General features: G+C 36.0%; 1 protein-coding gene across 2 annotated transcripts; it reads left to right on the top strand.

Moving 5' to 3' along the window:
• The first annotated feature begins 17,320 nt into the window (after positions 1-17,320).
• LOC110655499 (protein CTR9 homolog) lies at positions 17,321-42,910 on the top strand. Of its 2 annotated transcripts, XM_058129762.1 has the most exons (24): positions 17,321-17,620; positions 17,927-17,993; positions 18,155-18,349; positions 18,949-19,049; positions 22,285-22,338; positions 22,502-22,618; positions 22,725-22,788; positions 22,868-23,082; positions 23,556-23,640; positions 23,940-24,040; positions 24,157-24,249; positions 24,868-24,936; positions 25,043-25,135; positions 25,300-25,566; positions 32,848-32,928; positions 33,020-33,178; positions 33,339-33,434; positions 38,648-38,749; positions 38,862-38,969; positions 39,086-39,310; positions 40,595-40,861; positions 40,998-41,069; positions 41,733-42,056; positions 42,532-42,910. In XM_058129762.1, the coding sequence occupies exons 1-24, from the start codon at positions 17,480-17,482 to the stop codon at positions 42,721-42,723; spliced, it is 3,288 nt and encodes a 1,095-aa protein (XP_057985745.1). In that variant the 5' UTR covers positions 17,321-17,479; the 3' UTR covers positions 42,724-42,910. The 2 variants fall into 2 exon arrangements, with proteins under 2 accessions (XP_057985745.1, XP_057985744.1); XM_058129761.1 differs by lacking the exons at positions 17,321-17,620; positions 17,927-17,993; positions 18,155-18,349; ... (1 more) ...; positions 22,285-22,338; positions 22,502-22,618 and having other exon boundaries at positions 22,635-22,788; positions 42,535-42,910.
• Positions 42,911-55,040: the final 12,130 nt, after the last annotated feature.

Consider the following 55,040-nt stretch of genomic DNA (forward strand, 5'->3'; position numbering starts at 1 on the left):
AATTCACAAAGTCCCAACATTAAAAATTCTCTTTACATGTTGAAGAAGCATTAGAGAGTAAAAAGAAGAAGAAAGACTTGAAGGAAGTAAAGCCTAGAAACCCTCCAAGCAAGGTTAGTGTTTATCCCTTAAATTTTTCTTTATATTAATGATTAACTATTTGTATTAAGTTGGAATTTGATGAAAGTTAAAACAAAATGTTAAGATAAGGGATCATAAAGATTTCAGCCAGCATGGTATGAAGGTATTGTTTCATGGTTTGATTGACTTAAATGAGTATATGAACCTTAAGTAGTTGAGTTATTATGGTTTAAGGCTTTGAAAGTAGTTAAATATAATGAATTAGTGAGATTAGGGTTTGAATGTTAGGGTTTGTGAACCAAAATTTGAAGAAATGCATAAATGGCATGTTTGACCTATTGTGAAGTGAAATAATGGTCAATTATGACCAAATGGATTGTGTGGGAATGTTAGGAAATTAAACCAAATTCGTAGGTTAATGGTCATGCTGCTGGCAGCATGACCAAACCCACTTTGAGGGACCAAAACTCAAATTTTACAAGTCCAATTGATATGCCACCAATTGGAGATGAAAATAGACATAAAAGAGCACAATTTTCATTAAGGAACCATGGCAAAAAACTGACCAAAACTTGGTGAAACAATTGACCAAAGTGAAATGATAGCAGGCTGCCACTGCACCAAACTGACCAAATGAATAGTAACTGTTCATTTGGTCATAACTCGAGTTAGAAATGTCAAATTGATATGAAATTTTACCAGATATTAGAGGAGATATAGATCTAAAACTTTCATGAAGAACATCACCCCAAATTATGCCATTAACCCATTCAAATAATTGAGCAAAGTTGAGTTACCAAACCTGCAACTCTGCATATTTTTAGTTGAACAGTAATGTTTGGATGGCTATAACTCTCTCTAGAAAACTCGGATTTAGGCGATTCTTGAACCGATGGAAACCTAAGACATAGCAGAACATTTCATATGAAGAAAGTCAAACCAAATTATGAACTTAACTTAATCAAATTACTGACCAAAGTTGGATCAAAATCTGCGAGAACCCAAAATTGCAGCATGAACAGTGCACGTGAACAGTAAACTTATTTTGGCCATAACTTGAGCTACAAAACTCCGATTGAGGTGATCCAAAAATGAGAATACACTTAAGACAATAAGGAACATTTTCTATGAAGGAAGTTTTGCCAAATTCTAACAGTAGATTGACCAATGGAATAGTGCAACTTAGAACTCCAAAATCGAAAATTGGCAATTTTGCCTAAACGACCTAAGCTTTGAGTAAACAACTAAAACCAACAAGTTTAGTGACCAAAATGTGGTATGTGGGTGAAGTTGGAATTCCCATACCTATTAAGCCTTAGAAAGTCAACTATTTGACTTGAATAATGTAGTGAATAGTAACCCAAAACACAAAATTTAAAGAACGTCGAATTTAGCACGTTAGAACTAGGTAAATGTGAAAATAAATTTATTTTGGATTTATGTTAAGTTCTAGTACTGAAACATTGTAAAATTGTGTGTTTCAGTTGAAAAAAATATCGGGAAGGAACCCGAGGAACCGAGTCGAGGCTAAGGGACGACTCGTTTGAGGTTTGTGCACAACATCACTATGCTTTAAAATGTGTTGATAAAGTGAATGAAATATGTATTTTACATTTGCTTTGACTTATTGAGAATTTATTTGTGACAATAGTTATGATGTTTTGACTTAAATTGTTGGAAGTTATTGTGTATATTTGAAATGACAATGTTTAGCAAATTGTTAAGATAAGTTTTGAAACCACAGTGTCATGACCATATATTTGAACACCTCACTAGCACGACTAGTGGGGGTAATTAGTTTCGAATTTTGATTCCTTCTCTGGAGAAGTGTTGAGGTGTGCCAGTAGAAGAGGATGTGAATGGATATCCATATATTTGAGCTAGCTAGCCTTGTAATGTGATTTATCTTTAGCCTCTGGCTATTGAGATTCTATTTGTTTCGAATGGCATGATCTAACTGTGGATTTTACGAAATGTGTTTTGATACTTTGAAATGAACCTAGTTTGCATTAAAATCTCATAATTTATGTTTTTGTGTTTAATGCTCATGTTTAGTGAAATTTTTGAATAAATATGATTTAAGTTTTGCATAAAGATTATTTTAGTATGTTGTGTACCACTGAGTCCTAGTACTCAGCGATAGCTTCTATTGTTGTCGCAGATACAGAGACTAGAGGAGCAGCAGACTGAGCTGCTGAGGATTGAGGATCGTTCTGCTTTGAAGCTATTGGGTATAATTTATACCCTGATCATAAATATTTATTTTGATGTATGTAATGCACAGAAATGTATGGACATGTGAAGATGGGTTTTGAGCAGCTTGTACAAAATCTGTATAAAATTTGTAATAAACTTTAGTTTGGATTTTCTTAATGTAAATTTTTGTATGATGAATACGTAAATTGTTTATCTTTAAAGAAATATGAATGTATGAAATTGATTGACTATACATTGAGGACTATTGAATTTTGAACTTGAGAAACTTATTGAAATGATTGTGAAATTGATTGAGTTTGATTGTGAAATTGAAGTAGTGGTTGAGAAAAACTTTTAGAAGTGCTTTTTACAGGTATTTGAAGAACGGTTTTCTCAAAATACAGAGGAAACTCTATCAAAATTTTTATAGAATTTGCGGAAAACTAAACTGGACCAAAATATTAACTAGTTTTAATTTTAACTAAATGTTTTAAGTACTTACTAGAAAATGCTCACCACTTGTCAAAAATAAGAAAATTGTTTTAAAATCCCTTGTAGGGTACCTAATGAGTTATCGGTAGATGAAGTTCGATAGTTTATTAGGTATTCTACGGGATCATGTTATGCCTTACAGAGGGGTAAGGTGTGACATGGCTTATGCAGAGAAATGAAATTTTTAGCAAAGAGGGTTCTGCAGCACATGGCATTTGTTTCTTTATTGAGGTTGGGTGTGTAACTTTTAAGTGTTTGTGCTTATCATGTTAATATGATGGTAAGTGGGTCATTTTAGTAGTTTTGAGCTTATTTGGGTTGTGTGATTCAATGTGCACATGCTGCATTTTCTTGGTATAACTTGGAGAGTCCATTTTCTTTTATGGATAAATGCAACTTTGTGCAGATTTTTATTCAGCTTTAATGTGTTAAATGTTAATTTGCAGAGTTTGAGTTAAAATGGCATAATTCACAAATGCCTCTTATGCAGAACTTACCTCTACAAGCTTGTATGGTGCAATTGTGATGGATATTATATATATATTGATGTGTTTTTGGTGATAATTTCTTATGATTTATGCTTCATAGGATTGATTACATTTCTTCATTCTAGTGTATTTTTCAAACTTGCAAAACATTTTCAATTGTAATCTCAAGCTTGTTGAAATGTGCATAAGTAACTGCATAACTTATGCAGCTTTCAGACCATAATTTTTGCCATTTTTCATCTCTGCTAAAATCTGCATAAGGATGTGCATAGCTTATGCAATTCTGCACCGCCACATTTTTGCCATTTTTCATCTCTGCTGAAACTTGCATAAGTGTGTGCATAACTTATGCACTCTTGCATAACTTCAAACCCTGCATTTCCATTTTCTGCCGAAATCTGCATAACCAAGTGCATAAGTTATGCACTTTTGCATAATCAATTTTTCACACTCCCATTCTCTGCCGAAACTTGCATAAAGGAGTGCACAGCTTATGCACTTTTGCATAACCACATTTTCTGGGATTCCATTCTCTGCCGAAACCTACATAGGGGAGTGCATAAGTTATGCACTTTTGCATAACCAATTTTTTAGACCCCTTATTTTCTGCTGAAACTTGCATAAGGGAGTGCATAAGTACTGCACTTTTGCACGATCAATTTTTCACACTCCCATTTTCTATCGAAACCTGCATAAGAGAGTACATAACTTATGCACACCCATTCTCCCCTTATGCAGAAAATCACATGTCTTGTGCAAATCAAAAATTTTCGGCACCTCACTTTCCCACCTCCCACTTCCCGTCGTTCCTGTTCACAACACCCCCCCCCCCCATGTTCATTTTTCTCGGCATTAATCCTCCTCCCCACACCTCATTTCACCGCCCGATGCCCTAACCTCCCTTTATCTCCTTCATTTTCTTCTTCCCTCCTCCATTCCCACCATCGACAACAACAACCATGGAATCACCTCCCCCTTCCCCTCAAGGCTCTCCTCTCTAAGTCACGCCCCTAGCAATGCAGGCCCCTAATCCCGATTCTCCTCCACAACAAACCCCTCTACCTCCTCCTACATCCACCTATAAGAGGAGAATTCAGTCGAAATCAACCTGACCCATGGCCTCTGCACCACCTCTCACAAAACGCAAAGACCCACCTACTACTCCACTTTCAGAGCCTACACCCAAAAACCCCAAAACTTTAGCTTCCACACGACAGGGGGTTGGCGTTTCTACTTCTACCCCACAAGCCAAATCACCCTCCTCTAGTAAAAAGCAAACTTCAGCAGCATCACAGGTATCCAAACTACCTTGGCCCCTTCCTGATGCAACCCATAAGGCAACTTTTAAGAGACTAAAGGACAGAAAAGTGCAACCCACTAGGTACATTTCTGCAGATGCCCTCCAATCAGTTGGTTTATTTGATAATGTTATTGCCTACCTTGATGGTCTAGGTTGGATGGAATTTGTGCATAAACAAGAACTAGTTTATCCAGCTCTAGTTTTGGAATTTATTTCCTCATTTTTCTGCTACTCTAAAATTGCATGAGATAGATTATAAGCTAACTATGAAGTTTAGGTGTTTGGGGCAAAATAGAGAGCTGTCATTAGACCAATTTCATGGTATTTTTGGGTTTACAATTGATGGATTGTTTAGGGTACCATATACAGGCATAGAGATAGCAAATAAAGTTGTTTGGAATGCTGTTCAGTTTTGGAGGAGTATTACAAACCAATCTCAGAGTTTTTATGCTGGCAGATCTAAGACCTCCCAAATAATAGACCCTGCACTTAGATTTATCCATAGGCTTATTACTAGCACTATCTTAGGCCGAGGGACTAGTTCTGGTGCTGTTGGAAAATCTAACTTGTTCATGCTATGGTGTGCTTTTCACAAAGTCAAAATATCTCCTGGTTACTTCTTCTGTGAGCATGTGTTACATATTGCTACCAAATCTGTAGGTGATATAGTCATGGGTGGGCTCATAACTGTTATAGCTAAGCATTTTGGTTTTGATCCGGAAGAGTATCCTCTACCAGCACTTTCAGACACTCTATACTTTGATGCTACTCACCAATCCAAAACTAGATTTAGTTTGCCACCATCTGACACTGCACAACTAGTAGCAGATACAGGACCCACTGCACAACCAGAGGCACAATCTGTACCACCAGTCTAACAGCATTCTACTGAACCTGCACCACCCACTCAGTCTGCCCAGGATACCCCAGCAGAATCTGCACAGCTAATGTAACGATCGGGAACCAACCACTAGAGGAATTGTCCGCTTTGGCCATAAGCCTCACGGTTTTGTCCCATAGGTGGAATGGAGAACTTCCCAGGAGGTCACCCATCCTAGGATTTCTCTCAAGCGAGCACGCTTAACCCTGGAGTTCTTCCAACTCTCCAGGCCATTCCACCAAAAGGCGCCTCTAGTGATTAGTTCCCCCATCTTATATATCATTACTTTTTGAACCCAAGACCATCTCCGTGCTTTGCCGATGTGGGATTTGCCTAAGGGACCTTTCTCCCCCCCTTTCGGGACTCGGCCTCACGAGGTTTGCCCCACCATCGCCCAAGAGGACACGCGTCGCTTTGGCCATAAGCCTCACGGTTTTGTCCCATAGGTGGAATGGAGAACTTCAGAGGTCACCCATCCTAGATTTCTCTCAGCGAGCACGCTTAACCACGAGTTCTTCCACTCTCGTGCCATTCCACCAAAGCGCCTCTAGTGATTTGTTCCCCATCTTATATATCATTACTTTTGAACCCAAGACCATCTCTGCTTTGCCGATGTGGATGTCCCAAATCCCACGGCAAAACACGGAGATGTTGTTGGGGTGAAAAAGTAATGATATATAAGATGGGGAACTAATCACTAGAGGCGCCTTTGGTGGAATGGCCGAGAGTTGGAAGAACTCTAGGTTAAGCGTGCTCACTTGAGAGAAATCCTAGGATGGGTGACCTCCTGGGAAGTTCTCCATTCCACCTATGGGACAAAACCGTGAGGCTTATGGCCAAAGCGGACAATTCCTCTAGTGGTTGGTTCCCGATCGTTACAGCTAACACCTTCTGCAGCTGGACCCTCTTCATCCATAGCACCTCCTCCCTTTAACACTAAAGCCTTATTCACCTATCTTGAGATGCTTAGTGATGATGTATATTTTGTGGATAGGAAGCTTGAAACTGGTCTTGATACCCTCAAGGATCGTCATGATCAACTCTTTGATTTTGTTATGGAAACCAGAGATAAACAGAAAGAGTTAAAAGAGATGCTGAAGCAGCTCATGGCTTTTCTGGGAATGCCACCTCCACCTCCATCACCTCCTCCAGAACCACCCCTTCGGCAGCAGCCAGCTCCATCCAGTCCTTTAGCAGCACCTTTGGACAAGGGCAAAACCATAAAATTAGATTAGTTTTTATTTTGCTTTTGTTCAACTTTTGGGAGTTTTTCTTTTTGGATGTGCTGAAACAATTTTAGTTTGTCTTGAATTCTATTTTCTTGAAGTTCTTTTAGATGGCTATTCCATTAGTTTTTCATTGATTCTCATTGCCTTTACTGACCTTTTGTGCATACTTGTCAATACACTGTATATATTTACATACCTCTACTGGTGTTTGCACATTTTTCCTTGCTATATCATTATGCAACAGCTTTTCAATACACTGCACAGGCTGTGAAACTCCTTATGCAAATGTTCTGCATAGCCTGTGCAGTCCCTTATGCAACTCATGCCATACTGCACAGCTTATGCACTCTCCTTATGCACCTGTTCTGTACAGCATTTTATTCTGTATAACCTGTGCAGCTTTCTTATGCATCAGCATCATCTCTTGAATTCACATATGCTCTATACCAGGCAACTCTTTCTTTTTGCTCTTAAATTTAACTATTCTTGGTTATTCCTCTTTGCTTTGAGTTTTGATGCTGCACTGCTTTAGACACTGAGGACAATGTCCAATTTTGAGTTTGGGGGTGTGCATTTTGATTTTTGCTACATTTTTCACATTTTGAGCATAGGAACATTTCATCCCATTCCATTTACATATATATTGTAAATATTTTACATATATATCCATACATACATATACATAACACATTTACACACACATTATACATCACTTAGAAATTGTACACATTGCACAGAAATAGATTTCATCCATTTAGTTAATGCATTGCTCATTTTTAGGAATCATGCATCATGCATTAAAAATCTTTTGCCAAATCCCTTGAGTATTGAAAAGTTGCCTATGAGAGTGATTTGACTTACCTTTAGTTAGGTTTGTGGATTGAAAGTTTCCTAAGAGGTGCAAAGTTTTGAAGTGTTTATCCCTTGCCTATATCTTCTTAGCCAAAAAGCCACCCAACTAGTCCTTTAGAGATTGGAATGTTTAGAGGGAGTTATTGGATATAAGGTAGTCAAATGATGCCTCACCAATCCTAGAACAAATTTTCTAAACCTTTCAAGGCGAAATACCAGCTTATACTTGAAAAGAGAGATGATTAGGCATTCTTTAATTTAAACATTCTCATTTTAAACCTTTGGCCCTTTTCCTAATTAAAATTAACCCTTGCAAACCCCTTTGAGCCTTTTTATTCCTAATTTTTCTTGAAACCCTTATTGCTACCTAGCCAATGAACTAAACACTCTAACCCTTTTCATGAGAATAATTATTTATAATATTAGGTACATAAAAAAAAGAAAAAAAATACAATAAAAGGGAGAAGAAATGCTTGTCATCTTGTAAAAGTGCTAGTATATGTGCTTCAAATTGAAAGAAATCCACCCAAAGTAATTAAAGGAAATGAGTTTGGGGGTGGCATTTTTAGGGACAATCATCAAGAGAAAATACAAGATACAATTTTAAAGTATCAAAGTGTCTCTCCATTTTTATGTATTTTGTAAAATAGGCTAGCACTTGATAATTCTCATTGTGTATTTCTCTCCTCCATATATATATATATATATATATATATATTCAAAAGAAAAAGAAAAAATAATAATAAAATAAGAAGTGTACCTTATATTTTCAAGATTGAAAATATTCTCATGCTTTGAATCCTTTTTCCCTTTTTCTTCTTAGCCTCATTTTGAACCCCATGGCCCCATTACATCCCTAAAAAGACCTTTGATCTCTTGATAGTACTTGCTACATTAGTGGAGATAGGAGTAGAGAATTTGCCTATGGGATTGGAAAATTATCCATTCATTCATTCAATTCCATCATTCTATATAGAGACACTTTGACTATTGATTGTTCTATAATGACTTTTGAGCATGACTCTCTCTTTTGATTGGTTGGTTTGGGAATTTTGGATGATATTTGACTTGATTGCTAAGCGGTGAAAGTTTGGATAAGCATTAAATTCTTTACATTTTTGAAGGGTGGGTATATGGATTATTGGTATGGCTAAAGGTATGTTAAGTTACTTTAATAAGTGATTTTCATAGCTCTTTGGATAATGCACCCCTGAAAATTGCATTATATTTTAAAGTTTGCTTGAGGACAAGCAAAAACTTGAGTTTGGGGGTATTTGATACATGCATTTTGCATAGTCATTTAGGTTTAATTTCATAGCCATTTTATTTGATTATTAGTCACTTTTAGCTAATTTCATTAGTTATTTAGATAGTTTTTCATAATTGCCAATTTTTGGTTTAATTTGTAATTTTGCTTTGTTTTGTAGGTAAAATGGTGTTTTTGAGGGACTAAAAAGAAATTTTGCCATTGAGGAGTGATTTCTACAGCCAAAGATGTCAAAAACAAGTTTCAAAGTTGAAGTATGCATTGGCCAAATTGTGCATAAGTTGCTGCATAACTTATGCAGATTCGCACCTTGCTTATGCAACCTCACGGAAAACTGCATAACTTATGCAGTCTTGCACCCTGCTCATGCAGCTTTGCACAGAGAGCCCAGGAACCAGCCAAAAACTGCATAAGTTACTGCATAACTTATACAGTCCACTTATGCAGTTCTATAAAGTCTTCATAATGAGCTGGTAGAAGATTTCCTCATAAAAACACACCTCAAACACACCATTTTAGGGCTCTTTGTCAGAAAAAAAAAAGATATAAATAGGCCCTTATCCCATTTTAGAAAGGGAGGAAAAAGAAAAGAAAAGGAGCAGCAGCTGAAGAGTCAAAAAGGGGAGCCAAAAACGTCACCCCCTCCATTTCCAGACAGATTTGAAGTTTTCTTTCCTTTATTGCATATTTCCTACCTTTCTTGTATTAGGTTTCTTAGTTCTTAGCTTAGATTAAGGTTTTATTTCCATATTAACTCGGAATATCTTGTAAATATTATAGATAGTGAGTAGTTTTCATTAGATGCTGGAGTTGGGATGTAATATTTGAGATATTTTGTGGATTTTGATTGGGTAATCCATATTTTGTGGTCTTAATGAGTTTTATTCATTTCTTGTGTGCTCAATGACATGCTTAGTGTAGGATCCCATTAAGTGATGTTCTTAATCCATGGTTAAAGCACCGAAAGGAGAAAGCCTTGTGATAGATAATCAAGAAATTGAACTTAATTAACTTAGATCTAGAAATAGACTAAGGATTAAGAGGATTTACAGATTAATTAAGGAACTTAATGGATCTTGATTAATTTTAACTCCACGAAAGTAGGATTAGATTGATTAAGGCACTCTTTGTCTCACTCGAAAGGGTATTCAAAGGATTTAAGAATTAATCTCCTTAAAACCCGTAAGTTCCACAAGATTGGATAACCAATTTAAAAATCCCAAAATAGCTTGAATATGAACTCCCGAACTCCGGAATCGCCTCTTTTATTATTGTTAATTTCTAATTGAATTTAATTACTTGCCATTTTAAATCTTGCCATGTTAATTAACTTAGATCTAGAAATAGACTAAGGATTAAGAGGATTTACAGATTAATTAAGGAACTTAATGGGTCTTGATTAATTTTAACTCCACGAAAGTAGGATTAGATTGATTAAGGCACTCTTTGTCTCACTCGAAAGGGTATTCAAAGGATTTAAGAATTAATCTCCTTAAAACCCGTAAGTTCCACAAGATTGGATAACCAATTTAAAAATCCCAAAATAGCTTGAATATGAACTCCTGAACTCCGGAATCGCCTCTTTTATTATTGTTAATTTCTAATTGAATTTAATTACTTGAAAAAAAAGTAATTACTTGAAAAAAAAGTAATTAAATTCAATTAGAAATTAACAATAATAAAAGAGGCGATTCCGGAGTTCGGGAGTTCATATTCAAGCTATTTTGGGATTTTTAAATTGGTTATCCAATCTTGTGGAACTTACGGGTTTTAAGGAGATTAATTCTTAAATCTTTTGAATACCCTTTCGAGTGAGACAAAGAGTGCCTTAATCAATCTAATCCTACTTTCGTGGAGTTAAAATTAATCAAGACCCATTAAGTTCCTTAATTAATCTGTAAATCCTCTTAATCCTTAGTCTATTTCTAGATCTAAGTTAATTAAGTCCAATTTCTTGATTATCTATCACAAGGCTTTCTCCTTTCGGTGCTTCAACCATGGATTAAGAACATCACTTACTAGGATCCTACATTAAGCATGTCATTGAGCACACAAGAAATGAATAAAACTCATTAAGACTACAAAAAATGGATTACCCAATTAAAATCCACAAAATATCTCAAATATTACATCTCAACTCCAGAATCTAATGAAAACTACTCACTATCCATAATATTTATAAGATATTCCGAGTTAATATGGAAATAAAACCTTAATCTAAGCTAAGAACTAAGAAACCCAATACAAGAAATGTAGTAAATATGCAATAAAGGAAAGAAAACTTCAAATCTGTTTGGAAATGAAGGGGGTGACGCTTTTGGCTCCCCTTTTTGACTCTTCAGCTGCTGCTCCTTTCCTTTTCTTTTTCCTCCCTTTCTAAAATGGGATAAGGGCCTATTTATATCTTTTTTTTTTCTGACAAAGAGCCCTAAAATGGTGTGTTTGAGGTGTGTTTTTATGAGGAAATCTTCTACCAGCTCATTATGAAGACTTTATAGAACTGCATAAGTGGACTGTATAAGTTATGCAGTAACTTATGCAGTTTTTGGCTGGTTCCTGGGCTCTCTGTGCAAAGCTGCATGAGCAGGGTGCAAGACTGCATAAGTTATGCAGTTTTCCGTGAGGTTGCATAAGCAAGGAACGAATCTGCATAAGTTATGCAGCAACTTATGCACAATTTGGCCAATGCATACTTCAACTTTGAAACTTGTTTTTGACATCTTTGGCTGTAGAAATCACTCCTCAATGGTAAAATTTCTTTTTAGTCCCTCAAAGATACTATTTTACCTACAAAACAAAGCAAAATTACAAATTAATCCAAAAATTGATAATTATGAAAAACTATCTAAATAACTAATGAAATTAGCTAAAAGTGACTAATAATCAAATAAAATGGCTATGAAATTAAACCTAAATGACTATGCAAAATGCATATATCAGTCATCTAAGAGACAAATTACCACTAAGAAAGAGGAACACCAATCAACCTTCTAAAGGATTACAACTAATACTGAAAACAAATTTGGTAAAATCAAATCACCAAATAAAATTCAATTTGATTTAACCTTTTTTGAAATTTTGTCTAATGAATTACTGTTATTGGATAGGGTAATTTTGTTGGCTCCAATGTAGAGCAAGAAATTCCTCTTGGCACTAGTTCTCATCCATTGATAGTAGGAAATTTGGTATAATTACTTTATGTAAATTACTATGATTTTGTTGAATGAAAATTGATCTGTTTCTCATTATTTGTATATTACAGGGAATAGCTTATCGAACTTTCGGTGGTAGTTCAAGAAGGCCATCATCATTAAGTTCTCAATCATTACCAATGAGGACTATTTCAATAAATTCTCAACCACAACCAATAAGAAATGAAGTAATAAAATGATCTTTATTAAGTTAATTTTACCTAAAATCTAATGTTAATGTGATTAATCTTGGTAGTTTTACCTAAAATCTAATATTAATGTAATTGATCTTGGTAATTTTATAGATACTAAAAAGGGCATAACAAGGTTCTAAGACAATATATACTCAATTACTTCCAAAAAGAAATGTAGTATACAAGGCTTTCATTATTCAATTATCATCGCAATTAACACTTTTTGAAATTTGGTAATAATGTTATATTATATAACAGAGAGGAAATGAGGCATGCGCTAAAAGACTTGGAGGCAAATGCTACAAGAAGCCAAGAGGTCAAGAGGTTATGACTCTAGAATGGGATTATATTTTAATGAATCAACAGGCCAATTGTCTCATAAGGTGTTAAAATTTTAACCTTTTATCTACATGTTTCCATGCTAAAGAATCCATAAGTTAATTTTGTATTTTATTGAAATCATATACAACAATCTTTGAAAACAAGCTCCAAGGTCATTAATGAAGGAGTTGGAACTAGTCAACATATTAGTGTGCAGCAGAGTTCAATTGAGAAAGAGGCTACAGGAACAAGAACCATTGGGATATTTAATGAGTCATCAGTTGGGACACCTCCAGTAAATTTGGGTTTCCAACCTCCAAGGTTGAAATGGGCAAGAAAACAATGTGTCACTCAAAGGCAGCTTAATGAGCAAAGGGAGAAGAGGATTGGGAAGTTTGTTAAGAGGGCCAAGAGGAGTGTTGTTTAATATTATGGGTTGTATATTCTTGTTTTTTGCTATAATAACTAATTTTGTGTAGGCCATTTCTAAATTGGCCAAGTTAATATTTTAGTATGATTTTGGTTGTTCATATTTTAAGTGTTCTAAAGTGTTGGTATTATATGTGTCTTCATTGTGATATATTAAATTCCAATATAAAATAGTTATGAAATCATATACAGTAATCTTTGAAAACAAGCTCCAAGGTCATTAATGAAGGAGTTGGAACTAGTCAACATATTAGTATGCAGCAGAGTTCAATTGAGAAAGAGGCTACAAGAACAAGAAACATTGGGATATTTAATGAGTCATCAATTGGAACACCTTCAGTAGATTTGGGTTTCCAACCTCCAAGGTTGAAATGGGCAGGAAAATAATGTGTTACTCAAAGGCAGCTTAATGAGCAAAGAGAGAAGAGGATTGGGAAGTCTGTTAAGAGGGCCAAGAGGAGTGTTATTTAATATTGTGGGTTGTATATTCTTGTTTTTTGCTATAATGACTAATTTTGTGTAGGCCGTTTCTAAATTGGCCAAGTTGATATTTTAGTATGATTTTGGTTGTTCATATTATAAGTGTTCTAAAGTGTTGGTATTATATGTGTCTTCATTGCGATATATTAAATTCCAATGTAAAATAGTTATGAAATCATATAAAGCAATCTTTGAAAACAAGCTCCAAGGTCATTAATAAAGGAGTTGGAACTAGTCAACATATTAGTGTGCAGCAGAGTTCAATTGAGAAAGAGGCTACAGGAATAATAAACATTGGGATATTTAATGAGTTGTTAGTTGGGACACCTCCAGTAGATTTGGGTTTCCAACCTCCAAGGTTGAAATGGGCAGGAAAATAATATGTCACTCAAAGGCAACTTAATGAGCAAAGGGAGAAGAGGATTGGGAAGTCTATTAAGAGGGCCAAGAGAAGTGTTATTTAATATTGTGGGTTGTATATTCTTGTTTTTTTGCTATAATGACTAATTTTGTGTAGGCCATTTCTAAATTGGCCAAGTTGATATTTTGGTATGATTTTGGTTGTTAATATTATAAGTGTTCTAAAGTGTTGGTATTATATGTGTCTTCATTGTGATATATTAAATTTCTAATATAAAATAGTTATGCTTGTACCGGTTATTAAGGTCTTTGAACATAATGCTGATATTTTGACTAAGCCAACTCTTTTACTTATTGAATTTGGTTTTTTAATTTTGGTAACTGAAGTTTGGCATTTTGATTGAGAATATGTTCCTAGGATTTCTTTACTTGTGATTGTAGTGTTTGATGCTTTTCTTTGTTTTTCATTTCATCAGTTGAAATTTTGTTTTGTAGCTTTCTTTGTTTTTCATTTCATCAGTTGAAATTTTGTTTTGTAGCAGGAAATTGGGAGAAGGGCTGGTTTTGTAAATTGAGACTTTAAGATAACAAAAATTATTTTGTTCTTTAGTAGAAAATTGGGAAAAGGGCCGGCTTTGTGAAATTGAGACTTGAATGTAACAAAAATTGCTTATAGCAGAAAATTATTTTGAAGTTGCTTCAGTTTTTGAAACTAGTGTTGATTACTAGTGCTTTGCGTAAGTAAAATAATTTATACTTTATGTTTCCTACTTTGCTAATATTATTATGTTGATGAGATACTTTTGTAGTGTTCTTATGTCTAATTTGATGAGGAAAAATGTAGAAGATTTTACTAAAAAAAAAAATGAGGTTTTAACAAAGGATCATGTTTGGAAATCTCTTTAACAAATCTGTCAAAACTATTTTATATCCTAATGAGGTGAACATAGTTTTAAAATTTATTTTATCAAAAATAAAATGAAGAGATTTATATCTTCAATCAGTTTGTAGTAATTCTTTTGTGCATGGATGATATTTACCATTAATAACTAACTTTCTAAAATGCTACTTTCACTTACTACACACATATTCTCCTACATAATACACAAAATGCATCTTAATTTTGCACATAATTTTACTGACAAAAAATTGACAGGTAATTCTTTGTAAATGATCTACAATGCAAATGGTAATTTCATTTGTTTAACTCACTTATTATCAAAATACATTGATCAAAATTTAGCATGATAATTAATAATTTTTCAAAAAGTAAAGTTCACTAAAAATTCCATTTCCATTCACTAATAATTTTTATTACACCATTCTACAGAGACACTACTACATTTTCAGCCATCTCAAGCCTATTAATATAATACTTGATACTTGTACACACACTAATGCTGTCAAACAAAACAATCCATCCTACCCCACATCTACATAAATCACAAAACATAGCAAAATAAACCCATTTCAACCTACACAACACAACAAATTCCTACAAATAGTAACCATGGCAAAATCAATACTAGTAGGTAGAATTTTTTATTATTTTTCTTCTTTGCACTCTCCATTAGATCATCATTGTTCTTCCATTCTTTTCAATAGTTTTAACTCTTCCCTCAATGCCTAAATTTCATCCATAACTAATCTCATTTTCCAACTTTTTCTTCTTAATCAATAAATCATTAATGAGCTCAGTAGCCCAAGTCGGTGCCTCAGCATCAATGCAATGAAAATAGCCACACCCTCTAAAATCCCCATTTTGTAAAAGAAAAACCAAGTTGATTTGATTAGATGCTAAATCACACTCAACAAATAAATAGTAAAATAATTAATTTCATTCAATATTATCACTTACTCGAAATATTTCACATCCATAAAAACGTCTTCCAGGATTTGTATCCTTCCATGTTATCCATGCTTTGGCAAGTACACAACAATAGCAATTCACAAATGGCTCAACATTGTCAACCTCAACTCTTTTGTGTAAACTCATACTTTCAGAAGTAAAGGATTGTGTCGATGATGAAGAAGAATCTATCTCTCTTTTAGTCAGCTTACCACTACTCTCGAATGAATGACCAAATTTTCTCTAATAAATTTTTAGGGTTTGTTCATGAAAATGAAATAGAAGAGGATGATGGTTAATAGTTAAGAGAGCAAACAGAGTAGTCGGTTACATGATCACATGATTCACTCTGGGTTTAATATTATCTAATTTTTGTCAAGTTTAGAATTATTTATAAAGTTTTAAACATTTGAGGAGCTTATATAGACCTAAAAAGACTTTAGAGATTTAAATGACTATTGATCTTAACTTTAGGGGCTAAAAATAGCCTTTTGCCGAAATAATATAATTATTATTTTTCTATGATATTTTACGTAATATTTTAGAATGAAAAAACAGTTTTATTAGATAAAAACATAAAACATATTTAAAACACAACATCTTAACACATATTTGCACCAATAAATTTAAAATAAATCATTTACAAAAAAAAAAAATAACTACCGTGGTTTAAAGGTCCAATTGAATTGATTGGATATTTGGTTTGATTTATTAATGGGAACATATTTCAATGGACGACCAATTATATTTATTGTTCAACTTATTAGTTTTTTTATAAGTCTAGCGGTTTCTAACATATAAAATATGAAAAAACAGAAGTAAAAAGATAATTTTTTGATGTAAAAAATATAAGAAATAAATATATTTTAATATTCTATAATTTGCATGTTTTATTAATATGGGTTAGAATTTTTTTTTTATTTAAAAGTTAATATTGTTATGCTATTATCACTTAAAGATAAAATTATTAAATGAAATTAATATACATTGACGTAACTTTTAAGTTGATATGATAAGTAAACTTGACCATTTAACTATATTTTCCTCTTATTATAAGAAAATTTACCATATATTAATACCATTTAATAATTTTATACTTAAATAAAAATAAAAACCTTTAAATAAAAAAAATCATGCCTCTATTAATCATATTAAAGTGTACTTATCCAAAAATATAATTACTTTTAAAGGATAAATAAAATGACAAAGTTTTGTCATATAGAAAAAAACACACGTGTTAGGTAGAAAATTTTAATATTTTAAATTAAACATTTTTTAAAATAATATTAACAATACTCTAAATAAAAATATTAAAAAAGAAATATAGATATGATGAACATTCTATATATAATAAAGCTTCTTCAAAATTTAAAAATTTCTACATATAAGTACAATGAATTTTTTTAAAATGTAATTGAGCGTTGCTTTGCTTCCAAAAAAATAATTTATATATAAAATAATATTGTGATTATTATATTTTTAAAATTTTAATTAAGGATAAATATAAATATAAATATTAACTTTTAAAGTTAAAAAATTTCAATTAATATAATTATAAAAAATGAAAATTAAAATTTGTAAAAAATATAAAAATTGAATGGTACACAAATATATATATATATATATACACGTTAGAATTAAATTAATAATTTCAATTTTTATTTTTTTAATTAAAGGAGTTAAATTATATTTTTTGTCGTGATTCGGTACCATTGTCACTTGCTGCAAGCCAATCAGTACTAAAATTCTGCTTTCGAGTCTCTGTTTCTTTAACGCCATCATACCGCCAAAGGAACCAGCGAGCAAGAGAGAGGGCGCTAGGGATTTTTCTTTTTAAATTTATTTTTCTCATTCTGTTTGAGAGCCATCAATGGCGTCCGTGTACATTCCGGTGCAGAACTCGGAGGAGGAGGTGAGGGTGGCTCTGGATCAGCTCCCTAGGGACGCCTCTGATATCCTTGATATCCTCAAAGCCGAGCAAGCTCCTCTTGATCTTTGGCTTATCATCGCGGTTTGTTCTTTTCTATCAGTTGCCTTTTGGTTCAATTTATCATATACTGTCTGCTGTTAATGGCGAATTGTCATCTAGAACTGACATTGAGAACATTTAGGGCACTGATATAATGATTAGGGTACTAGAATTATTTCCTTTTGCTCAGTCACGCGATTTTAGTTTAGCTATTATGCTGTTGTTTTTCTTTTTTTGAGAATTGATTTAAATTTGTTGGTGTTTTGGTTACTGTGTTGTTGGTTTTTCTTGATTTTATTCTAGCTATAATAATGTCCTATTTATATACATATAATTCATTTGATGCAGAGGGAGTACTTTAAACAAGGGAAACTTGATCAATTCCGCCAGATATTGGAGGAAGGATCCAGTCATGGTATTTTTGTTGTTAACTTTATTCCAGTGTTGATTCTTTTTTGTTTGTTGCCAACGAGGCTAATAGATGTTGTCAGAATTACAGTAATTCCCCGAACTAACCTAAATTGGTATTCATATCATCTGATATGTATTATATATATATATTTTAATTTATTGCAGAAATTGATGAATATTATGCTGATGTTAGATACGAGAGGATTGCCATCCTAAATGCTTTAGGGGCTTATTATAGCTATCTTGGGAAAATCGAGACAAAACAGAGAGAAAAGGAGGAATATTTTATACAGGCCACCAAATACTACAATAAAGCTTCAAGGATTGACATGCACGAACCTTCTACATGGGTTGGGAAAGGTGCAGTAGAAAAATATCTGTTATCAAGCATGACCGAATAATTGATCAAATGGGTATCTTAAACTTGCAGATGTTTTTATAATGATCACCAATCATTGTAGAACTTTTCTCCCTTTTTATTCTTTTTCATTTGGTTGTCTTTGTGTACCATGTTCAACTTCAATGTTTGATTCGTTCTATGTCAACTTCAATGTTTGATTCTCTTTGTTGAACTAGTTGATATATCTCCATTTCATGTATGCCTTAGAATATATGGCTCATTGAATACTTGGTTATGTGGTACTTGAATCTGTTTTCACATCTATTATTGTTGTTATGAATTGCATGTAGCAAGAACTATTTTCTATTTTCTTTCTTCTGCCTGACATAAAAAATGCTTCTCTTCTGAATCCTTAATGGACTGGAAGTCTAGAACTCAATTTTCACCTGTGTACTATTATATTATTAATCATTCTTTGGTGGTTGGTGTATTAGAAGAATCTACATTGTCAAACCCTTGGTTGCAAGCAATTACTCACTTTTAGGGAGAGCCTTCTTCTAAGTTTTTCCCTGCATAAGCCCTGAAGACTCTAAGATCATGTTATGTCTACCCATTACAGGTCAGCTGTTACTGGCCAAGGGTGAGTTAGAACAGGCATCTAATGCATTTAAGATCGTTCTGGAGGGAGACCGTGATAATGTATCTGCTCTTTTGGGTCAGGTATAACATATACTAAATCTTTCCTTATGCAATTGATTGTGTTAGTGATTGTATATGGGTCCCTGTAATGTTATTGTGTATCTTATCTAGAAAGCTTGCTTTTCTCTCTATTGTAAATTTGTCATGATAGTGCCCGAAAATGATGGATGATGACTGATTGTTTCCATGCTGCTGCAGCGAAAGAGTTTAAGACAATCGGATCTCAATAATTAGGACTAAAAGAGTGTTGATTGTGGTTGGAATAGAGAAAATATAATTAGGATTTGTAAAATACCTTTTGATAAAATTTTGAATTAAAAAAAAAAAAACCACATTGCTGATATGTCTGCTAGCAACATTATTTATACTAGGTAGGATAAATCCTATTCAAAATCAGAAAATAACTAGGTAGGATAAATCCTATTCAAAATCAGAAAATAATCCTAATTAATAAAGACTTAAAGCATGAGAACCCTAAATGAAGAAGGAAAAGAAAACTAAATAAAATTCATAACTAAATAGGAAACTAAGTAAAATTCAAAACTGAATAGGAAATTGAATAAAATCCAAAACTGAATGGGACTTAAGATACTCCTGCCTTAGTCTTCCCAGATTAGAGAAAAACTCAGTTCTCATGAGTAAGCTTGGAGATACTTTGCATAGATGTCCGGTTCAACTCGTTTAAGCTCCTGTTTACTAATTCAAGTGCTTTCAATGATGAATAAACCACAAACTCGTTTTAGCCTAAGCAGTGCTGCCAATGACGAATGGCCCTTGCTAAAAAACATAGAACTCTAGGTCATAAGTTGAATAACGTCTTCTAGAGCTAGTCAACTTCTCACTAAAAACTCCAAAGGTTTTCCATCTTGGCTAAGAACTACTACAATTCCCATTTGTGAAGCATCACACTCGGGAATAAACAACTTCTCAAAATCTGGTAGTGCAAGAATTGGGGCTTCAGTCATCAAGGCTTTCACTCACTCAGAAGCTGTTTGTGCAGATTGGGACCACTCAAATTCACCTCTTTTTTTTTTTTTCAAAGATTCAGTTATAGGACTCGTAATAAAACTGAAATGTTGAATGAATCTTGAATAAAATGATGCCAAACCATGAAAACTTTGAACTTCTTTGATAGATTTAGGTGATGGCCACTCAATGATTGCTCAAATCTTTTTTTTTTAGATCTGGTTTCAACTTTCAAACCTTTTGCAGACACAATGAAACCAAGAAATACTGCTTCTGGTTACATAAAGTTGCATTTTGTTCCTAGTTTATATGGAGCTACTCCCTTTGAAGTACTTCCAAAACTTGTCGCAGATGTTTCAAGTGCTCTTTCTTATTGTGGCTATAGATCAAAATGTCATCAAAATAAGCCACAACAAAAGAATTCAAGAAAGGCTCAAGTAATCGTTATGAATGTGCTTGGTGCATTAAAAAGGCTAAATGGTATCACTAACCATTTGAGTAGACTATCTGTTATTTTGAAAGTTGTCTTCCATTCATCTATGCTTCTCATTCTAATTTGATGATATCAGCCCTTTAAATCTATCTTGGAAAACACTTCAGAAGCAGCTAGTTGATCAAACATTTCTTCCAATCATGTAATAGGAAAATGATTCTTGATTGTAATTTTGTTTATCACGTCCACAAACATCCTCCATGAGCCGTCTTTCTTAGGAGCCAATAGAGCTGGGCAAGCACAAGGACTTTTACTTTCACTCACCAAACCCTTCTCCAATAACTCCTCAAATTGTCTTTGTATCTCATCTTGTTGCACAGGAGGCATTCTATATGCTAGCAAATTTGGTAAAGATGCTCCATGTACCAAATTGATGGAGTATTAAATGCATGACTTCAAATAACGGTCGTTATGTTACGTAACGGCCATTATTTAAAGATTTTGGAATGGTTCAAACGTGATACACTCTTATTTACAGTTAAATTTAGAGTTGCAGGTGTAACGGCCGTTACAACCGTTACGTAATGGTAACGGCCGTTACAAACGGCCGTTACTTTCTATACTGCAATCACATGGAAATAGTGTTATTTTGGTTCTCTTTTCTTTGTCTACATGTTCCCTCTTCCATAGCTGCTATATCTCTCATATTATCTCAAAATTTCACCCAAATTTCTCTTTTCTTCTATAAATTTTCGCCCTTATTGTTTGCTAAGCTAAGATTATCATTAATATCTCTATTCTAGTTATAAATTATTTAATGCTAATGATGTTTAAACATAATAGATTTAATGTCTTTATTTGATCTATTTGTGCTTATTCTATAGTTGTGTATTTTAGTTTTACTTGTATCTACTAATATATAGCCATTTTATGAACTTTGCAAATCTTTCAAAAAAATTTGCGTAGCACCAGGTTGTTACCATTACGTTACGGCTGTTATAGACCTATTTCCGTTACGTGCGACTGTGATCACAATTTGAAACCATGATTGAATGCTCTGTAGAGGTGGTAAGGTTTTTGGCAATCCTCACTAACCAGCTCTTTGAATTCCTTTAATAGTTGCTGAATTTCAGTGGGGTATTGAGGTGATTCCTCAATCTGGTCACTCTCCAATAGCTTGTTTACTAAAGCGTACTTGACTTCCATTTCACTACTTTCAGCTTCAAACCTTTCAGCACATACATTGATTTTTTCATTTTTTGCTGGCCCTTCTCCTTAAGAGGATATAGGGTGTACCTCTTATTGTCTTTGTGGAGAGAATAAGCATTAGGTTTCATCTCATGTTCCGTGTCATGATCAAACAGCTAAGGTCTACCAACGAGAACATGACCAACATCCATTTGGTACAACATCACATAAAGCCTCATTATCCAAGTGTCATCACATACAGCTAGTCTTGACTTCTTGTTAAATCCTTATCTTATCTTTCTTTATTTGCATTGTAGTTTTGAATATCTTGCTATTCATCAAAGGCTATCTTGTCTGTTGAGCTACATCCTAAATATATTTAGTATAGGCATAAAATTGATGCTTCCTTATTGTGTCTAACACAGTAAAAAGTTAGATGTGTGATATGAATAAGACATTGTAGCAAAAATACTAAATATAAATTAATTTGGTTGAGAAATGGAAGTTGGTGATGGTTGTAGATGACAGTTTAATCAGATATGAGAATGAATTTGAGATGTGATCCAGTTCTTATGTTTGTGTGAAGAGAGACCATGGCAACTTGTTGAGAGCACGTGAGCATGAAGGGTAGTACCGTTTATGTAAATAACTTACCTTGGATATTTGCAGGCATGCGTCGAGTACAACCGTGGTCATTACAGTGATTCTTTGGTATCGTACAAGGTTTGTTATTTTTACCTTTTCGTTTTCTGTCAAGAAGCAATGCTACTTTTTCAATGTGTTTCATTTCTATTCTGAATATGAATTGACATGGGTTGTGAGAAATCCTGTATCTGACATAATTTTTCTAACATGTGATTAACTTGCTATTTTGACATTTGGTAAGAGGGCTTTGCAAGTGTATCCTAATTGTCCTGGAGCTGTTAGGCTGGGTATAGGTCACTGCTACTATAAAATGGGCAATTTTAAAAAAGCATCGCAAGCATTTGAACGGGTTTTGCAGGCAAGTGATGTGATCTACATGCATTGGACTTATGGTTACCAACTGTATATGTTGCATTTTTCTTACTGATGCTGGTATTCATATATTTCCTGATTTTTGTATCCAGTTAGATCCAGAAAATGTTGAAGCTCTTGTAGCCCTTGCAATTTTGGATTTGCAAACAAATGAAGGTCAGCTAATAGTAATTTTTCATTTTTTGTTTGTCCATAGTAATATCTTATTTGAGGGACCTAATCTGATACTTCACAGCTGCTGGAATAAGGAGAGGGGTGGAAAAAATGCAGAAGGCGTTTGAGATATACCCCTACTGTGCAATGGCACTGAATTATCTAGCAAATCACTTTTTCTTCACTGGTCAGCACTTTTTAGTTGAGCAACTGACTGAAACTGCACTTGCCGTGACCAATCATGGACCAACAAAGTCACACTCTTACTACAATTTAGCACGCTCTTACCATAGCAAGGTTTGGATGCTATCCATATTTTATAATTGAAATCAAGTGTATTCTGGTTTTACAAAAATTTGATTGAAAGAGATGCAAGATAAGACAAACTATTTAAAGGACTCTTTGCATTATAACTTTGGTCTTCTTTTGCTTTCTATGTAGCCTCAATGATATTATAAAAGTATATGACGATTCATATTTGTAATTATATTTTCTGAAAATCTGTTTCCTATGCTTCTCTGCTTTCTATTAATGGTTGTCTGGTTTTACGAACCAGTTCTGATGGCCTAAATGTGCATTGATCTATAATTCAGTTTTTGCAACAGAATATTCATAAATTTCAATCAAACAGTTGTGCATATTAATGTCTAGTATCCCCAAGATCTGATAATTTTGCAGCTGTTTATTGGTCTATGATTAACTGTGAGCAAAGTATTGGCCTTCTTTTTAATGTTTTCTTCACTTGAATGATTCAATTCTCTTGACTGTAGGGGGACTATGAAACAGCTTCTAGGTACTACTGGGCATCTGTGAAGGAAATCAATAAGCCCAGTGAATTTGTGTTTCCATATTATGGTTGGTGAAAATTAGCTTTTGTTCTTTCTCTGTGTTTCATTTTTTTTTTTGGTGGTCAAAACTTGCGCGTTAATACTGTTCATAAATATTTTTATTATGTTGACACATTGTTATTGATCTTGTGGCTATGTTTAAACTGTCTCTCTTTAATTTAAATGCAAGTTTCAGACATATTAAGATGAGGTTCATTATTGTTGTATTTTGCATATTATACCTGTGAGAAATAAAGTGGAACGATTATTTGATTCATTCTCTCTTATTTCACCAATTCTGTTTCTAACATTGGTTATTTCTAACAGGATTGGGGCAAGTACAACTGAAGTTGGGAGATATTAAAAATGCACTATCAAATTTTGAAAAGGTTTTGGAGGTCTACCCTGATAATTGTGAGACATTGAAAGTGAGTAAAAAAAAAAAATGGTGTTAGAATCGTTTTTCATCTTATTATTTTTTCTTCTTTTATTTCTTTTGAATCTTCTATTTACACTGAAACTGAATATTTACTTTCAAATTTAGGTTCTTGGTCATATTTATGTTCAGCTTGGGCAGACTGAGAAATCTCTAGAACTTTTGAGGAAGGCTACAAAAATTGATCCACGTGATGCACAGGTAACAGACAGTCCCCAGCATTGGATTACTAATATGTATAACCGAAACCAACCCAGAAAATTCATGTTGGAAGTTCGGACAAACTGTTAATCCACAGAATTGCAATAGAAACTGTTAAAAAATTGATTTGGTTTCGTTGGGTCCATCAGATCTATTGGATGTTTGAACAGCCGTACTGTGCATAATTGTAAACTAAGATGAATTGCTGAGTGTTGACTTGTTTTCGCTTTTAACACTCATATATCAGGGAATGCTGTCCTGAATATGCTTAAGAGCCTGGTTATATTGAAATTCATTGGTCGACTATCAACCTCAAAAGTTCTCACATTGGACAGCCTGAGCTTTTTATTTTATTTTATTTTTTTTAAAAAGAATTGGCTGTATGAAGTGGACTTTTTGGAGTAAAAAGAAGGGAAAATTTGTTGCTCAAAATAAAAAGGAGCTGTAAAGGATTTTAAACATTCAGAAGTGTGACTCAGTCATCTTAGAATATAATGGATGTCAACCATTTGCCTTCAGCAGCTACATGTGGTGAACTATATATATATATATATATATATTTTTTTTTTAATTTTTTACATTAATCATGTTTCCTTTATTTTTTTAACTATGGTGTAGGCGTTTCTCGACCTGGGTGAATTGTTAATTTCATCTGATGCAGGAGCTGCTCTTGATGCCTTCAAAACTGTGAGGATTTACTACTGCTACTCTTTGGGGAATGTGTTTGTATTTGTGCAATTGAAGAACTCTATCTTGTCATGTCAATTTTGTATAAATCAGACTTACTGTACAGGCATACAGTCTTCTGAAAAAGGGAGGTCAAGAAGTGCCAATAGAAGTGCTTAATAATATTGGAGTTATTTATTTTGAAAGAGAGGAACTTAAGGTTTGTATAGTTCTCTTTTGATTGGATCAAATGCAAGTGTATTTCCTGTGTTTTGTTTTATCCATTTTCTCTTGAGTTTAAACCTCTTCTTTTACGTTTAATTTCCTGATATTTAAATCTTTATCGTAAGTTGAAAAATAGTTTGACATCTTGTTATTTAACAGCTTGCTCTGGAAACTTTCAAGGAGGCTCTAGGTGATGGAATATGGCGTGCTTTCCTTGATAGTCAAGCAAAGACATATACAGTTGATGCAGCTGCATCTATTCTCCAATACAAAGACATGCAATTATTTCATCGATTGGAGGAAGATGGCTTTGTTGTAGAGCTACCTTGGGATAAAGTCACAGCATTATTTAATTTGGCCAGATTACTTGAGCAGATGCATAACACAGAAACTGCAAGTGTGTTATACCGTCTCATATTGTTTAAGGTACATATTTTCTGTGTCTGCACATTTGGATAAGCACAATTTCTCCTCTGTTTCTGTTTATCTAAAATGCCATCTTGGAAAGAAAGATCAAGTTAAAGTGATTTCTATGGATGATTTGAATATGTAGAAAGAGATGATTCTTCTTAATTTCAATTAATCTGTACATGGGTACATATATACAATTGATTCCTATAATTGTGTTCTACTAATTAGGAAGAAATCCTAAATAGGAATACAGAATACAGAATATACAGAGAAATAATATAGTGATTGACTTTCTATAACACTCTCCCTCAAGTTGGAGCATAGATGTTAATCATGCCAAACTTGTTACAAATGTAGTTAATCCTAGCTCCATTCAGAGTTTTTGTGAAAATATCTCCTAACTGCTCTCCAGTTTTGATGTGTCCTGTTGAGATGATCTGTTGTTGAATCTTTTCTCGAACAAAGTGACAATCAATCTCAATATATTTGGTCCGCTCATGAAACACCGGATTAGAAGCAATATAGAGAGCAGCTTGATTATCACACCACAATTTTGCAGGCAGGGAGGTCTTAAAACCTGTCTCATCTAGTAATTGAAGTATTCACATTACCTCACATACTGATTGTGCCATGGCTCTATATTCGGATTCAACACTAGATCGAAAAATTACACTCTGCTTTTTGCTTCTCCAAGACACCAAATTTCCTCTAACAAAAACGCAATATCCAGTAGTTGACCTCCTGTCAACCTTAGATCCAGCCCAGTCAACATCTGAAAAACATTCAACATTCAAATGCCCATGATTACCATATAACAAACTTCTTTCTGGAGCGCCCTTCAGATAACACAAGATTTGTCCCAAGGCTTCCCAATGAGCAACAGTTGGGGAAGACATAAACTGACTTACCACACTAACGGCATAAGCAATGTCAGGACGAATGACTATAAGGCAATTCAATTTTCCTACCAATCTCCTGTATCTCTCTGGATTTTCAAACAACTCACTATCCCCTGCTAACAGTTGTAAATTTGGAGTCATTGGTGCACTACAAGGCTTAACACCTAATTTTCCTGTTTCTGTCAATAAATCGATGACATTTTCTTTGAGACAAGAAAATATCCTTCTTACTTCTCATAACTTCAATACCCAAGAAATACTTTAACAATCCCAAGTCTTTGGTCTAAAACTGGGTTTGGAGGAAGGTTTTAAGAGATGAAATACCTGAAGAGTCACTCCCAGTGATGACAATGTCATCCACATAGACTACCAGGAGAATTAGATCAGCCTCAGATTGCCTATAAAATACTGAGTGATCACACTTGCTCTTTTGCATACTAAATTCCTGTACAGCTTCACTGAATCTCCCAAACCAGGCCCTAAGACTTTGTTTCAAGTCATAAAGAAACTTCCGAAGCCTACAAACTTTACCTAACTCCCCCTGAGCAACAAACCCAGGTGGTTGCTCCATATACACCTCCTTCTGAAGATCACCATGAAGGAAAGTATTCTTGATATCCAATTGATGCGGGGGCCAATCATATGTAGCTGCTAAATAGATAAACAAGCGAACAGAAGTAAGTTTAGCTACAGTAGAAAAAGTGTCAGAGTAATTAACCTTATATGTCTGAGCATATCCTTTTGCTACAAGGCGTGCTTTTAACCCAGCCACAGAACCGTCAAGATTTATCTTTACTGTAAATACCCATTTGCAACCAATAGCTTTCTTACCAGTGGGCAAAGTCAACAGTTCCCATGTACTATTAGCATCTAAAGCCTCCATTTTCTCTTTCATAGCAGCACACCAGTCAAGATGAGACAGTACTTCACCAACAGTATTAGAGATAGGAACATAGTCTAAAGAAGTAACAAAACACCAAGAACAAGAAGATAATTGATTATAAGAAACAAAAGAAGAGATAGGGTAAGTACATGAACGTTTACCTTTACGAAGAGTAATGGCTAAGTCTAGATGAGAATCATGATCAGTATGAGGTACAGGATCTCCCAACGAAGTAGCTAGTGAAGGATCTGAGTCAGGAATCTCCAATCTCCTGAAATAAACATGAACAACGGGAGGTCTAGTAGGTCTAGAGACAGAATGAATAGGTGGGAGAGGATTAGACATTGGTTGGACAGTATATATTAAGAGATCATCCTCCTCCCCCTGACTCTCATACACAGATGATTGAGGAAAAAATGGAGTGGATTAAAAAAATGTGACATCTGCAGAAACAAGATAATGATTAAGAGTATGAGAGAAACAACGGTACCCTTTTTGCAGCCGGGAGTACTCAAGGAAGACACATTTGAGAGACTTTGGATTCAATTTAGTAATCTGTGGACGAACATCATGCACAAAATAGGTACAATAAAAATACAGGGTTCAACAGGGAACAAAGATTTTGTAGGAAATAAAGTAGTATAAGGAATATTCCCATTAAGGACAGAAGACGACATACGATTGATCAAAAAACATGCCTTAGAAACTGCATCCGCCCAAAAGTGTTTAGGAACCTTCATCTGAAAAGGAAGAGCACGAGTTACCTCAAGAAGATGCCGATTTTTTCTTTCGGCCACGCCATTTTGGGATGGTGTATCCACACAGGAAGACTGATGAAGAATGCTATTTTGTGTCATATAAGACTAAAATTGTGCTGAAAAATATTCTTTGACATTGTCACTTCTTAATATGCGCACAAAAATATTAAATTGAGTTTTGATTTCATTACAAAAGGCACAAAAGATAGAAAACAATTCAGAACGATTCTTCATTTAATATAACCAGGTAACACGAAAGTAATCATCAACAAAAGTAACAAAATAACGAAATCCAGTTTTAGAAGTAACAGAACAAGGACCTCAAACATCACAATGAACTAACTCAAAAGGGGATGAAGCCCGTTTATCGACTCTAAACACAGAAGGCAAACGATGATGTTTTGCAAATTGACACGACTCACATTCTAGTACTGATAAAGACTGAAACTGAGGACATAGCTTCTTCATGGTGGACAAAGAAGGATGATCCAATCTACAATGAGCTTCAAGAGGTGTTAAGGTACTGGAGCAAACAAGCGACCGCGGTACATGATTTTCCAGGATGTAGAGACTACCTGACCCAAGTCCTCTACCAATAATCTGCTTCGTCGTAAGATCCTGAAACAAACACTGGTCAGGAAAAAAGGAAACAGAACAATTTAAGGTACGAGTAAGTTTACTAACCGAAAGTAGATTAAAAGAGAATTTTGGTAGACACAAAACAGATGAAAAAGAAATTGACGAAGTCGGGTTCGCAGTTCCAGAATCCATGACACAAGAAGTAGAACCATTAGCTAAAGTAACAGTAGAAGAAGTGAGATTAGACTGAAAAGCAAATAGAAGACTAAAATTACCTGTCATGTGATCTGTCGCACCAGAATCAATAACCCATTTGGATGAGGAAGACACAAGGCATGTAGTGGATTTACCTGACTCAGCGATCGCAGTGATAGGGGAACTTATAAGCTTTAGAGATGCCTGATACTGGGAAAACTGTGTAAAATCCTCTGCAGATACCAAATAGTTTTCTCAGAGGAAGATACTGTAGAATCCTTTACTGCCATATTTGCCATCTGTGATCGCTGATTTTTCCTCTGAAGTTGCGGACAATTATATTTTGTATGGCCAGACTCATAGCAATAATAACAAATGACTCCTCTTGAGTCCTGATTAGAATTAGCCTCTCCATTACGCTGATTACTTCTGTTATCTGTAATTCCTTTTCTATTTCCTCTTCTATTACCCTGTTGTCCATTTGGATTACGGCTAATAAGAGCACTACTGGCAGGCTATGAAGGTTGGGTACTCTCTGTACGAAGGACCCGTGTGAACGTTTCATGTAAAAAGGAAATCTCAGAACTGGAGAGAATTTGAGATTTAGCAGTCTCATATTCTGAAGGAAGGCTTGCAAAAAAACTCATAATAGCCAGTTGCTCCCGTTGGGCCTGCTGAACTTTCACATCAGGATTAAAAGGCAACAATACATTAAGTTCCTCATATACCCGTTTAAAATCCATAAAATAAGCCGTGAGAGATTTATCCTCTTTCTCAGCACGGTAAAATGCCTTACAAACATCATAAATACGGGAGATATTTCCTTTACTAGAATACAGAAAATCTAAGTAATCTATCAATTTCTTAACAAATTCACAGTGATTAATTAAATTAATTACCTCACTGTGAATCGAGTTCTGAAGCTGCAAAAACAACCGAGCATGATCCCTTAGCCAAGTTTGTCGTGTATCATCCGTAGGTGGATCTTTAGTAAGGTGATCATCATTATCAATGCTACGCAAATAAACCCTAACAGTCTTACTCCACTCCAGGTAATTCGAACCATTAAGTTTGTGTTCTATGATCTTAGTCATCATCGGAATCACATCAGAAATAATATTCTTATTGTCTGCCATTTGTTGAGACAAAGAAAACTAATCGAAACGCTAATCCAAAGTGCTTACAGCAGCAAAATAACCCAAAATCACAAATCAAGCAAATACTGAAATAGAATCTGAGAGCCAAACCTTAGAAGTCCTTTAATGGTATATTGGATCAGGCAACAGCACACAATGGTGGAATGAGGGGGTTGAGGCGAAGCCGGCGATGTTGATTGGAGTCGAAACGGCCGGTCGGCGGCCAAGGTCTCTCCGGAGCTGGGTGGTGAGAACAAATAGTCACCCTAGATAGATGACCTGCTCTGATACCATGTAGAAAGAGATGATTCTTCTTAATTTCAATTAATCTGTACATGGGTATATATATACAATTGATTCCTATAATTGTGTTCTACTAATTAGGAAGAAATCCTAAATAAGAAATCCTAAATAGGAATACAGTATATAGAATATACAGAGAAATAATATAGTGATTGACTTTCCATAATAGAATACAATCTATGGCTTCAAAGTAGTCAGTAAACCTACTGGCTGTAACTTTGGGTTTAACAAATAACATCATAGTTGCCTGCATAAACTTGAGTTTCCTTTAGTTGATTCATAGATAGATAATGCTACTTACTGAAAAGTGGAAGTAAAAGGGCACAACTTCATTTTGATTCATAATCTTGAGTTGCGATTGATTTGTTGCAATCTTAGACGTGCTGTAATACACGAGCTTGATTAATTGTTCTTTATAGTAATTTTTAAATCAGGATCTTGTTTCTATTGATTATTTATCTAATCTTGTACTTCTCAGTGAAAATTTTAGTAAGATCTTGAGAGAAATTATGGAGTATGTTGAAATTTAGAATGATATAAAAGATAAAAGAAAATAAGAAGGATTTATGTGGTTTGACTACAGAGAGCCTATGTCCATGGACACAAAGCCTCAAAGAGTTACTTGTGTCATTTACATAATACATAAGAGTCTATATTTATAATGGAAGATAAAAGATATTTTTGGCATTCCTATCAAGCCAATGACTTTTTTGCTAATCAATCACTTGATTTCTCATAATTATGAGATTCTTTGATGTGAGATATATCCCATGAATTAAGAGAAAATCTCATTAATTGCAGCACTCCCCGTTGATGAGATTTTTGCTGAAGTTGTAGATCCATCATAAAGCTTCCTTTTTTTTATCTGTTTTTCATAAGAAAAAAAGGAGAAAAATAGGAAGGAGAATTTCAAAGAAGGGACTCAATACCTAGGCTCTAATCCATGAAGAAGGAGAATTTGTGAGAAATAGCTTTGGGATCAAATCCTAGGCTAAAATGAAGAATAAGGAGAATATGGGAGAAAAATAGATTTGGATTCAAACCGGTCAAACCTTAGGCTAAAATGAAGGAGGGAGAAATATAGCTTTGGCACAAGTCCTAGACTCTGATACCATGTTGAAATTTAGAGTGATAGAAAGGATAGAAGAAATAACAAGAAAGGGATTTACATGGTTTAGCTACGGAAAACCTACATTCACGGCCACAAAATCTCAAAGAGTTGCATATCATTCACTTTTGTCATTTATACAATATATAAGATTTCATATTTATAATGGAAGATACAAGATATCCATAGCATCTGATCAATCAGCCATAAATCTTTCATTTATATAAGCATATCAAGCCAATGATTTTGCTAATCAACCACATGATTTTCTTATAATTATGAGATTTTTCAACATTGGACATATCCCATGAATTAAGGGAAAATCTCATTAATTCCAACAGAGTACATTCATCTAATACTTTTTAGGTTGTATCTAATGATTTCGCCACGTTCAATCACTCATTTGCATTTTCTGAATTTTTTTTTTGTTATTCACATTGTGGTGTCTATAGACAGTTTTAGTTCATTATTACATTGTTTCATTGTTTATAGCAGATCTAGATTTATTTCAGAAGCTTTCTTTATTGCCTGCTTGACCAAACTATGCCAAACAACTCTGTCATCTACTTGACTTCTGAAAGTTTATGCCTTTTGCTGTGATATTTCTAGTGGTTTGACTAGTTATTTCTAATGCTTGCCTTCAATAAACCAAATCCTATCATACCAAACTGCTCATATCAAGCAATTTGGTTAGTCACAGAAATCTCTCATTCCACCATTAAAATTATGTAGGACCAAATTTCTATTTTTAGCAATATAATTTCCTAAGTGAAAGTATAAAAAGGCCACTCAAGTAATGTGAGGAATCTTTTCATGTACTTTCCTGCTTTGATACTCTTGACTCTTCACTTTACCTTGCCATACCCGTGTCGACATGACAAGAAACGACATAGGATATGACATGAAATATGTGTTCGACACGTATTCAAGCAGTCAGACACTCGAGTGATAGAGATATCTCAAGATGAAAAGTATATTGAATTAAAGGATAGGTAAAAAAAAGTTAAAAAGAGATGCAACTTTGAATTAAAGATGGGCACAAAACAAGTTAAAAAAACATTGAATATTTCAAGAGTCGAATGGTTGCGGATGACAATTAATTGTGGCTGCCCCCTTTTGGATAAATTACTTCAACCCTTTTACCCTATTTAGTGTATCCAAGCACCCATGTCCAAATTTAGATCCTTACTGTATTTTCTATTTGGAAAGTTCATAAGTCTGACACACAGATATGTACCTATTTCTGACACCCATACCGAGTCGGAGTAACATAGCTTTTCTGTTTGCATTGTTTCTTCAATTTTTTCTAAGAGTCTTTAGTATGTTGGCTTAGATGCTTTTATTGCTTTAATACGCAATTGTCTTACATTTAGGTCTGCGTTTAGACATACAGCATGATCCAGACTTCTATTAACTTGTTGATTTCTTTTTGCAGTATCCAGACTATGTGGATGCTTATTTGAGGCTGGCTGCCATTGCAAAAGCTCGAAATAATCTTCAATTAAGCATTGAACTGGTTATTTGTCTCATCTATAGAATTCTATTTTTATATATTGTTTATAACTTTTTTTCTTTTTCAATTGACGACTAGCCTTTTCTTTTTATAGGTTAATGAGGCTCTGAAGGTGAATGACAAGTGTCCGAATGCGTTATCAATGCTTGGTGATTTGGAGCTGAAAAATGATGAGTGGGTTAAGGCGAAAGAAACCTTTCGGGCTGCCAGTGAAGCAACTGATGGGAAGGATTCTTATGCTATTCTCTCTCTGGTGCATATCTTCTGCCTGCTTCTGTGAATTGTTTTCAGATGCCTTGTCATTCTCCCTACATCCACATTTTTGTAACTGCTTTTTGTGGCAGTTGTATGCATTCTCATTTTTACTGTATGTCACTCCGTATGCGTCTTACTCACTTATTGGCATTGTTAAGGGAAACTGGAACTACTTTGCTGCAATACGGAATGAGAAAAGAAATCCTAAGTTGGAGGCTACCCATTTGGAGAAAGCCAAGGAACTATACACCAGAGTATGGATTCCGTCCTCTTCCTCAGCCTTCCTCATCATCTGGGTCTTTTCTCCGGTTAAAATGCTGTCATTTATAGTGCTTTCTATAGCTATGACATTATGCTTCTATAACTTTTCTATATTGATTTGCATGTATGTGCTTTGCTACGTAGTTGGACTCTGATCCAATAAATTGATAACATTATGCATATCAATTGTTGATAATTTAACTTGTGGTTTGTAGAAAGAGATGATTCTCATTGATATCAATTAATCTGTACATGGGTATTTATATACAATTGATTCCTATAATTGTGTTATACTAATTAGGAAGAAATCCTAAATAAGAAATCCTAAATAGGAATACAGAATACAAAATATACACAGAAATAATATAATAATTGACTTTCCATAACACTTCCCCTCAAGTTGGAGCATAGATGTTAATCATGCCCAACTTGTTACAAATGTAGTCAATCCTAGCTCCATTCAGAGCTTTTGTGAAAATATCTCCTAACTGCTCTCCAGTTTTGATATGTCCTGTTGAGATGATCTGTTGTTGAATCTTTTCACGAACAAAGTGACAATCAATCTCAATATGTTTGGTCCGCTCATGAAATACCGGATTAGAAGCAATATGGAGAGCAGCTTGATTATCACACCACAATTTCGCAGGCTGGAGGGTCTTAAAACCTGTCTCATCTAGTAATTGAAATATCCACATTACCTCACATACTGATTGTGCCATGGCTCTGTATTCGGATTCAGCACTAGATCGAGAAACTACACTCTGCTTCTTGCTTTTCCAAGACACCAAATTTCCTCCAACAAAAACGCAATATCCAGTAGTTGACCTCCTATCAACCTTAGATCCAGCCCAGTCGGCATCTGAAAAACATTCAACATTCAAATGCCCATAATTACCATATAACAAAACTCTTCCCGAGCTCCTTGGATAGCACAAGATTTGTCCCAAGGCTTTCCAATGAGCAACAGTTGGGGAAGACATAAACTGACTTACCACACTAACGGCATAAGCAATGTCAGGACGAGTGACAGTAAGGTAGTTCAATTTTCCTACCAATCTCCTGTATCTCTCTGGATCTTCAAACAACTCACTATCCCCTGCTAACATTTGTAAATTTGGAGTCATTGGTGCACTACAAGGCTTAGCACCTAATTTTCCTGTCTCTGTCAATAGATCGATGACATATTTTCTTTGAGACAAGAAAATACCCTTCTTACTTCTCATAACTTCAATACCCAAAAAATACTTTAATAATCCCAAGTCTTTGGTCTGAAACTGGGTTTGGAGGAAGGTTTTAAGAGATGAAATACCTGCAGAGTCACTCCCAGTGATGATAATGTCATCCACATAGACTACTAGGAGAATTAGACCAAATTTCGATTGCTTATAAAATACCGAGTGATCACACTTACTCTTTTGCATACCAAATTCTGCATCGCTTCACCGAATCTCCCAAACCAGCCCTAGGACTTTGTTTCAAGCCATAAAGAGACTTCCAAGCCTACAAGCTTTACCCAACTCCCCGAGCAACAAACCTGTGGTTGCTCCATATACACCTCCTCCGAAGATCACCATGAAGGAAAGCATTCTTGATATCCAATTGGTGCAGGGCCAATCATATGTAGTCGCTAAAGAGATAAACAAGCTAATGTATAAGTTTAGCTACAGGAGAAAAAGTGTCGAATAATCAACTCCATATGTCCGAGCATATCCTTTTGCTACAAGGCGTGCTTTTAACCTAGCCACAGAACCATCAGGATTTACCTCATCAGAATACCCATTTGCAACCAATAGCTTTCTTACCGGTGGGCAAGGCAACAGCTTCCCATGTACCATTAGCATCTAAAGCCTCCATTTCCTCTTTCATAGCAAAGACACTAGCTGTGATGAGACAAAGGCCTCACCAATGATTAGGGATAGGAACAGAGTCTAAAGAAGTAACAAAACATCGAGAACAAGAAGACAATTGATTATAAGAAACAAAAGAAGAGATAGGGTAAGTACATGAACGTTTACCTTTACGAAGAGCAATGGGTAAATCTAGATCGTAATCATGATCAGATGAGGTATAGGATCTCCCAACGAAGTAGCCGGTGGAGGATCCGAGTCAAGAATCTCCAATCTCTGGAATAAACATGAACAACGGAGGCCGAGTAGGTCTAGAGACGTAAGAAACAGCCGTGAGAGAGGACTAGACATTGGTTGGACAAGATATATTAAGATATCATCCTCCTCCCCGACTCTCATACACGGATGATTGAGAAAAAATGGAGTGGACTCAAAAATGTGACATCTGCAGAAACAAGATAACGATTAAGAGTAGGAGAGAAACAATGGTACCCTTTTTGAATCCGGAGTACCCAAGGAAGACACATTTGAGAGACTTTGGATCCAATTTAGTAACTCATGGACGAACATCACGCATACAAAACAAGTACAACAAAAATACGGGTTCAACAGAAACAAATATTTTGTAGGAACAAAGCAAAGATAAGGAATATCCCCATTAAGGATGTAAGACGGCATACGATTGATCAAAAACATGCCGAGAAACCGTGATCTGCCCAAAAGTGTTTAGGAACTTTCATCTGAAAAAGAAGAGCACGAGTTACCTCAAGAAGATGCCGATTTTTTCTTTCGGCCACGCCATTTTGGGATGGGGTATCCACACAGGAAGACTGATGAAGAATGCCATTTTGTGTCATATAAGACTGAAATTGTGCTGAAAAATATTCTTTAGCATTGTCACTTCTTAATATGCGCACAGAAATATTAAATTGAGTTTTGATTTCATTACAAAAGGCACAAAAGATAGAAAACAACTCAGAACGATTCTTCATTAAATATAACCAAGTAACACGAGAGTAATCATCAACAAAAGTAACAAAATAACGAAATCCAGTTTTAGAAGTAATGTAACAAGGACCCCAAACATCGAATGAACTAACTCAAAAGGATGAAGCCCGCTTATTGACTCTAGACACAAAAGGCAAACGATGATGTTTTGCAACCGACACGACTCACATTCTAGTATCGATAAAGATCAAATCGAGGACACAACTTCTTCATGGTAGACAAAGAAGGATGACCCAATCTACAATGAGCTTCAAGAGGTGTTACAGATCGGAGCAAACAAGCGATCGCGGTACATGATTTTCCGAATGTAGAGACCACCGACTCACGCCCTCTACCAATAATCGCTTCACGTAAGATCCCGAAACAAACAATGATCAAAAAAAGGAAATAGAACAATTTAAGGTACGAGTAAGTTTACTAACAAAGTAGATTAAAAGAGAAATTTGATAGACACAAACAGATGACAAAGAAATTGACGAAGTCGGATTCGCAGCTTTGAACCCATGACACAAGAAGTAGAACCATCACTAAAGTAACAAGAGAGGAAGTGGGATTAGACTAAAAGCGGATAGAAGACTAGAATTACTGTCATGTGATCTGTTGCACTAGAATCAATAACCCATTTGGATGAGGAAGACACAAGGCATGTAGTGGATTTACCTGACTCAACGATCCAGTGATAGGGGAACTGGTAGGCTTTAGAGATGCTCGACATCGGGAAATCTGCAAAATCCTCTGCAGATACCAAAACAGCTTTTCTCGTAAGAAGATATCAGAGAATCCTCTGTTACCATATTTGCCATATGTGATCGCTGATTTTTCCTCCGAGTTGCGACAATTATATTTTGTATGGCTGTGCTCATGACAATAATAACAAATGACTCCTCTTGAGTCCCGATTAGAACTAGCCTCTCCATTACGCTGATTACTTCTTCGTAATTCCTCCTCTACTTCCTCTTCTATTACCTCGTTGTCCATTTGGATTACGGCTAATAAGAGCACTACCGCGTGTGAAGATTGGGTACTCTGCACGAAGGACCCGTGAAATGTTTCATGCAAAGAGGAAATCTCGTAATCGAAAGAATCGAGATTTAGCGCCTCATACTCAAGGAAGGCTCGCAAGAAAACTCATAACACCAGCTTGCTCCTGGGCTCTTGAACTTTCACATCGTAACTAAAAGGCAACAATACATTAAGTTCCTCATATACCCGCTTAAAATCCATAAAATAAGCCGTGAGAGACTTATTCTCTTTCTCAAGACGGTAGAATGCCTTACAAACATCATAAATACGGAGATATTCCTTTACTGAATACGTAAAATCTAAGTAATCCATCAATTCCTTAACAAATTCAAAGGATTAATTAAACTAATTACCTCACTGTGAATCGAGTTCCGAAGCTGCAAAAACAACCGAGCATCCTCCCTTAGCCAAGTTTGTTGTGTATCATCAGTAGGTGGATCTTTAGTAAGGTGATCATCCTTATCAATGCTACGCAAGTAGACCCTAACAGTCTTACTCCACTCCAGGTAATTCGAACCATTAAGTTTGTGTTCCGTGATCTTAGTCATCATCGGAATCACATCAGAAATAACATTCTTATTGTCTGCCATTTGTTGAGACAAAGAAAACTAACCGAAACGCTAATCCAAAGTGCTGACAGCAACAAAATAATCCAAAATCACAAATCAAGTAAATACCGAAATAGGATCTGAGAGCCAAACCTCAGAAGCCCTTTAATGGTGTACTGGATCAGGCAACAGCACACAGTGGTGGAATGAGGGGATTGAGGCGACGCTGGCAATGTTGATCGGAGTCGAAACGGCCGGTCGGCGGCCAAGGTCTCTCCTGAGCTGGGTGGTGAGAACAAATAGTCACCCTAGATGGCCTGCTCTGATACCATGTAGAAAGAGATGATTCTCATTGATATCAATTAATCTGTACATGGGTATTTATATACAATTGATTCCTATAATTGTGTTATACTAATTAGGAAGAAATCCTAAATAAGAAATCCTAAATAGGAATACAGAATACAAAATATACACAGAAATAATATAATGATTGACTTTCCATAACATGGTTTTTCCTCCTTTTCCTTCTATCTTTTTCTTTTGAAAGATAATATAATCATTGTCATTGTTTAAGTCTGAAATGCAAATGCCGTTGTGGTGCCATAAGTATCTTACTAAGTGGTTGGGCAGTATGACAAGGAGCAGAGGTTGACTTAATTGTATATAATCTTGGAACACATGGAAATTACAAGTTGTCTGTCTTTCTGTTTTTAGCGCCATATTTTTTGTTAGTGCAACTTCATCCTTATAGTGCATCTATAATCTTTGGCATTATAGGTCCTAGTTCAGCATACAGCTAATTTGTATGCTGCCAATGGTGCTGGAGTAGTCTTGGCAGAAAAAGGACATTTTGATGTATCAAAAGATCTTTTTACACAGGTTATTCAAGTAGTTTTATACATTCTGGATTATATAAATTTTTAGCTTCTATTCCCCAGTCCCCGCCGTTCCTTTTCTGTTGGATCTTTTGTCCATTTTTTTAATGATGTAGGTCCAGGAGGCTGCAAGTGGAAGCATTTTTGTCCAGATGCCAGATGTGTGGATAAATTTGGCACATGTTTATTTTGCTCAAGGCAATTTTGCATTAGCTGTGAAGATGGTGAGTTAATCTCATGTTATTCCACTTATGCAGTTATGTATGTTCGTGTATGCACGTGATAAACATTCTTTCTTTTTTACTGCATACATGTGTTGATGGCACTCCTTTTGTTGCAGTATCAAAATTGTCTGCGCAAGTTCTATTATAATACGGACTCTCAAATTCTCCTCTATTTGGCCCGTACACATTATGAAGCTGAACAGTGGCAGGACTGCAAGAAAACTTTACTAAGAGCTATCCACTTGGCACCTTCAAATTACATACTAAGGTTTGATGCAGGAGTTGCAATGCAAAAATTCTCAGCATCTACACTACAAAAGACGAAGAGAACAGTAGACGAGGTTATGATTTTTGTGAATTGTTTTTGTTTTCTGTTTGTGGCTCCCAGGTCCCTTATTACTTACAGGAGAATAACTTTAACCTTTTCTTCTATCTTGATACGGGTGTTAAGTATTCAAAACATGGTGCCTAAGCACTGTATGTCAAAACAGTATCACTGCTGGTCAATATTATTATCATGTTAAGTATAGGGATAGTGAGATGCAGTCTTGGTTATAACCAAGAAGGTGAACGTTTTAGTCTTTTTTGATGAATGTGAGAATGGGGAAATTGCTGATATACTCATAGCCAGATTTTTGTTGAGATGGGAAGCTATTTTGCTTGCCTGTATCAAAATTAAGGGAACTGTTATTGCAGCAAGATGGGCTGTTTCTTGCATTGAATCAAGTTGTATGAGAAAGTGTCTAGAAAGTATGGAATAAAAACATTTGTCGAAATGGATGAGTGGAAGAGGGAAGTGCAATTTGTGGAAGGGCTTGGTGAATTCTGATTTTGATCAGGACTGTTGAAGATTAATTATGGCATTAGTGAGGAGATCGCAATAATTCAAGGTGATGTGCTGCAAGGTCAAAATGAAGGTGATTCAGTCAAGGAAACAAAATTTATGAATTATATTGATTTAATTTTTCATTGTAAAATTAAGATATTTAATTCAGATTTTCTAGTACAATTAGGAAGCATAAGTTTCTATTATTTAGGAAATTTAATTAGGAAGTATTATTTTAATTATTTAGGAATTCTATTGCTTAGAATTTCCTAGTTAGTGTTGTTTGATATTCCTAGGTAGATTGATTTAGTATTTTCTTAGGGAGCTGATTATTATTGACAATGGGGAATTAATCAAATTTGAGAGTTTTTGTCTTTTCTCCTTTTGAGCGTTCTTGGTTCTACATCAGAAGGTCTTCTATATGAACCTGATTCACAAGACAAAGCTGTATTACTATTTACCGTGCCAAACCAATTTAGGACTAATCTGATGACCTTGAAGACTGTTGGGCTTAGTTTGTCTGGAAACCATTAAGACTAAGCCAAACATCATGAAATAGAATGCTTGTAATCGGAATAAGGCTTTATTATGTTGCCTCTTTTACATTGCCATTTTTGTTCATTTGCTCTTGATCATAACAAATGAAATCAAATTTGTCCTTACCAGCAAGTAAAGCCTTATTACTGCTTGATTATTATTAATGTATCTTTGTGAAAGCTCAAATTATTTGCAACCTAATCAGACTAGAAGCAAGTGTTTGACATGATTTCTTGGTATATTTATTTTTGTAATATTACAGGTGCGCTCAACAGTTGATGAGCTGGAAAATGCTGTTCGTTTATTCAGTCAGTTATCTGCTTCTTCCAACCTTCACTTTCATGGGTTTGATGAGAAGAAAATCAACACCCATGTTGAGTATTGTAAGCATTTACTCGATGCTGCAAAAGTTCATCGTGAAGCAGCTGAGCGTGAGGAGCAGCAGAACCGGCAGAGACAGGAAGTGGCTCGTCAGATGGCATTGGCCGAGGAAGCCCGTCGTAAAGCAGAAGAACAAAGGAAATTTCAGGTCTACTGCCCTAAACTTGCTTTTTACCATATCCATCGTAAACTTTTATGCCATCGTCAACTTTTACGAGCGGAGTCTCTAATAATATCAGCACTTCGATTTTTCTTTCTTCTTTTTGGTTGTGGGGTGTGAACAGTTAGAGAGGAGGAAGCAGGAAGATGAAGCAAAACGGGTGCGGCAACAAGAGGAGCATTTTGAGCGTGTAAAGGTAAAAGTTTGCTAAAAAATTTTGTAGGTATTGATGTACTAAAATTTAAATCCTATCTTTATTAAGATTGTGTATAAAGTTGAAAAAAAAATCCTCCATTTTAATTTTGATGTATGTAATTAATATGCATTTCTGTGGAATATTCTTATGGGTTTTGTGGCTGTAAGATTTTATCATGACTATATAGATTTTACTCCTCTATAAGTGATGCAATGAGCCAATGAGATGCCTTATGTAATCTTGCACCTTTGCATGAAATCAAAGTATCTGCTTAATTTCCAGGCTATTTTAGGAGAACAATGATTAGTAATTGTTAGAATAGAGATATGTATCCCTATTAAGTTAGGGATTGGGTCAATCCCTATAATCATATATATTTTATTGATCATGTATATCTTATCTATAATTGTATATAAATACATCACACAGCTTAAGAAAATTAATAAAGCTATTATTACACAAATCTCTTCTTCCTCTTTTCTTTCATGGTATCAGAGCCTGGGTATTGAAGCCCCTCTTAATTTTCTTCAGTTTTCTCCTCTGTTTCATTTCAAGAAACAGATCCGAAATACCCAAATAAAAGATGGACTATAGTTTTTTTTTTTTTTTCCTGAAATCTGCACATTCTTTAAGAATGAGTTTCTGATATTTTGGCACCTCCAGGAGCAATGGAAGAGTAGTACACCTGCTTCTAAGAGGAGGGATAGGTCTGAAATAGATGATGATGAGGGTGGGCATAGTGAGAAGAGAAGGAGAAAAGGTGGAAAGAAGAGAAGGAAGGATAAGAGTTCGAAGTCACACTATGAAATGGAAGAAAATGAAGCTGACATGATGGATGATCATGAAGAACTGGAAGATGAAGATGCCAATATTAATTACAGGGAACACAGAAGCCAAGGGAATGATTATGATGAAAATGCAGAAGAAAATGCTCAGGAACTTCTTGCAGCAGCTGGGCTTGAAGATTCTGATGCGGAGGATGAAGCAGTAAGAATGTTTGAAACTGTTATCAGTTTTTATTTTTTGCTTACTATTCAGTGTGGCAAAGAATGTTTTCATCATGAAACCTAGCTACATTATCTAAATCAGATATCATCACAATTTTGCTGTTGGAAGTTCACAATCTTATGTCCAACAGTTTAAATGCATTGATAATTTGCTATTTGAATACTTATCACATGTTTTTAGGTGGTCTTGGTTTTAATAGCGTGCCTGACAAGTTGCAGATAATTATGGGAGGTTTATTAGTTTGTTAGCATTAAGTTGCTGACACTAGTGATTCATCACTGGGCTGTCTTTTGGTGTTATCATCAGTGAATCATCAATGAAAGTGAAACTGGGATATTTTTTAATTTGAATTTTCTTTTATTCAAGTTATTAATTTTGCATATTGAGCTCCAGTTGTCCAAAATGGAATATTCCTTTTATTTGCTGGCTGAAATTTGTTTTATTTTCTTGGGAGAAGCCTGCGCCTTCATCAACAAGTAGGAGGAGGCGGGCATGGTCAGAATCTGATGATGATGAGGCATTGGAGAGGAAACCACAGTCCAGTCCTGTCCGAGAAAATTCTGCTGAGCTGCAAGAGAGCGATGGAGAAATCAGAGAGGATGTTGACAAGCAACATGGTGATGCTGCTATGGACGATGAAGATTGATGTCAGAGATTTTCAACTGTAGCATTAGGAACAAACTAACATGTGAATGCTTTGAGAAAGGCCATTGCCTTCTACACTAGGGAGATATTTTTTATATGGTGTGCTAATGTAATTAAGGTTAATAGAAAGGTAACTCTGCCATTCCTTTTTATTTCTTGATTATCACAGAAATATTAAAATTTGGGCATATGAATTGTGTTATATGGTCAGGGATTCTCTGATCAATCTCTGCATGAAGAAATTTCTCGCTGCTCGTCGACTTCGAGACCAGAACAGCTTGAGCTCTTTTTGTCCCTTTTTCTCTGTTAAAATCGATAAACTGCTGAACTTACAATTTATCCATTTAAACAGGAACAAAGGGAGTCAATATCCCTGTAACAACTTGATTTTATATATATATATATATTAAATTATTAATTTATGGCTATTTTATTAATGGTATTAAATTAATATTTTCATAATAATGATATTTTTATTTTATGAACGTTATTTTTACATTTACTATTACTATTATTATTTTAAATTGTTATTTGTAATATTATCATTATCAAAAATTAATTAAGTTATTTAAGATTAAATTTTATTAAATTTCTTTAGAGTATTATTATTATTATGATTATTGAAGTTTTATTTAATTTAAATGTAATAAAAGAATTTTAAACCTAATTGTATATATCTAAAAAGTTTAGGGACCAATAAGGTAATTAAAAATTTTTAAAAAAAAATGATTTCAAATCGCAGTTGTAGAGCTTTCCTTCTCCTTGGGATCAATAAGGTAATTAAAAGTTAAAAAAAAAAAAATATTTCAAATCGCAGCTGCAGAGCTCTCCTTCCCGTTGCGCCCCTCTCCCTCACTCCACAATAAGGTAATTAGAACTCAAAACTCAATTAAGCCTTTATCCCAAAAATTTGGGGTCGGCTATATGGATTCGCTTTTTCCACTCTGAACGATTTTGGGTTAAATCCTCAGAAATGTGTAATGCTTCTAAGTCATGTTGTACTACTCTCCTCCAAGTCAATTTAGGTCTACTCCTTTTTTTCTTTCTATCCTCTAACCTAATGTGCTCTACTTGTCTAACTGGAGCCTCCGCATGTCTACGCTTCACATGACCAAACCACCTTAATCTCCCTTCTCTCAACTTATCTTCAATTGGCACTACTCCTACCTTTTCTCTAATACTTTCATTACGGACTTTATCTAGTCTAGTATGGCCACTCATCCACCTTAACATTCTCATCTCTGCAACTCTTATCTTAGATGCATACGACTCTTTCAAAGGCCCAACACTCACTACCATATAACATAGCCTGGTCGTATGGTCAGACGGTAAAATTTTCCTTTTAATTTATTGGGAATCTTACGATCACATAAAACTCCCGTGGCACGCCTCCACTTCAACCATCCCGCTTTAATCCTATGACTAACATCCTCCTCACATCCCCATCTACTTGAAGGATCGAGCCTAGATATTTAAAGTGATTACTTTGGGACAATACCACTTCATTCAAACTAACTCCTTCCCTATCACCGCTTGGCCTTCACCGAACTTGCAATGCATGTATTCTGCCTTCGCTCTACTTAACTTAAAACCCTTTGACTCTAGAGTACTTCTCCAAAGTTCTAGCTTCCTATTGACTCCTTCTCGTGTCTCATCTATCGAACAATATCATCCGCAAACATCATGCACCAAGGAATACTCTCTTGTATATGTTTCATTACCATCTAAAACTAATGTAAAAGGTAAGGGCTTATAGTGATCCTTGGTGTAATCCAATTGAGATCGGAAAATCTCTTGTATCCTCCCACCGTATGCGCACAATAGTAGTTGCTCCTTCATACATATCTTTCAATACTTGTATGTACCTAATAGATACCATCTTTTGTTCTAACACATTCCATAAGACTTCTCTTGGAACACTATCATAAGCCTTCTCCAAATCAATAAAAACAATGTGTAGATCTTTCTTCACATCTCTATATTTCTCCATCAAGCTTCTAATGAGAAAGATCGCTTCCATAGTTGAACGAGGCATGAAACCAAATTGATTGAGAGAGATAGAAGTAGCATGACGTAGTCGATGCTCCACAACTCTCTCCCACAACTTCATAGTATGGCTCATGAGTTTAATTCCCCTATAGTTTGAGCAACTCAGATGTCTCCTTATTTTTAAAAATAGGTACTAAAATACTCTTCCTCCATTCATCGTGCATTTTCTTTGAGTTTAGAATCTTATTAAATAATTTAGTTAACCATGCCACTCCCATATCTCCCAAATACTTCCACACTTCAATTGGTATTTCATCTGTCCACAGGCTTTACCCACTTTCATTCTCTTAAGTGCTTCCTTTACTTCTAAAGATCTAATCCTTCTAGTATAATTTACATTCTTTTCTATTGTTCTATAATCTATATTCGTTATTTCCATTTTGACTATTATTAAAGAGATCATTAAAATAATTTCTCCATCTTTCTTTAATGTCCTCATCTTTCACCAACACTTTTCCTTCTTTATCTTTAATGCACCTAACTTGATTGAGATCTTGACATTTCCTTTCTCTACTCCTTGCTAATCTATAAATATCTTTCTCCCCTTCTTTAGTCCAAGATTCTCGTATAACTTTTCAAAGGCTGCGCTCTTGCTTGACTAACCGCTTTTTGCCTCTTTCTTTGCTATCTTGTATTGTTTATATGCCTCATTATTATCACATTTAGGTAATTTCCTATACCATTCTCTTTTTCTCTACACTGCCTTTTCGACTACCTCATTCCACCACCATCTCACTTATGAGGGTGGTCCATGACCTATAGACACTCCAAGTAATTTTCTAGCTAATTCTCTAATCTTTGATGACATCTGTATCCACATATCAGTGGCCTCCAGATCTAGCTTCCATCCTTCCGACTCAAGAAGCTCAATTTTGAACGTCACTTGCTTTACTCCTTTTAACTCCCCCCACTTTGTTCGAGCTACACTATTTCTTCTGACCTTACTTGCATTGTTCCTAAACTTGACATCCAAGACCACCAACCTATGTTGACTTGTTAAAGCCTCTCCGAATGACCTTGCAATCCTTGCATAGAGCTCCATTTGTCTTCTGGTTAAGAGGAAGTCGATTTGGCTTCTATGTTGCCCACTTTTGAAAGTCACTAAATGTGACTCTCTTTTATAAAGTAGGTATTTGCTAGTATTAGGTCGTATGCCATAGCAAAATCCATGATGCTTTTTCCTCCTCATTTCAACCAAAACCAAAACCTCCATGAACATTCTCATAACCTTGCCTATCACTTCCTACATGTCCATTCAAATCTCCACCAATGAAAACATTCTCTTCATTCGGTATGCTTTGCATTAAATCATCCATATCTTCCCAAAACCTTTGTTTACTCTCACTGTCTAGTCCTATTTGTGGGGCATAAGCACTAACTATATTTATTGTTTCTCCTTCTAGTACTAGCTTTACTAGTATAATTCTATCTCCTACTCTTTTCACAGCCTACTCTGCGTCTTTCAATGTTCTGTTTATGATTATACCCACTCCGTTCTTGTTTCTCTCCTTTCCAGGTAAACCACAATTTGTACCTGAATTACCCACTTCCTTACTTTTCTCTCCTACCCATTTAGTCTCCTGAATGCAAGCAATATTCACCCTTCTCCTTTCCAAGGTATCCACAAGCTCCATTAATATTCCTGTAAGTAATCCAACATTCCAAGTACCAACCCTGATCCTCCTCCTATCCTGCTCCTTCCTAATTGGTCTCCTTCTATGATATCTTCTATTGTTTTTTATGTCTAGCTTGTGTTATGTTCCACTATCTGTTCTACTATCTGTCCTATGGACTAACTTCTTTACCCATACCCGTCCATGATGTGGGAACCCTTGCTCACTTAACACCAAACCCAGGCGCCGACATGGCGTCGCTTTCGGTAAACACCCTACACTCTTGCATATTTTTCACTACACCCGGGCTTCGATGTAGTGCGTCGTAAGTAGAGGACGCCCCAACGTTTATATCATTTGAATCCATATCATAGGGTGTGACGAAATTTTTACGCTGGTTGTCACCTACCGCAACCCTCCTCCTTTATCCGGGCTTGGGACCGGCTAAGCGCAAACTACTTAGGCGGAGTTAATAAGGTAATTAGAAGTTAAAAAAAAAAAAAAAAGATTTTCTAGCAGCCCACCAACCACCATTGCCAGCGAAGGCTTCCAGCTGCTCCAGTAGGTTCGGCGACCACCCCCAACCACCATGAACACCGACCAGCAGCTCCAACGCCCAAGCAAATGGATGTAAGAGAGAGAGAGAGAGAGAGAGAGAGAACTTTCAAGCCATTTTTTTATCGGCTTCGGCGGTTAACACTGGCAATAAAAGTGACGTCTGACCCCCTATGAGCCTAGCTTCATTTTTCGACCGGCCTCACTACCGGCAGCTATTGGATTCACGCAAAATGAGGAGAGAGAAAAATGAGTTTTTTTCGAGCTTTTTAGTCAGATTTCAGGTGATCTGACCGTTGGATATATGATTCGAGACCACCAATGGACTTAGCGCATCAAGGCCTTCGAGATGGGATTGACTCAGCTCCGATCAGACACCGTTTGAAAAAGGCAATCATCGGACAGTCCAGATCGCTTGGTGAGATTTTTTGACCTTTTTGATTCCCATAAATTAAAAATAATTATGTGATAATTTTTAACAATTTATGGGCTTCATTTTGGTACAATCGGATCAATATAATTTTCAACCTAATCCAGTTGCCTAGCAGCCTGTCTCGAAACATAGTCAATATTAGAGTTGATCATAGTATTTTCAGACATTCTGGACATGTTTCAGGTAGCAAAATTTGTAAAAGCAGTCTCAAACTTAAGTTGTGTAATTTTTTTACCTTGATTAAGCTAGCTGATAAATCTATAAAATATTCATGATTTAGTAATATTAAGTAAAATAATTTTTATTAATATAAAGATGATGTAGAGCACCTCCAAAAATATTTTTATAATTTTTAAAGTGCTGAAAATAAATATTTGGACTGTACATGAGTTAGAGACCCGAGCTGAAATTTGGAGGATTGGACCTTAAATAGGATTCTTATAGGCCCCGGATGGGCATTTTAACTGTTGTTGTAGGTTTGAGGCCCTATGTGTTGTTGTTGGTTGCATTTTTCTTGCGGGGGGGTTAGATTCAGTTATAGAAGAACTCTACTGAAATTTCAACAAGACCTTAGGAAATTATTCTTATTTCTTTGATTAAATTAATTAATTAATTCTATCAGTAAATTTGATAGAAGTCAATGTGACTGTCTAGGTAATTGGTGCTGGCCAATCTTTCTTTTCCTTTCAGCTGGACCAACTGTAATTGGTCAATCAGTCTGTGAGTTGGATATTAATTATTTTTGTAATTTCAATATTAATTATATACCTAGTATACTCATGCATTTTATAAATATTTAATTATGCACATGTATAGTTAATATATTAGGAGTATTTTGGTTGCTGCATATTTAATTATTGTTATTTATTTATGATTTCTGCCTTGAGGATAATTTGGAGCTGTGTGGGGGTGTTGGTGTGAGTATGGTGTGGATATGGATATGAGTAAGACGAGTAGTCACGACCAGAGCTTGACACGCTGGGACCCAATCCTTATATGTAGATAAGTTGGGATGAGTACGGCTTTGAGTTTGTAACACCCTCACTGTAGTAATTTCGCACATTCTACTGTTCCGGTGACCGGTGTCGGTCTGGACAGCTAGAACGTCTGGAAAAAAAATATTTAGACTAGAGTGAGGAGTCATAAATAACTCAAATAAGTGTAAGAAAAATTAAGGAAAAATTTTAGAAATAAAATACAACCAAGTTAAATGAGCCGGGGTCCTAGCGATGGGTAACCCAATGGAAAGTTGCAATTCTCACAGTTAGGAGCCCTAAACCAGGAGGAAAATTTATAAAATAATTTTTGGGACTCCAAAGAAGAGTTATTGAGGTTTCTATGGCATTAGAATTCCAAGAAAAGGTTTAGAAAATTTTTTCAATCCGTCTGTTAAGCCAGACGGAGGGCATTTTGGTCATTTCGTCTTCAGAAATGATTTTTGGCCGATTTATCCAGTTAAGTAAATAATTATTATGACATAAAATATGAATAAATATTGCTAAAAATCAAATTGAAAATGAGTAGAAAAGAAAAGAAAATGAAAATGAATTAAATGGGAAATATGACATCACATGATGTCATTAGTTAGCCCTCCACCAATCACAACACAACAAGCATATTTAAAGTTATTAAAAAGAGATAAAATGGATTAAATGAAACAACAATCTGCAATCTTCTCCCATCAAACCAGCCGCACCACCATGGCCATGAAACTCCTCCATTTCTTCTTTCCTTCTAGCTTGAATTTCTCTCTATTCTTATCCCTAAACCCTTAGGTCCCTTCACTAAAAATTACATCTACACTTTGTAGAAGTGTTTGGCTGCCAAGAATTGAAGAGAAAGTGGAGTTTAAGTTTGGGAAAATTCTACTCAAAAAGGTTTAATGCTTATTCTTCCTTTCTCCATTCATTATACATTGAATTGAAGTTAAAATGAGTAGTTTTTGCATGAAAATTAAGAAAAAAGTGGATGTAACACCCCAAAAATATTAAATTTATGAGCATTTTTGGTATTTTAATTTTATTTAAATTTTAGGAATTTTTTGAGATTTTTCGGATTTTAAAAATCGGGTTCGATTTTCCAAAATATAAACTTTGATGATTTTTAAAAATTAATTTAAAGACCACGTGGCAAAACTAAAAATATATTTGGAGTCTACGTATTTTTCCGAGTTTTTCAAATTTTTGGACCTCGCTTGGTCCCGAGGCGAGTAAAAATTCAAAATTTTGTATTTGAATCGAACCGCCGAATCGAATCGGACAGACGGACCGAATCGACCTGGCTTCTTCTCTTTTTCTTCCTCCGCGCGTTCCTTCCTCCTTCTCTCTCCTCGCTTTCTCTCCTCCACCCTCACCACGGCCGCCACCGCCCAGCCTCACCGACGGCGCGCCGCCACCTCCCACTCCACCGCCGCCTAAACGGCCGAAACGCGCTGCCGATTCAGCTTCCCGCCAACCGCCGATCCGCCACCAATTGGACCGGGTCTTGTGTCTAAAATCATCTACTCGGCGAGAGCTTTCCATAGACACCAAGAACGCCGAAATCCATCGAGCGGTTTGTCCGATTTTTGCTCGGGAAGATTTTAGCCCATTTCGACTTTTGGGCTATATTTCTCGAAAACCGTGAATCCCACGAGAAAACCGAGGCTACCAGCACACTCCACTCGTCGAGAGCTTCGCAACGACATAAATTTTGAATTTTTCCAACACCGTTTTTCGGTGGGTCCCACGGAATTTCGCAGTGTTTTTCCGAGCATTTAATGAGCTTAGAAAATTCTGAAAAATTTATGTACTAACCCCCGTGTTATGGGCTTCGTGTAGGTATCCTTGATTCGCGGAAATTCGGCGATTGACCGTTCGCAAATTTCGCCGCATGCACTGCACGGAAAAGTCTCCGAATTGGACCGAGATTTTGGCTAGCCCCCCATTGTCAGTTGTCCCGAGCGCGTTCCCGAAGTCGGAATTGGCAAAAGTAAACCCAAACCTTACTTTTTCGTAATTTTCTAGTGCTTAAATAGGATTAAAAATCCATAAAATATTCGTGGTAGCTTAGAAAATTATGATTCTTTTTGCAATAGCTTAGTAATATTGCTAAGGACCGCGGGGCAAAGTTTTAGAATTTTTAGAGCTGATTTGGGCAGTTTTTGCAAAAATGGTCAATTATAGGGACTAAATTAAAATTTTACATATTGTGATGGATGATTGATTTGATGGGCCCAGGAGGGGCTGTGTGATGTGATTGAGTTGTGGATATATGGATTGTGAGTATAGAAGTGTATTTTGAGCCCTTTTGCAGGTTGGGTAGGTCCTAGTTATAGGGGAGACTCTGCCGGATTTTCGGCACGACTTAGGACGTACTGGTCTTTTTCTTTGTTTGTACTGAGTCAAATTTATTAAATGATTGTAATAAAATTGTCAGGTGAGCCGGGACAGCCTTCTTCCTTCGCCCAGCCGCCACAGTGATTGTCGTCAAGTCTGTGAGTAAAATATTAATTTTAATTGTAATTTCGATATTATTATATGTTCAGCATGCCCATGCATCACTTATATGCATATATTTATGTAGTTAAACTCTAGGCACGATTTATGATGCATTGATAAATGTTAAAGTGCCATGATGTTGTTGTGATAATTTGGAGCAGTGTGCGTGCGTTGGCGTGCGTGTGATGTGGTGTGGACTATGGATAGAACGGGTAGTCACGGCTTGAGTTCTTCGCTGGGACCCGATCCTTTTGGGACCCTCGATTTGGCTTATTAAGCGAAAGTCCGGCTTGAGTTCTTCGCTGGCACCAGGTTGGATATAAGATAGCTGTATAGGGGATCAGCTCCCATATGTTATGATTGATGCTACAGGGTGCGTGAGTGCTCCAAATTACCTTTTTGATGTTATGATGTGAAAATGATGTGGATGTTGCATTTCACTCTCTGGTGCATTAGTTTTAGATAGTTATAGAGATTATGGTTAAAATTGATATTTTACTCTCTGAGTCGAACGCTCACTCCTGTTCAATATTTTTTTCAGGCTACAGGAGGATTTTATTTTGGTTAACCTGCTTTTCTCCTTCGCAGGTTGTTTATCAATATTTGTGTAAATTTTATTTACTCCTAGAGTTTCCGCATGTGTTAGAAGTATTTATTTGATTATGGTCTGTAATATTATTATCATGTTGGACCTGCAAACGTATAATGATATGCATGTTTGATGGATTGGATGAGGGAGCTGAGCTCCCATTTATTTTTATGAGGATATGAGTATGTGGAGGGTGAGCTGAGCTCCCCAATTGAGTATTTATTATGTTTACAGGTCGGGTGAGTCGAAAACTCCCCGTTGGAAAGTCCATTTTATGGCCGGACTCTGTCCGTTTGTTTTCTTGATATTGGGCCCAAATGGGCCTTAGAGTTGGGTTAATGAACAGTTAGGCTTACTATGGGCCTTGGGGGCTTTAGGCTGGCCCAGGTCCTAGTGCCGGTCCGGCCCATAGGTTGGGTCGTGACTGATGTGGTATCAGAGCTTAGGCTCCAGATTCTTAGGGAATGTTGTCTAAAGTGTTGGGAAGAGTCTACTAGGAGTCACATGCGGAAATATAGGGTCCACATTCATCTTGCATTGTCATCTTTGCTTCTAGTTTCTGCTCCATATGTTATGTATAAATATGAGTCTATAGAGCTGTGTAATGAGCAGTTTTAAATTTTTGTGGGCTAATGTCTGAATTTCAGAAAATGCGTAGAAGCGGAGAGCCGCCATGCACGAGAATCGGATGTGCCCGACGAGGTGTCGGCACAGATGAGGCGCCGCCCAGGAGGCGGGGTAGGAGGCCTAGAGTCGCTCAAGTAGAGGAGCAGCCACCCAGATCTGAGATCAATCCTTTATGGCACAGGTCCCATGGACCCCATGGCGCCTACTCTGGGTCGCAGAGAACCATCGACATGATGGCTCAAGATATGGTCCACCCTCCACAAAGCAGTCCACCGCACCAAGAGAGGAATCTTACAAACAGATCATAAATTTCAAGAAGTTGGTGCCTGGTACTTATGATGTGTCAGACGATGCATATCGATTTTTGGATTCCTGACGGCGAGAGCGTAATTCTGATTGGTGATAGAAGGCGATAGAGTGTATGCAACATGTCATGGGGCCTATGCCTGACAATGGATGAATAACTACGTGTTACCGGATGGAGGGTTTGACATGGGCTCGATTTGTGGAACTTTTATCAATCGGTTTGTGCGAGCTTTAGAGATCGAAGCGGTGGGCCTTTGAGGCCTTAAGACGAATGGCGTGTGCAGAGCGAATATGCTCTGCAATTTCTGGAATTGAGCAGATATGCCCCTGCAGCAGTAGCTACAGAAACTATGAAGGTGAAGAGATTCCTAAGGGGGCTTGACAGGAGGTATGCGAACCTAGCCATGATGTCTGATCAGTCTTTTGACGTGGTAGTTGATCGAGCTAGACAGATAGAGATCAGCTATGCTGCGGATGACAGCGGGAGAGCCAAGAAAAACAGGCGAGAGGGTTCCTCGGTGTCCCTTCCATGGGTACTCCGCATGGTGGCGAGTAATTACAGAGGAAGAAGTAGGAACAAGAAGAGTGGTTTTAGACACATACCTCGAGATTCACGAGTGCGGATCGGCGGTGGTCACGATTCGACAGCCTGGCGGTTAAGGTGCGGTTTAGGATCCTCTTTGGCACCTTGTGCACAGTGTGGAAGAGGACATTCAGGACCTTGTTTGATGGGATCAGGAGTATGCTTCAGGTGTGGCCAACCCGGTCACTTTGCTAGAGAATGCCCCGTTTTCAGTGAGCCACAGATGGGGTCACAGGGTTCTGTTGCAAATGTTCCTCGCCAGTTGTATCCAGTGCTTCCAACATGGCGGCGATCGATTCAATGGCCAATAGGGCCGAGGACAAGGGGCGTGGATTTGGAGGCGGTCGAGGTAGAAGTCGATCGTGGTTACGCCACTCGGGGTAGGGTCAAGCTGGGTTTTCACCACGACCCACCAGGATGCTCAGGCTTCCAATGCAGTTGTGGCAGGTATTCTTCTGGCCTGTTCTTATGAGGCTCGTGTTTTGATAGATCCGGGTGCTACGCACTCATTTGTCTCCCCTGTGTTTGCCATGAGGTTGGGTAGAAACCCTACAACTTTAGAGTGCCCTTTGTCAGTAGCTACCCCACTTAGCGACAACATAGATGTATGTCATGGCGGATTTCTTGATGTGGACGATCACTCACGAAGTGGGAAAAGTGAGGAGTCGCCACCTTAGTTTTGAGGGAAACTAAAGAAAACCATTTAGGAGTTAAATTAAAAATGAAACCACTTCAAAGCAGAGATTCTAGGTTGGGGTCCATTAACGGGTGGGGAAGGTGTTAGGCACCCCACCTCGTCCCTTAACAAGGGTAAGTAGATTTAATTTTGTGTCATTTATAAATTAGTTAGAAGGGCTATAGTGGGAATGTTAATCCTTTTGGTAAAAGGAATGTTTGATTTTTCACTAATTAGGATTACCCAGATACATAAGTAAATGAGACAGCCTTAGTGAGTTGGCGTTAATTATTCCAGGTTTTGGGATTATCTTGCATACGGGTTGAAATTTGGTGTGAGAATAGGATAAGAACTCTCCTCCTATCTCTTTTAATATTTATTTGAATAGAGACCGGATAAGAACTCTCCTCCGATCTCTCTGGATTATTTATTAAAATTCTAATTGGAGGTCGGGTGAGGGTCCTCCTCCGATCTCTTTTAGGTATTTATTAAAATTTCGAGATGGGAACCAGGATAAGAATTCTCCTCCGATCCCTATTTAATAAAATTTTGAGTTGAGACCGGATAAGAACTCTCCTCCGATCTCTTTTAAATGTTTATTAGAATTTGAGTTAAGAGGATAAGAACTCTCCTCGATCTCTTTTAAATTAGAAAGGTGCAAAGGTATTTTTCCGATCTCTGAATTTTGGTGCCCTAAGAACCTAGAGATAAGGATCCTGAAGTTTAAAGAGGTTGGGGATAGGACTTATCAATATCCTTGGCTAGGCAGGAAAATGAGACTGATTTACCGACCTCTCATGTATTTATTTTACCAATATTTATTTATGACCAATCTACTCTGCTTCTTTTACTTCCATTTTATGGCATCTTTGCGAACTTCGTTTCGTCGGCCTAATAGTTTGACTATCTTCCTTATGTATTATTCAGATTTTCCCTTTAAGAGAGATCTTTAGGTTGCGATTACCTACGTCTTACGACCATTTACACTCTACTAGGAACCGTAAAAGCTTGTATTGAAATGACGAAGATTAATAAAGGCACACTAATCACTAAAGAGATGACTCGAGAATAACATTTACGGTCTCTTTTCACGAGATGAACTTGGAGAAAAATCACATACGTAAAAGGACAGAGAGACTACGAAAGAAATGAACGCAAACACTTAATACAATGACGTGAGCTCTTGCAGGAGGAGCTGAATCTGAGGGAATAATTGTGGGGTGGCCACTAGAAACAAGACCGCCCGGTGATTAGCACGAGAGTTGATGTTCACCGTGAGTGGAGGGAGCCTAGCTATGATGTGATTAGGTCAAGATAACAACCGAGTGGGATTTGAGCTCCAACGAAGGGATGAAAATAGAGATGATAAAGAGTTGAAAGTGAAGGCGTGATCGGGTGATGAACAAAG

Source organism: Hevea brasiliensis, chromosome 11 (genome assembly GCF_030052815.1).
Source record: "Hevea brasiliensis isolate MT/VB/25A 57/8 chromosome 11, ASM3005281v1, whole genome shotgun sequence".
NCBI lineage: Eukaryota > Viridiplantae > Streptophyta > Magnoliopsida > Malpighiales > Euphorbiaceae > Hevea > Hevea brasiliensis.

Bases quoted from the DNA above. Each gene is read 5' to 3' on its own strand.
- LOC110655499 (XM_058129762.1), top strand. From the start codon at position 17,480: ATGGCGTCCGTGTACATTCCGGTGCAGAACTCGGAGGAGGAGGTGAGG. The intron at 22,789-22,867 runs GTCAGCTAATAG...GATACTTCACAG, and splicing joins GGATTTGCAAACAAATGAAG to CTGCTGGAATAAGGAGAGGG. The intron at 24,250-24,867 runs GTAACAGACAGT...ACTATGGTGTAG, and splicing joins TTGATCCACGTGATGCACAG to GCGTTTCTCGACCTGGGTGA.